Source organism: Haliotis cracherodii, unplaced genomic scaffold (assembly GCF_022045235.1).
Source record: "Haliotis cracherodii isolate W230 unplaced genomic scaffold, xgHalCrac1.p SCAF_4, whole genome shotgun sequence".
Classification (NCBI taxonomy): domain Eukaryota; kingdom Metazoa; phylum Mollusca; class Gastropoda; order Lepetellida; family Haliotidae; genus Haliotis; species Haliotis cracherodii.
The window spans coordinates 42354227-42426315 of NW_027266297.1; the positions used below are offsets into that span (position 1 = coordinate 42354227).

The window sequence follows — 72089 nt, forward strand, 5'->3', positions numbered from 1 at the left end:
TCATATCGATCCTGGAGCATGTGAAGATACACGTGGACGATGTGAAAATCAAGCTGTTGAACAGAATAGTCCATGTGTTCCTTGTTGTGTGGACATACCTCCTCATGTGAGCGGTACATGGGTTATGGGTCAGGAAAATACGTGAACACACACAAACGTACAATAATTTATGATCAAATGTTCATTATACGTCCATTGTATAATTAGTTCACTACCCAAAAAATTAACCGGCGAAAAAACGAGCAGGACATCAAAATAATGAATAAATACCGACACCGTCCATTGTATGATTAGGACTAGCATATGCAAATCTACCAGAAATCTTTTCCTGTCTGTACCCAAATACAGACTTAAGTCCTACGGTGCTCAATCCTTCTCTCATGCTGGTGCCTCTCCATGGAACTCCCTTCCTTTCAGCCTCAAAAGTGCACCTAATATTACTGTGTTTCAGTCTGAACTCAAAACATACCTTTTCGAACGCTACAACTGAATGTGCATATTTTTTTACTACCTTTCTTATTATTTATGAATCCCTATCAAATCGTGACATCGCGAAAAGATGAGCTATCCTGCCACACCGGTGGCTCCCGTCACAAACACACGCAAATACACGTCAAGTTTTCATCTGAACAAACATGAAGCATAATCACGTACAGATTATGTTTTCCAAAAACATAGTATTTATATTATCCGAAACATCAAATTGTCACAGAGCCACAGAGCATCTTATTTTTTTAATGATAGATAAACACAGATATTGTAAAATACGTTCAGGTAAAAAAGCGAAAAAACGTCCCCAATACTGATATTACTGCCTGACATGTGCGACCCAAATTATATGACACGTATTGGCAAATGTTTAAACCTGACAAGAGTTCATCCGGATAGATATCACCATGCTGCTGGCGACATCCTGACCGATCACCCCGATGGTTTTACCTGTATCAGGTACAGCCCTGCAACGCCTCGCCGATGTCGATGTGTGTCCAGGCGTTAACGCGTACCATGCCTCACGTCCCACGGACAGATAACAGAGATTAATCAGTGAAATGGTTTAACTGACTGATAGGGAGTAATTGCTTATTTCCCCACCTTACACCTTGAACAGAACAAATATAATTGGATTTTAGAAAGCGCATTATGTCAATGTCATGATCGACGCTAGGAGTTGGGTCATGACGTATCATTTTATGCAATTACAGAAAAAAACAGACACTAAAACGTTTTAGGAGAACGGAAATTTCTGATCATCATAAGGCTTGAACTATTTGTGAGTGAGTATGATTTTAGGCTGCCTTTTGTAATGTTCCCACAATGTCACGACGGGGCACGCCGATAATGGGCGTCCCCCAATGAACACGTGGAGAATCGAATCCGGATCCATGACATGAGTAGCGAACGATTTAACCGTTTTACTCAAGTTATTGTAACTTATGAAATATTACGAACACTTTTTGAGGTTGGCAACCACTTAGGGGATCTTACAGTCGTAGAAAGGCATTGGGACCTATCAACGCGAAAAAACAGGATTGTATCGCCGCACAATAATGACATATGGGTATGCCTGAAGTTGAAAATTCAATGAATTAAACATCAAACACACTTTGAAGTTACGTTACGCATCACGACAATTTTATATGCCATTTTGTAATAAAGTACACAACAATAGTATGTATAAATAGAAATATCGAATTTATGTTTCCATTGCTGCTAGTTTATTCTTTGATAACGAAATTACAAACATAATTGATTTTTGTAGCCTAAAACAATACGCCTAATAGGACAAAATGCAGTGATGAGAATCAAGATGTACAACTCTACTCATTTTTGTTGACGGCACAGAGACGTACAGGAATAAATGATATTTGAAATACAGAGCTTAAGTAGTTGTCATTCGTGTATATATTAAAGTGTATTCCCCATAAGCTTTAAATATGTCACTATAGATAATATACATGTTATGTCAAAATATCTTATAAAAACAATATTTTATTCACGAGAACGGAGCATATGTTTTTCTTTAGTGGTTTTGAAAGCAATTTATATTAATTTACACAAAGCGTGTCAATTCTGCAATAAAAACGCAATTCTCCGGTATCTCATTCAGTAATCTATCAAAGCATTTTTCATAACATTTTATAGCTTTAAGGTCGACCTTTAAGCTTCGCTTTTATCCAGGAGATGTTTAACAACTGTGGCTGCATGCCTAGACAACTCTGAACAAAGAGAATTGGTCAAAGGTGACAGCCTTGTCGCATCCCAGTCTGCTGTTAAATTGGTTTTATTGGATTCAGGTTTATCATGCAGCTCAATGTACCACCAAGGGATAGTAGGCAATGCCGAACATATACAAATCTGTCGCCAGACAGAATAATAACTTAGAACTGAAAGAATATTAGTTATTATTTGTCAGTAATGGCATATTTCCTTTGATTCGTTCACAGAATATTAAAGTCAAGAATGCGGATTTTGCTCAATGAAACCATGATAGATACAAGGATAAACAGAACATTTAAATACTTTCAAGATCTTATTAAAATGAAATATAATGGTTTCGTTGTTAAATATTTCCAGTTCCCGTTCCCGCCTTTACGTGTTCAATGACAGAACTGATCCGCCTGATAATCATTGCATTAACATAGTTTTGAAGCATCAAAAGCCTGCATTCATAAACTGAATCTGTATTCTAGATGAAACATACCTTTCTTTGCATAGCAAAATGTATACACTGTGTAGTAAAATCACTTCGGGGAATTGTAAAATACCGTTCGTGAGATCAACTGTGCTAAAGTACTTATGATAGACATTCCACGTACTGATTCAACACATTTTAGTGACACCGGGGGATGTAGTATCGAAACATTTGTCAATTACATATTAAAAAGTATTAAATTTGTTTTTACAGTTTTGCACAGCAAATTGTGGCGCCTTCGACGACTGGGCCACCCAAGTGTTGTTAAGAGTAATAGTGGCAGTAGTTGTTGCAAATGCAGGGCGCAGTACTAAGGACATAATATAAAAGTTATTATTTGCTTTTTGATTTGAAGTGACAAAATAAAATTGTTTTCGAATGATGTAAGATAAGGATATATTTCCCTTGGGAGAGGTTAATTTGTGTTTAATCTAGTTGAATATCAATGATTCAATGTTATTGACTGATGTTATTGACTAACAATAGAACGGATTGAATTTTGTGAGACACACTTTGCCAATAATAGTCATACCTTCGAAAAGGTGAGCATATCCTGCCTCACCGGTGGGACCGATATAAACACATGCAAAGGTAAGGCAATTGTTTACCTGAATAAAGGCAGAAACATATGGTCAAAATAGGGAATTGCATCGGACATCCTTTTTGTTACTAATGCATCAAATTTGGAAATGGCCTCCACATGCCTACCAGAAAACCTTTTGAAAGATTTACTTGAATGTTGTTACTCAAATCAAACAACTGTTGGGCATGCTTCGTGTGACCCTCTTTTAAAATGTCGTAGAAAGTGCATGCTCGATTGTGCCTCAAACGTCGTTAAAAGTTGGAACGTAGACACCAATGTTGGAGCTGCTAGAATATTGCTTGACATAAAGAGAAAGTTGACACTTGGAAAGTTGAAATCATCTCTTTTGTCATACAGTCACGTGGAGACGTTTTTATCACTGTTAATCTTTATGAATAGGCCTGAATATAAAACAGACGAGGTTATTTTACTGATCTCGTTTATTTCTAGTTCAGATGGGTAAATCAGTGGAAGTGAATTGGCTATTTGACCGTTATTGAACGATATGAGATCATCGATATACCTGAAGAATACGACGATCTTCTTGGCCAAATTCCCTTGTTTTGATTTTGCCAATCCGAGCAGAAATTCCTACTCATCTGCATAAAGTAACAGATCAGCAGGGGGGAGAGCACAATTGGTGACCTTTGGTATGCCTGCTTCTTGCCTAAATGTCTTATCCCCAAACTTTACGAGATGTTACCGATGAGAAAGTCCAGCATTTCACATACTGTTTTCATTTCTGACAAATAGTCCTGAATCACAGATATATATGGTCACCACGTTTAGTAACAAATACCCAATGGATCAAGGAATGAAAGGCTTTTCTAAAGTTTGTCGTGTTGGATAGCGGTGTACAAAATTGAAAACTCAAATGTTTTGACAGATTGGTTAATCAGACGGGGATTTGGCGGTACATTTGATCGAATTGACGGAATGTTAATATACTCTGCAAAAGAAGAAACGCAAAATTAGTAAAATCGTAAATCTCCAACAGACTGTTGCCGACATCCATACAAAATTAATACCAAAACTGAATTGGTCATTTCTGTATGGAATAGGATAGATTTGACTGAGATGTATGAGGTACTGCAGACATTTGGTGAAAAGATAGGACGATCGCAAGAAAAAAATACGCCGAAACACACCAATATAACATGCACGTGCAACATCACTTGTTGGGCTAATAAAACGTTAGGTTTTCATTTGTATGCCAAACAATCATCAAAGTAAATGAAAAGCGACTACATGCCACGACTGGAGGAAACCCAACTGCAAACAGGAGAAGCATCTTCAGCTGTAGCCACGGCCACCTCTACAACTTCGGCAATACCTGGATTGCGTAGGATATCAGCCCACACAGTGGGGAACCGTTTAGGCGCTGAAAGTATTCGCGCTAGACGACCAGCGCGAGATGCCATTTCTTATAGTGACAATGTCACAGAGCATGACCACAACTGCGATTGAGACAAGTTTTGTTCTGTGACGAGGCACGTTTTATGCTTCGCCATGGAGATGGTAGACATCGCGTGTACAGGCGCGGTGGGGAACGTTATGCATGAAACTGCATACAGAAAGTGGACAGATTTGGTGGTGGTAGTGTGAAGATGTGGACAGCCATCTCTTATACTGGTGGAACAGACTTGATGCAAGTTCGGGGGAATTTAACGCCACAACGTTACACGGATGGGATTTTTCGGCCACATGTCCTTCCCTTCATGCAACAAGAGAACGTCATTTTCCAACAAGACAACGCCCGACCTCACGCAACAAGACTGACAACATCCTTTCACAGGAATAAAAATATCTAGGTCCTGCCATGGTCCTCCAAGTCTCCAGATTAAAGCCCTATCGAACATTTATGGGATGCACTGGATCAGCAACTGCTAGCACGTCAGCAACAATCACAGAACCTCCCACAGTTGGCATAAGCACTGCAGACAGAGTGGGTGAAGATTCCCAAGGTCTCAATTTGGGATTTGATTGCTTCCATGGGACGATGATATCAGTCAGTTTTGGACTCTAACATTGGCCAAACAAGATACTGTGAACAGATTACCTCACCTTCTAAATGTGTACAAATTTTGAACAATCGATTACCATCTGTTTATTATTTATATGATATTTAAACTATACAACTAAAATCGCTTTTGAGTTTCTTTTTTGCATAGTACATTATAATAATTATTATTTTAGGTATAAGTAAGTGAGTGAGGATTTATTTGGATACTGATGATGATGATGATGATTAACACTACTACTACTACTACTACTACTACTACTACTACTACTACTACTACTACTACTACTACTACTTGTATTAACAGTAAGCAATATCGTCAGCAGGGCATGCCAATAGTATGAGGATAGTAATAGTCCCTGTTAACCAGTCGTAGTTATAATTGTTGTGAAATTATTTGAAAAAGTGGAAACACTATTAATACCCGCTTAATCAGACGTGATTAGTAGAAGCGTACAGTGATAATTGAATGTCTTCTGTCATTTCACACTACACATGTACATGTCTGAAGCATCAGTCTGGAGTCGCCTCCCTTGGCACGTGCTGTCGCCGTGGGGAAGGGATGCATCATCGGAGGAGAAGTGTGAATGAGAAAGGAGAGATGTCCACACATTCATTCACACTTTTGTAGTAGCCCCCGGGTAGAAACAGTGCGAAACATATATCTTCTTGAGAAAAATCACAGGGATTATCCATCTGCTTGAGTAATTATTCTTCATTATGTGGCAGAGAACACCACGTCAAGCACACCTTACGTTCAAGCGTTACAATGGCGGTATTTACAATGCCCTTTCTACCTCAATGTATCGTACACATAAGATCGCCCTTCTGAATTCATCAACGTGAGCGTTCGTATAGGCAAGAGTAAGGCAAAGTCATGCAAGGTCAGCATACAGTGCTTTATGGAAAAGGTTTTATCGTTTCTGTTATTAATAACGTAATTTTCCTGCTTCTTTGGTGACGTTTTTTACTGATTTCATTATTTTGCAAATAGGTATGTAAGTAATCCTCTATTTTGTTCAACTGAATGTGGATGGGGGTATTTGGTGGTCAGAAAATTATTAAATAAATTACAATCCTACAAAATAGTAGTAAAGCGTCAAACTTTAAAGTAGGCCCTATATTTTTACGTGTATTGTTATTGTGATTGTTTTATTGACATGGTGTTAAATTGGTTCTGGTTTTGGTACAGTTTTAAGTGCACCGTATCACCTGTGATATTTGTGAAAAACTCGGTGACATGTAGTCATGTGGGTTGTTGAATGATAACAAGGATCAAATATAATACAATACAATATGTATCACATTAAAACACAATGCACTTTGTTATGTTATCTATACACATGGATTGGATATATCTATACAAAACAGACTGTAATACCCACAATGACTAGTTATTTCTGCACACACACACACACACACACACACAGAGCTACACAAGAAAATCTATATTTGATCGCCATGTTTGCCAAGACGATATGTCTGGAACAGCTTTCACTCGACTGACACTAAATGTAACATGTTTTGATATTACCAAACTATTCATCTAATATCAAGCTAAATACGCACTGCCACATATCAGTTCATTCTAAAGAAAATATTTCAATATGATATTAAAGTACTCAAATGGAGACAGTCTCCCAATGGTATTAAATATGACCAATTAAGACCTATTTATAGCCTTCCGTTTCAGGACTGGTCCAACAGATGACGGATCCACGTTGTTGCGACAGGGAGCTTTGTTTATCACTTGTAAAAACTACAGGTGGAACAAAGGAAAACAACATCAAACAGTGACTGTCGTCCCTTTAAAATCTACCCGGAGGCGTTAGACTTTTTGCATACCTGGGGTCAACAGGTGCATTTAGATGTTTTCAAATTGCTTTCATTTTATATGATCTTGAGATAATATCTTTCTTTGATATGAAACAGAAATCATATTAAACCTGGCCAAGTATAAGATGAATATGAAGTATGCCAAATGTAAACTAAGGGATGAATGGTAACACGACCCCTTAATGGAATATATATATCATATATGTGTGTGTGTGTGTGATGGAATACGTCTCTGCTGGTGTATATTACTATGATAAGTATGTGCTTGAGAACATATTTGCTTGACAGAAGAAGATAGTTTGTTCATGTGTCCCACGGTGTATATTTTCAAGATCATATCGTTCTATGGACGCTTTCTATGACATCCGTCCGTTCGTGTATATATATATAGCATATAGCATCCATAGAACGATATGATCTTGAAAATACACACCGTGGGACACATGAATAAACTATCTTCTTCTGTCAAGCAAATATGTTCTCAAGCACACACACACACACACACACACACACACACACACACACACACACACAGAGAGCAAAAGTATAAAGAGGTGCATTAACTAAACACTGTTATAATCAGTAGGATGTTAGAGGTATACATGAAATAACGTTATTCAGAGATATTTACGTAACACGTTTCTTGAGACAAGGTTGATACTTATGAACTTGTCATATTGTGACAATGGTCAGCATCAGAAGCAAAATCCCCCTGTCGTGACCTGATACATGAATAATTGATGCAACTGATACGGAAAGGAAATCATCATCTGCCTTTTGAACATTACAACACTTCATACACCAAATATGGGTGTGCACAATAGGACATTTAAAATGCCATTTGAGATGCTCCCTAAGGATGTCAGCTTTATGCCAGGTGATGTATGCAACACTGGTGAGAGTTTTTTGTGTGGTTTAACTGACGTAGAGAGTATGTCACTTTGACAAAGCGTGTGAAAATGTGTGGGGGAAAATCTGTTTGATGCGTCATAAATGTTTGAGCCACTTGGAGTGAAAGGTCTCACGTTAGATCTGAAATGTGTGAGTGTGGTAAGTTTCCGCATAGTTCGGGTGTGTTTTCCGTGATTGACATCACTTCGTGGTACGACATTCAGATGCTTTGCTGACCATGGCGATGTTCTTGATTTCTCAAACAAGTGGAGCCTTTGTTATTGAGGGTATTATTTTAATAGCTTAAGAGAAACGTACTAACACTGAATATGATTACCATAGATAATGAGCATTGGCTTAAAATACAAATACTCATAACTCGCATGCATTATATTTGACAAGATTTATATTTTTTAAATGACGTCAGTTTTTTCACGTATACATACATTCTAATATTGAAGTATTAAAAAAAGGTACTCTATAATAATATTATTATAAATGTAAAAGAATCTTTTTTATGATAAGCATTATTTCAGTTCATAATACTATGAAATGTCCGTGAATATTTCTTTGTGGTGCAAAGCTTCCTTGGAGAGAGATCCCAGAGACTCCCCACCACAGTTATGCTAAATAGCTCTATAGAGGCGGTGCACAGGAAATGTCCCCAAAAGGAACTATTAGCTCGTAAAACTACCATCTGTCGGCTCGTATTGATCACCTTGAAGCTATAACCGACGTCATACGGAGATCGATGTAAGACCGGCTTTGATTGGCTGGTAACTCCGCCTACGTGCTTTTAAGGTTAAATCGGCAATTCCCGGAAGACCGGAGTTAACCGAAGGAAGGCGGAAGCCTTTTCGTCAATATTAATTTCATTAAAGGGGCGGAGATATCCCTCTTGGGCGACTTTTAATGAAATTAATGCTTCATGCTTAGGGCTTAGGCTTGGAAGCTTGACAGTGTGTAATAATGGAAAACAAAATAGATGAATTACACTTACCTGGGGGTGCAATAAAGAAAACACAATTTTATCCTGCAGACCTAGAATTACACATCCGATCTGTTAAAGCAACTGTATTCGTTGTCATCCTCGATTAGGTGGCTCTAGGTTCTGAGACCCATTTATACTAATCGTTTGTGATCAGCGTGGCTTACGGGCGATACTTGACTAATTTATGCACTTTGTTACGTTTTCACATTTTTCGTAACATTGTTGATTCTTGAGACAGTGTTTTCGGAAGGACATTCAATGGGTTAAGCATATATACATATGGCACGGTGTGAAAAATAGTCTCTTTTAATGTTTATGTCATGTTTTGGCACTTATAAAATCTAAGTATTATATAGGTGAATAAATGTTACATACTATGGGTAAGGGAATTATTATTGCGGTTTATAGTTTAATCCATCGTTTTAACCTGGCTTAAGTTTGCTTAAAAATTCATGTATGTACCCTAATTTTATGTGTTTTTAGATTGTACATGAGAGCTTTATCTGTGTATAAAATAATATGGAATATGACTGCTTGAGTGTCATTCTAGAGGTTGGTGAGTGAGAAAGAAAACGTACTACTTAATGGATAACAACTTCTGTTTTATTGCATAAAGAGACGAGCTGGCGTGATGACAGCCAAGTGATGAGAAGTATAAATGCATGATGTGTTGTGATCATGCTATTGCATCTCGTATGCCTATGAAGATTTAATCAAACAATAGACTATTTTAATTAGGATCAAATCAGCTTGTCACAACTGTTTAATCCTTTTAATCCTTATCCTTACTGTACATCTGGCTTCAATACCTGTGTGCTATGTGTTGTTCTTACCCTACATTTGACTTCGTCCAATTAGATGTATGCTACTTGTTATTCTTACTGTACATTTGGCTTCATCCAATTAGCTGTATGCTACTTGTTATCTATTACCTGTTGTGTCAATGTTCATCTGCTACTTATCACAGCATATCATGCATATATACCTCTCATCACTTGGCTGTTGTCACTCCAGCTTGATAAGGGCTTAAGAATCTACATCGAAACGTCCTTAAGGCAACAAACCAGAAGTTGTTATCCTTGAAGTTGTACGTTTCTTAGATATGGAATATGGTTACAATGATGTGGGGCCAAAAACATGACACATTTAGTTATCCATGTCCTAATGAAGCATATAACGAACGAAATCATTTGTTGTCTTGAATACACTGAAACCAACTCTGGTTAGATCTCCGTCGTTGATGATTGTTCAACAAAGACGTGTGTACTAGAGGGAATGAAAAAAACTCTTTGTTGTCTGACACCCTCTTTAGTGCAAGTCAGTTCACCCATAGGACAACCTACACAGGCACATACCTGTCATGCATAAATGTCTTGTGGGTGCGAGACGTGGGTGGATGCTGTGGTTGGTTGGGTACAGGTGTGTGTGTGTGTGTGTGTGTGTGTGTGTGTGTGTGTGTGTGTGTGTGTGTGTTTGTGTGTTTGTGTGTTTTTGAATGCACGTGTTCCCCCTGGATGAGAGTACAGTTTACCCTCAGCAACGTACATATTAGGTAAATGTCAGCAAAGTTGCCAAGTCACCCCACCCCCCTACACTCTTCCATATCAAACACAGGTTGGTTCCCTTCCCCAAACCCCTAGATGTTAGTAATGTTAAACTGTCGGGCAAAAGGAAGTATACACTCATGTGTCACATATTCGATGGTGATCTGATGAGGGTATCATGGATGTGTTTTGGATCTTAGGTTTGCAGTGTTTTTCCACTGTTTTCAACCTGGTAACGTTTTGTTAACGTTTTTGGTCAAATCCAATATTAGTGTATTCTTTCTTTTGCCCGGCAGTTCATGATATGCCATTGTGTACATATACTGTCCATGCTTTATACAGGAACCTGTCGCCCTTGTACCTACACAGCATATACATGTACGGATATCAAGTTTACATAGCACACATATTCTGTCGGGGATGATTCATGGGTGTAACATGTATATGTACCTGTTTGACAGCTGATAAAGACTTTATCGCCTTTGTTTTAGTATTCAAGGCAGATGTGATATGTTCATCGATCCGTCAATCTTGACAATGTTATACACTTTGATGACAATAACACCTGCAGGAAGATAGCCTGGTCTCATAGATCCATCATTTATCTCATTTCAATATGAACAATTCATTTGATGATAGTTATAGAAAAATATATGAAATTTGATAACTAATTATCTGCAGTAATGCGTTAATCCTGAAACCTACCTTAACAGATAACAGTCAGGAGCGTCTAAATACGTACAAATGACATAACTCAGTAAAACTGATTCGTTGATCCGGAAATTTGTTTTATATCTCAGTCATCAAGAAACCATACAGATTAAAGGCTTTCACATTTATGGAGCAATAAACATAGCTACTTTTTCAATATCACTAGAGCTATTAATTTATGTAGCACGTAACAGGTAGAACATACGTATACAGGAAGAGATAGTAAAATGCTTCACGAACAACTTCTTATCATTTTGACAATACACATACATATTTGTATTTAATGAATCTGGAACAGTGAACAATCCAAGAAGGCTTATGTTATTACATCTCCGGTACAAGCATCATGAATGCATACAAAAATAATACCTGTTAATAAACTAAATACTTTTAACAAAAGCAAGTGGCCATCAACAACAGTTTGGTGTTATGAGTAGTAGAAGATTAATATACATAGGCGGGATTTATGGTCTTACATCAATATAAATAGGACAGAAAAAGAAATAGAGTGATAGATTGCATGTATATGTCCACATGAACAAAGTGCATTACCAGAAATGTGTCTTTCATATCATGAGGCGAGCATTTACAATCTGACAAAATCTACATCCAAAATTTTAGTCATATTGAAGCCTACCTAGCTAATATACACAGTGCACCTTGAGTATATGTTTTAATTATTTATGGTTAATATTATACCCTAATTTCTCATGTAGCGAACGAGGATGAACAACTCGTTCATCTTTTTGAGTTCGTAGCCCCCAGAGAAAAACCTCGATGAAGTTAAGTTCACTTGGCTTATTAGAATCGTTGGAGGTTTACTCAAGTTTATATTCAATATATTGTTATGAATTATATATAATATGATGGGTCACGTTTAATGTATCTATTTACAGCTTGGAGAAATTTTTTAATGAAACAGCGCATTAGTTTACTGCAGTGATCAAATGTGATACATTTCAAATCCTCACAGAGAGCCTGTAGGCAATTGACTTAAAATCATAGTATTGTGCCAAGTCGGTTATTTCATATTGCATTTTTTCAAAGTGAGGATAATTATTTCAATCTAAATTCAAATTATATTTAATTAGTTTTCTACTTCGTGGAGTTTGATAACTCTGTAGAGATATCCCATTTCCGATGTTTCCTTCTTTGAAGTAACTTCGGAAGGGAATGCGATTTTAATGGCAAATTTATTTCACAGGTTAAGTGGGTCTTTATTTAAAGCAACTTTTCTTAAACGACAGCGTGTTAACGATTTCATGCTCCATTCATTCAATTAGTGATTCTAAAAATTTTAATCCACAAATATTTGTCAAACTAACACCGTGTCTGTCTTTGAAATCAACAACAGGTGTGTTTAGCACAGGTGTTGACAGCATCTAAGAAAACTAACAAAATCGCTGCTTGTGATCGTGTTTTCATTGTTTAAATCAGACACCGCACTCCAAGATTTAATGGTTAGAGAATTTCTCAAACGTTTTCTCAGCTCAATTTTCCTATAACGAACAATATCAATTAGCATGGCCGGTTGGTTTCTTTGGGTCGGATTTGAGAAAGGAAGGGAACATTTGAAAGCGTTTTAGACACCATTTCAAAAGTAAAATGTTTTTCTTCTGCTTGAAGGATTTCACAGTGAATGAATTCGCAGTTGAACAAAATTGACATTGTCCGATGTTTCCGTTTGAATGGGCAAGGCAAACGAACGCTCGGCCGTCTCGCGTTCCAAGACCGTGGACCCTGCTTGGGTCTCTCCGGATTTTATGGTCAACTAAACTCGGAGTGTTCAACCGGGTTATTGGATTATGCTCGGGCTCAAAATCATTGTTAAAGTCCGTTCGTGCATTTTATTTAGTGGGATTCATTAAGGCCGTGAAATGGAGCAATATTATCGTCCTTGGACCAAACACTTGAGGGAAGCCCGGGTACGTCCCGAGTTTAGAGCGACGATATTGTTAGCAACGACAGGAAAGGGATGTGTTTGAAATCTGACTCAAACTACGGGTATCAGTTTCATGTTGAACAACATACGGGACTGATGTCACATTGGGCATGCACGGGGCGGGCAAGTCAGGGAGGGGGTAGGTTCTGATAGGTAGGGATGGGCTGGCTTGGTTGGAGGGGTGGGAAATGGACAAAGTAACCCTGATGGACAAAAGTCACGTGCCGCGTGAAACAAAGCATTAAGTTACAAGAAAACTCATGGATTAATTATGAAAATTAAGAAAAAAGTGTTGAAACCAGAAACCACGTTGCCAATGCCAATTGTAAAAAAATGTCTGTATATCCAATGTCTGCTCCAATTATAAAGTATGAGGTTAATAAAGAGGGGTTATATTAAATTCATATTTCGGGGCTTAACTCTTTCTGTATGATTACTCAGCACAAACAATGTAACCAACTTGGTGTCAAAACATGTGCCTTCTTTAACGAAAACAAAAGAAAAAGTGTCAATACATTATAGGAGAAATATCAGTGAGAGATGTTTTGTTGGTTGTTTAAACTTGAAATATCAATATTACATAAATAAACGCTGATATTTTTTGAACATTTTGGTTTGATTTGTTTGGAATGGACAGTGTTACTTGTGCAATAATACACATGCTACTCTTCGTATCATTGAGGAACTACTGACACATACTTTGTGAGTTTCCAGCCATTGTTTGGTACAAACATGTGGTTGCACGTGATTAATTCTTTGCAGATGAAGCATATATTTTACATATATACATTTAGTTAAAATTAATTAGAATAATTAATCAGAGTAACACCGACACAAATAAATACGACCATGCATTGGAGACTCAGTCGTATTGTTTATCTGAGTGAATGAGTTGTTCGCTGTTTAGCGCCGCATTCAGCAATCTTCCAGCTATATGACAGCGGGCTGTAAATAATCGAGACCAGACAATTCAGTGATTGACATCACGTTAATCGCCTCGTACGACAAGCATAGTCGCTATATACGCCACTAACCCACGAATCGGATCCTGGCACGACTAAAAGACGTAACTCTGCGATTGTGGCACCTTCGACCACTGCGTTTCCCTTGCCCACTTTCAGAAATATCAAACCATCAACGCTAGATAATAACCAGTCTCCATAATCCGCCGACAGAATATCCATTGGACGTGTAAGGCAAAAAACCGTCGTGTTGTATTCCTCACGCCTTCGTTAGCGTACTAACGAAGTGTGTATATGAGCTTACACTTTTCGAAATAATTATTATAATAATCCAGAACTATTCCAAAAGGCAATCTGATTGACATCGTTTTGATTGATATAAGTTATAAATTATATTTGTTTAAGTGTCTGCTGCAGTGAACAAAGGTGAATTACCAAGACGGTATTTGAGACGCCAAGTAGAGTAATCAATCCCATAAGTCCATAATTAATGATGGAATATGATTTCGGTTCCCCATTTTTCATAATGATTAGTGGCGTCATTATTGTTATGGTTCTTCTGAGTATGATAAATTCCGTTTCGCCAGTAGGGTCAACTGTCGCATGTTTAAATGAACAATATATTAAAGTGACAGTGCCCTTCTATATATAAACAAGCTGGGTCTTTTTTGTTATGAAATTGCTAAGGGTTTCTCCATATCATTATCCCAGATTAGATCTTCAAATAAGCAGAGGGCTTCAGCATCGTGGCTTGTACATGGTCGAGTCTGGGCCAGGAATGCCAGTGGTTGACAGCATGAGCATCGATCGACGAGTTTGGGTCCGTTGATAAACAAACAACAACATCACATATTGTTACCAGACCCGTGAAGTTACGTGGTGGAATAGGTCTTCAGCAATCAATGCTTGCCATAAAAGGCGACTATGTTTGCCGTAAGAGGCGACTAACGGGATAGGGTGGTCAGGCTCGCTGACTGTGTTGAGGCATGTCATCGTATCTCAATTGCGATGATCGATGCTCATGATATCAAACACTGGATTGTGTGGTCCAGATTAGATTATTTACAGACCACCGTCATACAGCTTGAATATTCTTGAGTGCAGCGTTAAACAACAAACAAACAAACATATTGTTACCACCCGAATCTTGCGTGTCCCATATGCCTCGGTGGTCAAGTGGTGAAGCGGAGAAGTGTGGCTCACGTAAACCCAAAATGGTTGGTTGGATCGGTAAAATCATTGTCATTCAACACGCTTCAACTGAAATGTATTAATGACCATAGAAATGGATTACTATTGTTAGAAAAAGGAGATAGCTTACATTTTTTAATCTTTAGCTTCAAAGTATCTTATTATATTTCCAAATATCCGTAATCAATAATTATTACAAACACCTACGTGGACAACCCGTGAAATGTCATCGTATCCCAATTACGGAGATCGATGCTCATTATGTCAATCACTAGATTGTCTGGCTAGACTATTCAGAGACTGCCGTCATATAGCTGTAATAGTGCGGAGTGAAACAAAGAAACATGGATAGGTGAAAGAGGTCGATTCGGGAATAATAAGCATGAATCACAATCTGAAATCATTTCTAGCCTCGATGGCCAAGTGGTGAGGCGTTGGTCTCGTAGACCAAGATACCTGGTTCAATCCCCATTCAGAGAGCTCTTGTGGTGTACGAGGAGTGGCTGAAACGTTTGGAGTCTAACTGTTATGGACTGCGTTGATAGAGTGCCTGGATCCCACTGATGGAGGTTTCTTCCTGGTGGCGTAAAAAGCAGAAATGAGTCGACCATGGCAACAACAGACATGTGCACAGGTGCATTGTCCTGGTGGAACAACCACCTTCAGTAATTTTCAACCACGTTTACCATTAGTTAAAATGCCCATGCAGATAAGCATACTTCTAGCATTTATAGGTTGACCTTTCTGGAGGTAGGCCACCATTTGGATTCCTTTGGAATCTCAGAAATACAAAGCCATCACTTTGTCAGCTTTAGACGTTTCCACTACTTTGACTGTTTTTTGTGTGATAATTTTTTTTTTTTGAGTACACAAACAATAAGTTTACAGAATATAGTTCACATGCAATCTTAAATACATACAAGTTACAAAGTATATCTATAGATAATAATAACAAACAAAAACTATTCCAGTGTCATATTGTTGGATTGTGCAAGTTCGTGGGTTTAATCGAATAGGTGGTGACAGAGGGACCAAAATATCATGAACTGTGTATATTTTCATTGTGAATATGATATATTTCTGTCGATGTAATATGAATCGGTTATTTCTTGTTTGATGTGTGGGAAATGGTACGGAGTCGGAAAAGTTCGATTTGAATATGTTGTGCTTTGTTACGGTTATAATATGATTTAATACATCATTTCGTTTTTGTTGATATCCTAATAAAATTGTCAATTTGACTGTTGTTCAGTCTCTGGCTAATAATGATGAACCCAAGACTTATCCATGGCCATGACAGTTACAAATCGCTCAACAAAATCAGCTGGGTCTGTTTCGAAAGGACGTAAATTCTCACAAGAGATGGTGTACCTGGAGCGTTAAACATTGGAACCCAGCGTGAAGCCTTTATCATGTCAGAAGGTTCTCAACTCTCTCACGAGACATACCTACTATACTGGCTTTGTGACACGTGGTGAGTCGTCCATCATCCATAATCATATCGTGTATTTTATCAACAGTTTCCGTTGAAGGCCGTTGTGGCCGTTCAAGGTCTTCCTGATCTTGGATCCTCTCCAAGGCTCCCTCTTCCCCTCTGTTAACGGTGGCAAAGGAAGGGGCACCATCCCCTAACGTTGACGCCATGTCTGCACGGATGGCTGTTTCAGTTGGAGGTTTGATGACAGCGCGGTCCATTTTCATCAACAGAGAATACCTAATCACTCTGAAGCCTGCATAAACATGCTGCCTGGTTGCGCATTTAGTTCAAATGCAGCCTTTATCATGGAAAGTATTGTCCTTATAACATCCAAGCCCCCCTGGACCCCTCCTTTGGATTCGCCAATGTAACAAATACTAATATCAACGATTCAAAACAGTGTAATTTAATTGCCACCTACGCTGAAAGCGTTTAATGGTTCATTTACGCACACGATATTCATGTACACAAATCACGTGGCTTGCACTCAACACTCAGTTCGATTCGCATGCGGCTATAAACATGCATGTCTAACAAACTTACCCAGTTTTTTTTCTATCCGCCTCAGTGGCCAAGTGGTCTCGTAAACCGAAGATCCTGCCTTCCATCCCCAGTGGGGGATCATTTTAGTGAAACAGGTATGTTTTGCATTGAGCTGAATACACTGGTGTTGTTGTTCACATGTTATATAAGTAACATTATAAAATTTGTTTGTGTAATTGATACGGAAGTAGGTTTTTTTTAATAAGCTGTTGCTGGCACCATACTGTATGAATAGAATATATTTGAATTAAACATCGAGTAAACATTTTCCTTCATATACCGTATTCGACGTAATAAGCGCACAGGGCACTCTCTAAATTAGAAATAGGGGGCTCTTTTTAGGATATTATTTGGGTGAAACAAACAGAGTTAAAGGATAAAATTCGTGGTTTATATGAAATGTTTATATACGACATATATATGTTTCCAGAATTTAATTGCCTATAATTAAGGGTGCATTTAACACACGAGTGCGTATTATACGCGAATAAATAAGTATTGTGTACATTGATCAGCTTATTACGTCGAATACGGTATATATTAACTCGTATCAATATTTTAAAAAATATTAAAAATAGTGATTCGAAAAAAGGTGGAGTCTGTTTCCTAACTTTTACTGAAGGCGATTCATAGTACATCTGCCACCCGATATTCAATGATCATATATCACGTGACTTGCTCTCCACTTCCAGTGACATATGTTGGAGTTCCATTCACATTCTGCAGCGCACATGCCTCACAAACTTAGCAGATATAACTGTCTGCCTCAGTGGCCGAATGGAAAGGCCTCGTGCATATTCGAATCACGTGACCTTCAGGTCACCTGTTAACTTATCTGTGGTTTAAATATAGCGTCGACCAAATGATTGTGAGGTTGTTTAAGGTTTGTCAGCCTCGGTGGCCAAGTGGTAAGGCGTCGGTCTCGTAAACCGAAGATCCTGGGTTCAATCCCCTTTCGGGGCTCATTTTGTTGAAACACGAATTTGTGATGTTTGTGGAAATTCTGAAATTGAGGCTTCGCGACAATCATTCAAAGGTTCTGGGCACATTCAACGTCACCGTGTCACCGTGTGAAGTTTAAGCTAAATGCATAATATGTAACAACAGACAAGTTTACCTCGTGCAGATAATCGATAAATTTCTCCATATGACGCTGCACAAATATAACGACAGACAATTGTACTATATATTTCAGAAATAAAGTTTGCTCTACCCCCATGTGTAGCGTAATAAAGTATAGTTTTGCCTGAACTATTATAGTTAAAGCAGTGGTATCTGTGCCCGTAGGTTTCACCAAAGAGGTAAACGTCCGAGACTTGCACCATTTCGGCCTTTCCTACCACACTATGCCGAACCCTTGATATAACTGGAATATTGTTCAAAGCGGCGTTACACTCATCTCACACATTAGTCCAGAACTGCCATACAGACCCTGAAACAAATATATCCAATACAGCCAATGCAAGTCTATCTTATTTGGCAAGTCTAGATTACTGCAGTTTCTGGAAAATAAAAAAAAGTATCTGGGCTCCTTTTTATTATATTTTATAACTATTACTTTACCATTGTCTTTTCTGTAAAATAGTTCATTTCAGAGACAAGATCTTAGTCTATCATTAATCAACAACCGTATGATTCAACCATGTGTGAACTATCATTCGTCAAACAGATGCAGTGAATACCCGTTACGACGCAGGTACCTAAGTGAAAACGTCAGGAAAGTTATAACTTTTCGGTGTGAACAAATCAGGTGTTATTCCCCCTTGATTCAATATAAACGTCCTAAACAGTAATCTTCCCGATTGCGAGATATCCAGATAAACGGCGTCTGGACTAACGAGGTTTAAATGTAATACATATACATACTTTCATTCATACACTCAAGTCTGGACAAGTCTTCAGCAACCCCTGCTTGCCGTAAGAGGCGACCGCCGTCATGTATCTGGAATATTGCTGAGTGCGGCGTTAACAACAAACCAACCAACGTAAGAGGTGGCTGTGCTTGTTGTACGGGGCGACTAACGGGATCGGATGGCCAGGTTCGCTGACTTGGTTGATGCATGTCATCGTATCCCTACTGCGTAGATCAATGCTCGTGATATCATTCACTGGATTGTAAGATCCAGACTCGATTATTTTCAGACCGCTGTCATATAGCTGGGATATTACAAAGCACGGCGTTACACAAACAAACAGATAGATCAATGTTCCCATTCCCTTAGAACAAGCCTGTCATGAATGTGTCTACCGCGTATACACGAAACCACACTCAGCAAACAATGATACGGGCAGTGATATACAACCTCATTTACACTTGAAATGTTTTATTAGAGCTTTAAGTGACTTTACAGGTAAAAGAAGTGTAGACCCTATCCCACGACGCTCAATCTGTGCCACGCTGCATTCATCGATACACACACACGTTGACTTGTATACATAATGGATTTCTCGTCGCGGCTCAGCGCTCGTCGATGTTACCTGTATCTGGTGACCTACATTGAACCAGGTGTCACTCGTCGGGCTAGATATGCCAGTACATAGCGACTAAACAGCCATGGGTGGTGTGTCAGCCTCGGTGGCCAAGTGGTAAGGCGTCGGTCTCGTAAACCGAAGATCCTGGGTTCAATCCCCAGTCGGGGCTCATTTTGTTACAAATGAAACCTGTCGCCAGAGTGCCGTGAACAAACGAGCAGTGTTAATACATAACAAATAAACGCGTCTGCTCATGTTACTCTCTGCGTATAACCGAAAATGTAAGGCATAAACGCAATGTGCAAAACACAGCAACGATATCATTACAGGTGGAACAAATAAATACATGTTTACATATGTTTGTTTGCTCAGCAATATTCCAGCTATATGACGGCGGGCTGTAAATAATCGAATCTGGACCAGACAATCCAGTGATTGACATCATGATCCACGCAATTGTGATACGATGACATGCATCAACCAATTCAGCGAGCCTGTGTTTATATTTGTAAAAAGTTTATTTACAAAATAGCAGTCAGTTCGTAGAAAATTTGTTTTCTCACTTCTAAGCCCATAATACTGTAAAGTTCGACGATAATGACACAATACACTGAAAAATGTGGGCTGTAAGTATTTTATCAGGTGTATTTATAAACGTTGAATCTAAGAGCAAGTTTAATTAAGTTTGACATAAGAATATACATAACATATTCGGCGCGTTTGTCATGCAAGTTCAAAGCACTTCGTGCATATCCGAATCACCTGACCTACGGGTGACAGGTGTCACTTGTTTTGCTTTAAATATAGCGTCCACCAAGTGATTGAGCGGCTGTTGGTGGCCAAGTGGTAAGGCATCGGTCTCGTAAACCGGTTCAAATCCCAGTCGGGGCTCATTTTGTAGAAATATATCTATTTCTCGATAAGGTGTTTTATATGAAGGCGGTTGATAAGGTAAGTTCCGATATCAGATGCAGTCCAGGTTTAAATTACTTCCACAAAATCTGTTGCAATAAATAACTCACATTCATTGTAACAAAATATGAATGATAATGGTTGAAAACAGTGAAGCCTAAAAAAACAGTGATGACATGCATCAACCAGTTCAGCGAGCCTGTGTTTACATATGTATAAGTTGATTTTTTAAATCGCAGTCAGTTCGTAGGAAATTTGTTTTCGCACTTCTAAGCCCATAATACTGTAAAGTTCGACATCCAAATTTAAACTATATCAAGCAAGTTGATGACAGCAAAAAATCATCAACTCCTGACCACTCGAAGAGACTTTCCTGTATCACCTGAGCAAAATAAGACTTGAGAAAACGAGCTGGCATTACTTCTTAAAATACTGTATCTAACAGCTTTAACATTTTAATCATATTAATTGTTATTGCCAAATTCAACAACATATGAATGATAGTGGTTGAGAACAGTGTAATCTAATAACTAATTTACACCAAATGTGACATTGTTGTATATTTGCTCACTCAACATTCATCATCATCTATGGAGTTGTCGGCGCTACACATCCAGTGACATGTGGCAGAGTTCGATTGGCATTCTGCAAGGAATATGCATCTTTCATGAAAATAACTAGTATTTTCTATCCACCTCCGTGGTCACGTGGTAAGATGTCGGTCTGGTTAGCTGAAGAACCTGTGTTCAATCTCCAGCCGGGGCTCATTGTGGAAAACGCACGTGCTTGACGTATTTGAGGGAATTCAGACGTGTAAAAAAAGTGAATGTCGTAGCGCTATTATCATTTCGTGAAACTGGTCAAGAATTTGTGTGGTAGGAAAACCAATGAGAGGTACGATAATGACACAATACACTGAAAAATGTATTCTCTAAGTATTTTATCGGGTGTATTCATAAAATCTCATTTTAAGAGCAAGTTTAATTGAGTTTGACATAAACATATACATAATATATTCGACTTGTTTGTCATGCAAGTTCAAAGCACTTCGTGCATATCCAAATCACGTGACCTACGTATGACAGGTGTCACTTGTTTTGGTTTAAATATAGCGTCCACCAATTGACTGAGCGGCTGTTGAATGTGTGTCAGCCTCGGTGGCCAAGTGGTAAGGCGTCGGTCTCGTAAACCGAAGATCCTGGGTTCAAATCCCAGTCGGGGCTCATTTTGTAGAAATATATATATTTGTTGATGTTTTATATGAAGACGGTTGAAAAGGTAAATCCCGATATCAGTTGCAGTCCAGGTTTATTTTACTTCCACATAATTGATTGCAATAAATAACTCACATTCATTGTAACAAAATAGGAATGATAGTGGTTGAAAACAGTGAAGCTTAATTCCTAATTTATGCTAAAGGCGATCCATACTTTCAGTACAATTACCCACTCAATATACATCAACGTATATCACGTGGTTTTCGCTGCACTTCAAGTGAAAAAAGGGCGAACTTCGATGTCGCATTCGTAAGGAACATGTATCAGTTGCAGTCAAACAAACTTTAACTTAAATGATGTGTCAGCCTCGGTGGCCAAGTGGTAAGGCGTCGGTCTCGTAAACCGAAGATCCTGGATTCAATCCCCAGTCGGGGCTCATTTTGTTACAAATGAAACCTGTCGCCAGAGTGCCGTGAACCAACGAACAGTGTTAATACATAACAAATAAACGCGTCTGCTCATGTTACTCTCTGCGTATAACCGAAAATGTAAGGCATAAACGCAATGTGCAAAACACAGCAACGATATCATTACAGGTGGAACAAATAAATACATGTTTACATATATATGAATGATAGTTGTTGAAAACAGTGAAGCCTAATTCCTAATTTATGCTAAAGGCGACTTATACTTTCATTACACTTGTCCACTCCATATTCATTAGCGTATATCACGTGGTTTTCGCTGCACTTCAAGTGAGAAATGACATTCCTAAGGAACATGTAAACAAAACTGGTAAACCGAAGATCCTGGGTTCAATCTCCAGCCGGGGCTTACTTTTGCAAATAGATATATAATAAGTTCATTAATAATGCGCCAAATTCAACTCATAGCGAATGTTCACGGCATATCATTATGATAATCCCGGCCATCGGATCAGTGTTTACTCTTGGGGAGAATACAACCCAAGCTTCTCGCGAGGCGCTAGAAGGTTAATAGTCACATTGCCATTTCATCTTACTCGTGCTTTGCTTATTTGAGGCACGTGTCAAAGAAAGTGAATGTCGTAGCGCTGATATTGTTTGGAGAAGCGGTTGAAGAATTTGTGTTTTGGGAAAGCCAATAAGAGTTGCGAAAAGAGACATTAAATTGAAAAACAATGTATGCTGAAAGTATTTCCTCAGGTGCACATTTGGTGCGTGGGCCCCATCTCTAAGAACTCAATTTATATAAGTGCAAGCTTTATTAAGTTTGACATAGAATATGCGTAATATATTCGGCGTATTTGTTACGCAGGTTCCAAGGTTTTCGTGCATATCCGAATCAAGTAACCTGTGGGTGACAGGTGTCACTTGTTTTGGTTTAAATATAGCGTCCACCAAGTGACTGTGCGGCTGTTGAATGTGTGTCAGCCTCGGTGGCCAAGTGGTAAGGCGTCGGTCTCGTAAACCGAAGATCCTGGGTTCAAATCCCAGTCGGGGCTCATTTTGTAGAAATCTATATATTTGTTGATAAGGTGTTTGAAATGAACACAGTTTTGAAAAGGTAAATTCCGATATCAGTTGCAGTCCAGGTTTAAATTACTTCCACAAAATTGATTGCAATAAATAACTTACATTCATTGTAACAAAATATGAATATAGCGTCCGCCAAGTGACAGTGCGGCTGTTGAATGTGTCTCAGCCTCGGTGGCCAAGTGGTAAGGCGTCGGTCTCGTAAACCGAAGATCCTGGGTTCAAATCCCAGTCGGGGCTCATTTTGTAGAAATCTATATATTTGTTGATGTTTTATATGAAGACGGTTGAAAAGGTAAATCCCGATATCAGTTGCAGTCCAGGTTTATTTTACTTCCACATAATTGATTGCAATAAATAACTCACATTCATTGTAACAAAATATGAATGATAGTGGTTGAAAACAGTGAAGCTTAATTCCTAATTTATGCTAAAGGCGATCCATACTTTCAGTACAATTACCCACCCAATATACATCAACGTATATCACGTGGTTTTCGCTGCACTTCAAGTGAAAAAAGGGCGAACTTCGATGTCGCATTCGTAAGGAACATGTATCAGTTGCAGTCAAACAAACTTTAACTAAACTGATGTGTCAGCCTCGGTGGCCAAGTGGTAAGGCGTCGGTCTCGTAAACCGAAGATCCTGGGTTCAATCCCCAGTCGGGGCTCATTTTGTTACAAGTGAAACCTGTCGCCAGAGTGCCGTGAACCAACGAACAGTGTTAATACATAACAAATAAACGCGTCTGCTCATGTTACTCTCTGCGTATAACCGAAAATGTAAGGCATAAACGCAATGTGCATTACACAGCAACGATATCATTACAGGTGGAACAAATAAATACATGTTTACATATATATGAATGATAGTTGTTGAAAACAGTGAAGCCTAATTCCTAATTTATGCTAAAGGCGACTTATACTTTCATTACACTTGTCCACTCCATATTCATTAGCGTATATCACGTGGTTTTCCCTGCACTTCAAGTGAGAAATGACATTCCTAAGGAACATGTAAACAAAACTGGTAAACCGAAGATCCTGGGTTCAATCTCCAGCCGGGGCTTACTTTTGCAAATATATATATATAATAAGTTCATTAATAATGCGCCAAATTCAACTCATAGCGAATGTTCACGGCATATCATTATGATAATCCCGGCCATCGGATCAGTGTTTACTCTTGGGGAGAATACAACCCAAGCTTCTCGCGAGGCGCTAGAAGGTTAATAGTCACATTGCCATTTCATCTTACTCGTGCTTTGCTTATTTGAGGCACGTGTCAAAGAAAGTGAATGTCGTAGCGCTGATATTGTTTGGAGAAGCGGTTGAAGAATTTGTGTTTTGGGAAAGCCAATAAGAGTTGCGAAAAGAGACATTAAATTGAAAAACAATGTATGCTGAAAGTATTTCCTCAGGTGCACATTTGGTGCGTGGGCCCCATCTCTAAGAACTCAATTTATATAAGTGCAAGCTTTATTAAGTTTGACATAGAATATGCGTAATATATTCGGCGTATTTGTTACGCAGGTTCCAAGGTTTTCGTGCATATCCGAATCAAGTAACCTGTGGGTGACAGGTGTCACTTGTTTTGGTTTAAATATAGCGTCCACCAAGTGACTGTGCGGCTGTTGAATGTGTGTCAGCCTCGGTGGCCAAGTGGTAAGGCGTCGGTCTCGTAAACCGAAGATCCTGGGTTCAAATCCCAGTCGGGGCTCATTTTGTAGAAATCTATATATTTGTTGATAAGGTGTTTGAAATGAACACAGTTTTGAAAAGGTAAATTCCGATATCAGTTGCAGTCCAGGTTTAAATTACTTCCACAAAATTGATTGCAATAAATAACTTACATTCATTGTAACAAAATATGAATATAGCGTCCGCCAAGTGACAGTGCGGCTGTTGAATGTGTCTCAGCCTCGGTGGCCAAGTGGTAAGGCGTCGGTCTCGTAAACCGAAGATCCTGGGTTCAAATCCCAGTCGGGGCTCATTTTGTAGAAATCTATATATTTGTTGATGTTTTATATGAAGACGGTTGAAAAGGTAAATCCCGATATCAGTTGCAGTCCAGGTTTATTTTACTTCCACATAATTGATTGCAATAAATAACTCACATTCATTGTAACAAAATATGAATGATAGTGGTTGAAAACAGTGAAGCTTAATTCCTAATTTATGCTAAAGGCGATCCATACTTTCAGTACAATTACCCACCCAATATACATCAACGTATATCACGTGGTTTTCGCTGCACTTCAAGTGAAAAAAGGGCGAACTTCGATGTCGCATTCGTAAGGAACATGTATCAGTTGCAGTCAAACAAACTTTAACTAAACTGATGTGTCAGCCTCGGTGGCCAAGTGGTAAGGCGTCGGTCTCGTAAACCGAAGATCCTGGGTTCAATCCCCAGTCGGGGCTCATTTTGTTACAAGTGAAACCTGTCGCCAGAGTGCCGTGAACCAACGAACAGTGTTAATACATAACAAATAAACGCGTCTGCTCATGTTACTCTCTGCGTATAACCGAAAATGTAAGGCATAAACGCAATGTGCAAAACACAGCAACGATATCATTACAGGTGGAACAAATAAATACATGTTTACATATATATGAATGATAGTTGTTGAAAACAGTGAAGCCTAATTCCTAATTTATGCTAAAGGCGACTTATACTTTCATTACACTTGTCCACTCCATATTCATTAGCGTATATCACGTGGTTTTCCCTGCACTTCAAGTGAGAAATGACATTCCTAAGGAACATGTAAACAAAACTGGTAAACCGAAGATCCTGGGTTCAATCTCCAGCCGGGGCTTACTTTTGCAAATATATATATATAATAAGTTCATTAATAATGCGCCAAATTCAACTCATAGCGAATGTTCACGGCATATCATTATGATAATCCCGGCCATCGGATCAGTGTTTACTCTTGGGGAGAATACAACCCAAGCTTCTCGCGAGGCGCTAGAAGGTTAATAGTCACATTGCCATTTCATCTTACTCGTGCTTTGCTTATTTGAGGCACGTGTCAAAGAAAGTGAATGTCGTAGCGCTGATATTGTTTGGAGAAGCGGTTGAAGAATTTGTGTTTTGGGAAAGCCAATAAGAGTTGCGAAAAGAGACATTAAATTGAAAAACAATGTATGCTGAAAGTATTTCCTCAGGTGCACATTTGGTGCGTGGGCCCCATCTCTAAGAACTCAATTTATATAAGTGCAAGCTTTATTAAGTTTGACATAGAATATGCGTAATATATTCGGCGTATTTGTTACGCAGGTTCCAAGGTTTTCGTGCATATCCGAATCAAGTAACCTGTGGGTGACAGGTGTCACTTGTTTTGGTTTAAATATAGCGTCCACCAAGTGACTGTGCGGCTGTTGAATGTGTGTCAGCCTCGGTGGCCAAGTGGTAAGGCGTCGGTCTCGTAAACCGAAGATCCTGGGTTCAAATCCCAGTCGGGGCTCATTTTGTAGAAATCTATATATTTGTTGATAAGGTGTTTGAAATGAACACAGTTTTGAAAAGGTAAATTCCGATATCAGTTGCAGTCCAGGTTTAAATTACTTCCACAAAATTGATTGCAATAAATAACTTACATTCATTGTAACAAAATATGAATATAGCGTCCGCCAAGTGACAGTGCGGCTGTTGAATGTGTCTCAGCCTCGGTGGCCAAGTGGTAAGGCGTCGGTCTCGTAAACCGAAGATCCTGGGTTCAAATCCCAGTCAGGGCTCATTTTGTAGAAATCTATATATTTGTTGATAAGGTGTTTGAAATGAACACAGTTTTGAAAAGGTAAATTCCGATATCAGTTGCAGTCCAGGTTTAAATTACTTCTTCAAAATTGATTGCAATAAATAACTCACATTCATTGTAACAAAATATGAATATAGCGTTCGCCACGTGACAGTGCGGCTGTTTAATGTGTGTCAGCCTCGGTGGCCAAGTGGTAAGGCGTCGGGGCTTATTTGGTAGAAATATATGTGGGATATTTTAATACGATAGGTTCAGGTTATCAATTACAGTCAAGGTTTATTTGTAAAGAGGAGAATTTATTCTCTCCGTTTCGAATTTTCACATTTCACCAAAAACCACAACGACGGAAAACATATCAATCTTACTCCAGAGTTGTAGTAAGAAGTATGCCATTTATTTAAGCTGCTTATTTAAATAAAGTTTAATCACCTACACATGTCACGTGGTTTTCGGTAACTTCCAGTGACACCCCCTTGAAGATCCAGGGTAGAATAGGTCTTCAGCAACCCATGCTTGCCGTTAGAGGTGACTAACGGGATCAGGTGTTCAGGCGATTTATAACTTACACGCATCATAATGTCAATATTCTAGCAAGGAACCAAAGTGGAGCGGGACGAGCGAACTCTTTAACCATTAGGCTACCCGACTGCCCCTAATCTAGGGCTTCGGTCGTGCCCCATACTGAAGCACATGTACCACATGTGGTGTCTCCTTAGGCAAGTGACTTTGTTCGAAATGTGCCTCTGTTCACCCAGCAGTGAGTGGGTACCCGGTAGGATGAGAATGTAATGTAGCTGTTAACCTTCTAGCGCCTTACAGACAGTTTTGGGTTGTATACTCCCCAAGGAGCTGAGAATGAAAAACGAGTACTCACTGATCCATATGCATTGACCAGGGTAATAATGTAGCGCTTTGAGCATGAACTGCTACATGGAGGCTAGCGCATTATAAGTGCACATTGTTGTTATTATTATAAGATAAGCGTTTGAGGAAGATTCCGTATACTTATATGTCAATTAAAGAGAAGAGTACGAATGCTGTACCAAATTATAAGCAGTAAGGCGTAAGGCTTTCAAAGATTGTATAGAAAGTAAGCATACTGTCAAGTGAGCACAAATCTTATTGTGACCGAATATTGTCTGGTGTAACTTGAAAAACTTGAAATGAAGTTCGGCTGAAAATAGATTGAAACCCTTGATTAAGTATCTACGTCTAAATATGGTAATAACTGAACGTTGTGATTCACAGGCCCTTAAATTGTGTTCTCTTGCATGTTTTGTTGACACATAGCTACCACTGAAATACTGAAATACAGAATTTACCCACTTCAAATACAAAATTGTTGTTGGTATCTTTCTGGTTGAAATGACAGTAGTCTCGTTCACATAACGCAGTGGTGTTCTATAATTTTGCACCCTAGATTTTGACGTTTTTACTCAATATGTGTTAACGATTTTCTTGAACCGATGTCGCAGTACCGTATTTTCCAAAATGAGCCCCGATTGGGGATTGAAACCAGGATCTTCGGTTTTCTAGACCGACGCCACATCACTTGGCCACCGGGGCTGTTCAATGCTATAGTAGTCTTATAAAACCTGCCATCTGTCAATGTAAGTGCTGCGTAGTTTATGCGATAGCTGCGTGTTAATTTACTGGGGCAATCTTTTTGAGCCCTGTTCATGAATACAAATTGAGGCCCGACTGGGATTTGAATCCAGGTCCGTAGGTACGACACCGACGCCTTATTGCAAATTGATTAACCCTGTTTATTCATCACGGGATGCGAATCAAAATGGACCATCTGCTATACTAAATTGTAGTGCAGATCAGTGGATTTGGACGAATAGGAAAGAGGACACATTTGGTAACAGTGTTCCAGTTTAATCATGGCGTGTCAGTCTAATATGGGCAGAAAGACACCCCACCCTCGCATGTGGACCTCATTCCACAAAGCGATATTAATATCTACATTGGATAAAGTCTACACAATAAATTGGAACATGGCATGGCATTGTTGAACGGGGTTAGATTCAAACGCACGATCAGCAGATCCTGGCACAGCTGAGGGTTGAAACTCTGCTTGTCGTATTCCGGCGCCGTAAAAGACTGGGCAACATGTGTCATCTTTATTTCATTTGATGGAATCACATGATGAATTGTAACCAAGTTTTATTAACATAATCTCGCCCATAATACGATCATAACACTAATAGTTCAACATACTTCAAAATGCAATCTGTATAAAATCAAATCAAATCAAAATGTTGTCCGTTTACGACAGGGGTGTTTCACGACTTAGTTGACGAGGTGAACTGGTCTCTCACTATGTTTGCATGGACGCATGACTGGCATCTTTTTCACATGATGCTCCACATCATGTGATTTCTACAAAATGACCCCCGACTAGCGATTGAACCCAGGATCTTCGGTTTCCAAGACCGACGTCTTACTTCTTGGCCACAAAGGCTGAAACAAATCTGAACAAGCGAACACGGATCCATTAGCCTGGATTATAATAATGTATCGCCATGAACATTCACTGTGAGCGGAGTTTGGCGCATTATCTTGTCAAAAGTGAGCCCCGATTCGGGATTGAACCCAAGATCTTCGCAAACCACGCGATATATGAAGATGAATATTGAATGGGCAAATGTATGAATCGTAGACTATCGCCCTTAAAGTTAGGAATGAGATGGGGCTGGTTTCAATCAGTACCATTCATATTGTTTTTTTTCAAAAAAGAATAGGATTTACTGGTATACTTTGCAAAAAATATGAAAGTAAAATGTTTAAGCTGTAGATATGCTAATTTAAGCCGCACTTCATCGGTGTCTCTTTTAAATATTGGTGGCATCTGTTGTCGAAAGGATAACTTTTCAAATTCGACATTGTTACCTGGTGGACGTTAATTCACGTTACACCGGCAACCCTAGGCAAACATTTATTCCCAGAAATTATTCAAAATTATGTTATGTTATTTAAAAATATTTATCTGCAAAATAATATAAAGAAAAAATTCAAATTGGGCTCAGAACAATCCTTACTTTCCTAGGGCTGAGGCTATCTAGAGTTGGCAAATCATTCTAGACTTCAGTGGGGGTTACCCGCATGTCATGTGATTCGGATATGAACGCCTGTATCAATAACACATCAATATATACCACTCCACTCCACTCAATATGGATATGTTATTCTTTCCATGATACAAACAGAAGGATATTATCTGAGTATCCCTATACCTATACCACATTGAGTGGTATATATCGCGTATATTGCAGTGAATTAAACTTGCTCTTACATTGAGCAGTTGGGGATAGGGTCCATGCACCTTTTGTGGCCCCTGTAAAATACCGTTTAGTGTACTTTGTATGTATAAGTGTCTTGTGTCAGATCTAAAAGAACCAGTCTGCAAATACCTTTCATTTATGGAAGCAACTACGTGCGGAATCAACTTTAATCAGTACAAAATGGAGCAACTTCACCGTAAATATTTAGATGAACATAAGCCAGATACAAAACACTGTGCCTTGTTTTTACCTCATAGGAAAGCAAATATTTTACATACACGACTCGGGCATTCATGCAGTAATCGTGAAGCCAGTTTAGAGGCCGACCATTTCATAGTATGGGGGCTGGGATTTTTTCGAAAAAAAAAAATCTTGAAAAAATTCAGACTTCAGACTGTTGAAAAAAGAAAAGATATTGCCACAAATATTACATTGTTTATCTTAAATAAAATTCATTTTCATCGCTTTAAATAATAAAATTAATCTGGTTTTGTAGCTGTAGATTAAAAATGTCTGATCTCGATAAATTTGGAACAAATTTGATATTGATAATATTTTGTGGACCAAACTCAGATTGCAGTGCCAATGATTTACGTCACATCATTATAATACGTCGACTAAAAGATCTATCTAACTCTTGGTTTTGGATCCAATTATGAGTGTTGTAAATAATACTGTTGATTGCATGTGTTGAACAAATTGATCATTCTGTACTTTTGAAAAGGAAAGGATGAAGCAAGCTCCTCGAGTATTTTCCAAATCCTATTTATTGTCAATAAAATATGTTTGTGTACACTCATATTAGTTTCTCCTGACCCCTTCATGAAACAATGTCCGCACTCACGTTCCCATTCTGTGAAACACGAGAATAAATACAAACACGCATTGAACAAAATAGCCCCGACTGGGATTTGAACTCAGGATCTTCGGTTTACGAGACCGACGCCTTACCACTTGGCCACCGAGGCTATTAAAATTTCAATTACCACACAGTTATTTGGTGGACGCTGTATTTAAACCAAAGACAAGTAACACGTGTCACACGAAACGGTCACGTGATTCGGATATGCGCAAAATGCCTTAAACATCTACGTATATTCTGTTGTCCAACGGAATTAATCTAGGTCTTAAACTGAACTCTTAGAGATAGGACCTGCGCACCATTTCCAGACCTGAGAAAATAATGTTATCATTATAGTAAGTCTTACTGGTTTTCCGTCCACACAAAGTCTTGGCCCATTTCACGAAACAATCACAGCGCTACGACATTCACTCACTTTGACACATGTGAATTTCCTCTAATACGTGAGGCACGTGCAGGATGAGAATAAATGTGACTGTTAATCGTCTGGCTTCTCAAGGTCCGCTTGGGTTGTTGATCCCCAGGGAGCCGAGAATGGAAATCGAGAGCAAACTGACCCATTAACAACAATTAACAAAAATGTAGCGCCGTCAGCATTCACTGGTATTTGAATGTAGCCCATGATTAAAGGACATATTATTGTTATTCCAAAATGAGCCCCATGTACATGTATGAGTCACCTTTAGCATAAATTAGCAATTAGGCTTCACTGTTTTCAACCATTATCATTCATATTTTGTTACAATGAATGTGAGTTATTTATTGCAATAGTTTTTGTGGGAGCAAAATAAACCTGGACTGCAACTGATATCGGGATTTACCTTTTCAACCGTCTTCATATAAAACACCTTATCGAGAAATATATATGTTTCTACAAAATGAGCCCCGACTGGGATTTGAACCCAGGATCTTCGGTTTACGAGACCGACGCCTTACCACTTGGCCACCGAGGCTAACTATAGACATGTGTTTACATTTATTAGACATGCATGTCCATTGCTGACTGTAAATCCACCTGTCGCTGGAAGTGTAACACAAGCCACGCGATATATGCATATGCATATTGAGTGGGCAAATATGTGAATCGCCCTCGGTCAAGTAAGGAACGACTGGCCTCAATTAGCATCATTTATATTTTCCTGAAATGAATAGACTTTTCTGGAATATTTTGCAATAAATATAAAAGTAAATTTAGAAACTTTAAAAGTGCTTATCTAAGAATGATACCTAGGTCCTAGTTACTGATTCCCCGCACTTCATCTGTGTCTCTTTAAAAGAATGTTGGCATGGTGGCATATCTGATATCGAATTGAGAAATTTCCAAATATTGACTGCCAATATATAACGATATATATTTCTATAAAATGAGCCCCGACTGGGGATTGAACCCAGGATCTTCGGTTTACGAGACCGACGCCTTACCACTTGGCCACCGAGGCTGATAATAAAGAAAGAGTGTTACAGTCGTGCCTCGTTTATACGGAAACTTGCGTCAATTCACAATTCGTCCGCATAAACGAATTTCCGTATAACTGAAACCAGCTTCTTACTGGAAGTCTGTCATGGAAGTTTGAACTTTACCACATTTTGAGATTTGAATTTTAAACAATTATTCCAAATTGTCCAGATCGCCTGTGTTCTCGATATAGTTCACCAAGGTCTCTATACAAGCCACAAACTTGTGCTTGGGGATTACATGTACAATAAACAAGCTCGTAGCTCAAACGTAACTCAGTGTCACTTGGTTAATTGACTTCTCACGAGTCAAAGGATTACCATCAGCGGAAGGATTATATGTATTGTCCGGATAAGTGAGACAATTTTGTGTGCATTTCAGTGTTTTGTGTATGAAAATGTACTTTTATTTGACATACATGTTATTTGCTGATTGCGAATCGCTGTTCGCCATGTGTCACCGGAGGTGAAGCGCCAGCCTCGTTATAGGTAAATGAACTCTGAGTGGGATAATGTACTGCATATATGACTCGCTCTTTATATAAATTAGAAATGGAGACCACACTGGTTTCATCCATGATCATTCATATTTTGTTGAAATCCATAGAAGTTATATTATACTTTGCAATAAATATGAAAATGAAATGTTGAAGCTGTTAGATATGCGAATTTACATATGAATCCTAGTTTCTAAGAATTGGGTTATATGTTTATTGAACTTGCTTACTGAGTGCGAATCTGACTCTGCCATATCTCAAGTGTTGCGGGAAGCAGGTGACATGTGAATGCAATAACGGGTGTCCTCACCTTGATATTGACAGAGTATTGCAGAAATAAGTACTGGCGAAATCAAACAGAATAAATAACAATATACATTCCTTTCAAATTCGTAAGTATTGTTTGAAAAGTATAACATTTGGTAAATTGTTTGATAGGCATTACTTAGAAGTTGACGGATAACAAGATAGACGCAATTTTTATGGATAACAACTTCTTTAAAACTGGGAAAAGCGACGTTTCGGTATAGATCCTTATTCGGTTGTCAAGCAAGACATAACATTTGCAAAATATTATAAACTATATACCGACTCCGTTATTACTGTCAAAAATATTTTATTTTCACAATTTATTATCTTTCCTTCACTTAATTGTACTGAATAACTTTCTATTTGGAAATAATATTTCATTGTTAGTGTTTGCGTCAGTTTGAGCAAAACACATGTTAAAACTATTTTTCTGGCTATATGTGTGATTGACATTCTGGAAGCTGGTGAGTAAATAAGAACATATAAAACTTTATGGATAATAACTTCTGCTTTATTGCATATAGCGACGTTTCGATGTAGATTCTTACACCGTTATCAAGCTGGAGTGACTACAACCAAGTGATGAGTATATTATTAATGATATGTTGTGATAAGCCGCTAATTAGCATAAAACAACAACAGGTAATGGGTAACAAGTAGCACACAGAGAATAAAGCAAGATGTAAAGTGTGTACATTTTTAATTAGTATCTAACTATCTTGTTTGTAATAAACCAGAAGCTGTTATCCACAAAGTTGTGTGTCTTCCTGTCATGGCTACATTTTAAGAGTTGAATTTTGACAATAAAATGCGACTACAGAGCATTATAGTTAACTATTACAATATGACAAACGTAATGAAGACTTCAAAGGAAGTATCAGTATTCAATGTTGCCTAAAAAACAGATCAATTAAGGATTGTGAATACCAAATGGCCCATGGGTATTAGACATGTTGAACATAAACATATATTTACGCTTTGTTCATTACTTAGTTCAGATTGTATTTCAAAAACATCCCTCGACTACAGATTACTTTAAGTCTCGAATAGAGAGATATTAAAGCAAAATAAACGGTGGAAAGTGCGGGTAGGTGCTATATCACATTACAACTTTCAACCTGTACAAGATAACACAAGCTGAAATAGTTCTTAACTTTTTGTTTCCATGGTAACCAAATGTGGGTAATCAAGAAAGTCTCGTTGTTTTTGATACGAGTGAAAGTGTGATATAGAAGGGTTATTTGAGTGAGTGAGTGAGTATGGTTTTACGCCGCTTTTAGCAATATTACAGCAATATCACGGCGGGAGACACCAGAAATGGGCTTCACACATTGTACCCATGTCGGAAATCGAACCCGGGTCTTCGGCGTGACGAGCGAACGCTTTAACCACTAGGCTACCCGACCGCCCCTTATTTGAGGCTTAATACTCAGTTGTATGTACATGAGACAAGTACTCACACAAACTGAAACAGAAAATTAAAAACAGGAATAGACGAGTACAGATACAGAGACATGCAAAGACAGACAGACAGGAAGCGAAACACAGACAGACAGACAGACAGACAGACAAACACACGGATACAGACAGACAGAGGGATACAGATATGCACATGCATCATAAGAATCCGAACGAAAACAAAATCAAAACATACAAAATGAATTAAAAACTTGAAAAATAACACATAAATTACAGATAAAAATATTTCAATCGAATCACATGCAACACACAGACTTTAATACATGGTGCATCTGCTGCCATACCACACATTAACACTATTTCAATCTCGTTTTTCTCGAAAGGGTTCCAAGCAGGCGTGCTGGGCGTGAAATGCGTGATTTACACCGCCGGTGGTGAGAAGTGGGAGTGGGCCATTTTCCACGGGCGGCAAATCCGGGTCACACCGCGATAAGCTATTTGACTTGCGTGTTCTGACGCACAGGTGACGCAGACCTCATCCACAATATATTTACAGGACACGACTGTCTTTCTAACATTACTTCTGTAAATGACCTTGTGAAATACAAAACTATTTACGAGGTATTATTAAATATGCGGAGTAGTGTGTGATGATACACCAACAATAGCTGGTTTATATGTTTTTGAATGTTGTAAACAATAGAAGGTGTTGACTGTTCAGTGAAGTTAATATTGTTTAATGCCACAGTCAGAAATATTCGAACTATATCAGGGGGACTGTAATTTATAGAGTCTAGACCAGAAAACCAGTGGTTGAAAGCATGAGCAACAATTCACGTCGTCAGGGTGTGATGAAATATGCAGTGATCTAAGTCGCACATTGTAACCATCAGATCCTCATTATATTCATGTGTAACGACCAAGGGAGATGGGGGCCATTTCTGGCAAGGATTTGTCTTGGTGCACATTAAGAAATGAATTTTTGACTGCAGCCATGAGTGTATTACTTCAAGTCAAGTCATGTTTGCGTCGATGTAATTCCGGGGACCAAGACCAAATAGAAATTGGTCCTCGTGAATGGGTAATCGAATTCCAATCGGAAGCAAGAGGCGATGAAATCGATTGTTTCTTAACAAGAATGTTGATTTTGATTTTAACAGGTGTTAATAGCTTAAATCGAAACGACGAATACATAGGAAACCAGCTGGATGATATAGAGAAAGAGTCATGCAGACGTGTCTGGATAACGTTGATTTAAACCATTTTTATTCATTTAAAAATAATCGTGCGGCAATACGTTCCACCAGACAAATATGCCCATTCCTGAGAGAACAAATATAATCAACACATCAGTGGGGTCGAAATGGTTATTTCAATTTCAAACCTTGGCCTTTATAAGTGAGCCCAAAGTTTTGATTCCGGTAAAAATAGTCAATTTATTGCGTTCATATGGATTTCATGTACCGGTTAATTTGCTGAGCAATGTATACTTCTTTCTCTGACTATAATAATTATTTTGAATATATGAATGTGGTAAGGTTCTCTTTATTTCTATGTAAAATTATTTATGTTGCACTCCCGCGTCGTCAACTGCCGGGCAAACACAAGTATATACTTGAAAATTGGATTTGACCAAACAATTACAAATGTTATCAAAACGTTACTAGGCTGAGTCGACGAAACACTGCAGACTTAAGGTCTAAAACACAACCCGTTGTAATATACTCATTGATATGATGCATGTAATATCGCATATGATACCCGTATGAAATATACATTACCATCAAACATGTACACTTTCTATTGCCCGGGAGTTTATATTCAATGATTCTTTCATCCGTTCACGCATTCTCATATCTTGGCCGAAATACTGTTGACATTTAGTAATTAGTCACTATCAAACCTAAATAAATCTCGTTATTTTAAGTCTAAAATGTTGGATCTTTGCGATAAACTACTTCCGAATGTTACGCCCTGTTTGGAGAGGTTTTCCAACAATTGACAATGGTGTTTTATGTCAACATATCTATATAGAAGGGTGAAAATAAATCAAGGCAATATCATTTTTAACAACAATCAACAAAAACATATGTTCACTGTCGACAATTTCGTTCCAGGTGGTAGTTGAAGCCCATTAAAACATAACATATGTATATTTAAAAGTGTGCATATGTATACTTTGTCAACAAAAGGATTTGATTAAATGTTATATTTACTAGAAATTATTCTTGTTGACAAATATTCCTCCGAGATGGCTCTATTGTTAATTATGTATGCTATATTATTTCAACGGAAGCAGTGCACTGGTCATGTATTGTGTTGGTGAGATACTAGTCTTAGGACTGTATGACCCAGCAATAGTTGTGATACATTTTGGCGACCCCTCTCTGTTGCTGTGCCATTTTTTTTATTACCCCATCAACACAAAAACGTGAACACCCCACCCCCGTAATAGATGACCGGTCCCTAATATTTTTAAAACAACAATTTCCATGTTCAAATGTGAACGACGATAGTGGAACATGGGAGGTAACTCTGTAGGAGTAGAGGAATATTGTTCTTTCGTCTTCAGCATGTCGGATTCGGTTCGAGCTTCGCCTTTGCATTTACGTTTTATAATATTTGTTTTTGATGCGTTGGACATATAGCAGATAGCGATATTTCATTTACTATGGATTTTTATTTGAAAAGGGCGAATTTCAAAATATTATTCATTTCATTTGGGGGTAAATATCGAGGTAATTGTGTACTATATTTGTCCCCAAAAAAAGAAAATTGAGATAATATTTCAACAAGTTGTTACTGTGATTGAGGGAAGTGCTTCTGATTACTGCATGGATATATGGATACCCGCATTTCTGTTCAAACAAGGTGTATTTCGGATCAATACGAGTGGTAAAAAATAATTACAATCTATATAATCTTTTCACATTTTACAACGTCAATTGATACTATCGATTGTACATGTGTGTGCGACAGCGGCAACTATTGATATTTCAACTTAATTGCCATCGATGTACTGGCACCGGAACAAGGACAACTGTGACACATCGATAGTTCGATTGATCGTACACTGCTTTTATTTTAATTCAGTTCAGTTGGTACAATTATAATCATACAGAGAGTATGCTCACATTATATATCTACAGCGTCAATCTCTAACATTAGTCGAATGTGATAACAATGACATAGTAACATGAGGGGCCCGATTTGTTGTAGTGGATTTCTTAAATATGAACATATAGGTATAACAGGTTATGTAAAAGGATTTAATGTATCAGGCAAATTTACCCGTTTCACGTTGAAGCGATGTATTTGATTGTTTCATCTGGCAATAAATTATCGACGTGATTAATATCTTCCATAACTTTTATCAATCGTTCACTCCTGTTACTCATTACGCGTAACACAGTGTAATATCACTTTCGGTTTATGGGAATGATAAACACGGTTAGACTTTTATAACACTCCCGCTTACCCGAAATATGACATTGTTACATGAATTATCACATCCTTACATCCTTGATTTATTACATAAATGATTTCAATATATTACTAGAATAATCAAGTTTATTATAACATTACCACTTGAATACTTCAGCCTATGTGTTTTGTCTTTTGACAGCATATGCTCAATAGCTATACATTTCGATCCTGAGCGTTCATGCAATAAGTGCAACGCATAAGAACACTGAAACGAAAACATTTGGTGGTGTTATCAACAATTAAAAAATATCGCGGCGATACAACACAACATTTGTATTGTGATTTTGAGATGACAACACCCCCATTCCCCCAACACACACACACACACACACACACACACACAAAGATGTGCACGTTTTGTGAAATACCTCGTTTATCCAGCATCATCCATGTCTGTGTCAACGAACTTTTGCGACATGTGCCACTATCCGCCTAATCATTAAGACGCAAGTATTCAATAGTGTAAATTATCTTATTACCCCAAAATATGATAGTTAACATAACTTATTGATCACAATTTACGTATATCAAATAGATATCATCATTGTTACGACATGCCGCTTACCGGCGCCGACAAGCATGGCGTCCATCGAAAAAGCATTGAACTTGATTAAGCAGTTGCCGAGAGTCAGCCTTGGCAACATTCGTGACCTTCCAGGATCCCGGAAACCGGTACTGACTAATGGCTAATCTCAGTGCCCATTCTTGCTATATAACTTATCCAACATTGTCTATCCCGAGATTCGTATGACACAATGTCCTTGGGTTGACTTGATTTCGATCAATAACTACCCGGGCTGTCTACTGAAGGGTCTTCTCAGTGTTTACGTCAGTTTCGTCCATTAATTTCGGACAGTGTTAAAACCAATTCAGGAGACATGTACTAGAACCGTGCACAATTCATGTGTAGTGATAGAAACTAACAGTTTCAGTCCACTAGTCCTTATAATGATAACATATAGCAAAACCCATAAAAATGACAAATTTCTACTCGTCCTTAAAGGGGAAGTGTACACGCAAAAATCACTTTCTTTCTTTTTCTAAACAAAACGCAATTTTAGAATTAGTTAGTATCTGTGTTTGAAAATATACACTCATTTTTTTTCACAGTGAAAGTAGGGAGCTCACAATAGTGTGAAAGTGATATGCCGTTATGAGGCCTTCGTTTTACGAGCGAAATAGGCCTGAGTTATCCCCCTTAGATTATGACGTAATTGGTGCCAATTCAACTGGGTCCCTGTCTATTCTCAACGCAAAAGATATCAAGGACCAGTTTGCGGTAAAACAACATGGTCTACGACACACTCCGGCGCAGTGGTGACTCAGCATAACACAATTCTGGCTGGCATCTGAGATGCTAGAATCACAAAACTATACCTACACCACGTGAAGCGGCTCTAACAAAGCATGATGACGTCATAATGTTTATCAATTGGCACCAATGACGTCATATTGCTAGGGACATAAGCCATGGTGTTTTTGTTATGGAAATAGAACACTTGGTAAATGTGAAAAATATAAATCGTTTTAGTGCAAAAAATATGTTAATTAAATATGATGTTTTTATATTTTTGTCTATGACACTTCTATGTTAACACTTTTAATGTGGAAAAAGTACAAGAAGAAAAGGTTCATTTCCGTGTGAACTTGCCCTTTAAGATACCTAACTATTGTGCAGTTTGACAAGGACTGCAGGACAAGTGCGAATTTTTAACACTGCATGTGCATCCCTGTTATAAGAAATAGATATAACCCTGCAGTACATGAAAATAGGAACGGATACAGTCTTTGACGTTAATCATTAGTCTGAAGCTTGAGTCAATAAATTTCTGTTCTGCTAATAATTGTCCATATGATTATGCAAAATTCATCTGATAATGATGCTTAGAGTCATGTTTGGGCTACTGTTTGGTACAGACTCTGAATAAATTGTTCAAGAAGAATGTTTCAAATGTAAATGGTAGTAGAATAATAGGCAGAATGCTTTAGTATTGTTGGCTCATTGAGTTATAGCCTCATGAGCATTATACTGTTTTGAGATATCTTGATTCGACATCACAAGTGATGGTGATCTAGAACACAACAGGAAACAACTAAATTCTACACATGATTCTATAATGTACACGTACATAATCCTCTATGGTCTATATTGTGTTACATCTCCATTCTACTATGATAAATACACAGGACTCATTTGCCACCAAAGATTCATATTGCTTCTTTTTGTAATAAAGATTTATAAATATTTACAGTCTTCTGATTTGATTACATAGAGCTGCAATTATGAATGTAGATCTGTGCTGAACTCATGTCATCATGGTCATTGTTGATTTCATGCTCATGCATGAGGGAAAGCCTGTGCTAGGTATGGAGAGAGGGTGAGGTCAACTTCTTAAACACAAGCTTTGACTGAAAATTGAAGAGGCAGACATGTCTTGTTAAACATAACTTCTAAAATGTCAAGGGGACCTATCTTATTCAGAAAGAAATGAATAGCTGTTTATGTTATACACTCATTTTCATTATAAAAATATCATGTTATTTTTTTATAGTTTTTTACTATTCATTTTCTTTATGTTTGCAACAAATTGGTTAATAAGATGAGTAATAATAAAATATTTCTGTTATATTTTGCTCAGAAAAAGAAACAGCGGAGTGGGACCACAAGGCGGAAACATGGAAGAGGAAACAAAGGTCAAGGTCAAAGGAACACTCTCCCAAGGCTTGGTTTTGAAGGAGGCAACACGCCATTTTACTTGATCATACCAAAAGAGCCATATTATAAAGGCCATGCGTAAGTGCAGAACTGCCTGTTTGTTCAATTATTAAATCTAATACAGTTCATTCCTAGTATGATACTCCAATATTAAATAAAGTTTTTTTTTATGTCAGCCCCCGTGAGATTCTTGGTTAATAAATGTCCCCAGGAACCAATGCTTGTCCTAAGAGGCACTAAATACTAAATGGATCGGGCGGTCAGTCTGTTGGTTGTAATCGTACCTGACATCTTTGGACATTACCCATCACATCAATCTTGTCCTGTCTTAATTTTTTTATCTTATAGCTGGATTATTGCTGAGTGTGACATCAAACAGATACAAATAAACGATTTATTTCAGTATGTTTGTGTTGGGGGGAGGGAGGGGCATCTGTTATGTCTTTGTCAACATGCTGTTCACAGAATAGCAAAACCAGCAAGGTTTGCTTACTAGTGATACTGGAGTTCACACAATGAGTGGCGAGTGCACTATTTTTTAGAACATACAGTATTTAAGAAAAGGACCATGACACATAAGTCTTGATGTCAGTACATGGACAGTAATCGCAGACATTTTTCCACAGATGGATGATACATACCATGTGGAGGGAAGCATTCTTCCATCATATTTTCATAGTGTTACATACTATCAGCACATGTCACACTCTTAGCTGCCAGAATCCTCTGTTTGTGGTTTCCAATCCCTGATTCATGCTGATTATGATCCTTGATCATGTTGATGTGTAAGCACTTACCTGTGCTTGTTGGTTTCACCAAAGACATATAGGTGGATCGGGAGTTTTCATGCAACGATACAATACAAGATATGTTTTTTCTGCATTGATACAAGACGATACACTTGCCAAAATAAATTACGTACGACTGCCCCCATCCCCTTGGTTTTTGTCCCTTGGTTTTTGTTAGTCAAATATTGCAAAATGTATTGTAATTTACGTTTCAATTTCAGTTCTATAAATAGCTATAAATAGCCGAAATGAACATGTAGCTAGGCTTGCCTTTTTATCATGCTCTGAAATGTTTATAGTCAAGATGTTGCCACGCATCTTCCCGGGGCAAGAGAGTTAACTGACTTTAAGAGTCCAGTTTCCACCCTTGCCTGGGCTCGATCGTTGTGCCACCAGTAGTTATTACGAGTTATGTCCCTTCTAAGCCTCTCCTATGGACCAGTCAGATTCCACCTCTCGTATCACTTGCATTTGTTTCAAACAAAAAGGCGGCGCCGAGTCAGGACAGTCTGATCGATAATCAAGATCTATATTGTGATAAAACAGATCTTACATCGCGAAGTGCTTCAAATCACGTGAGCACCTTGATTAAAAATATGAAAAGATTTGGAAAATATCTGTTGGCAATGAGTTGGTGGTGCACATGCTTTGCAAATCTTGTAATTGACTGAAATCTTCTCGAAAGTTTAAGAACCGGATTTCGATTTTGTTGCATGATTTTGATTGGACTATGCATAGACTTGTTAGTTCAGCCAAAATGTAACTCCATAATATCAGCCTAGTTCGGCAAGGGTGGAAACTGGACTTTTATAGTCAGTTAACGCTCTTGCCTCGGGAAGACGGTTGCCACGCAATTTAACGTGCATATGAGTATCTTGATACGTATGGTATTGTGACCTATGTATCATGATACATATCGTATTTGGAATTGCTTTACGTTTCACACCTAAAAGGTATTATATATACATAAGTGATTGAGTGAGGATGGTTTTACGTCACTTTTAACAATATTCCAGCAATATCATGGTGCGGATACACTAGATATGGGCTTCACACATTGTACCCATGTGGTGAATCAAACTCAGGTTTTTGGCTTGATGAACGAATGCTTAACCACTGGGCTACCCCACCACTATCATATATGTTTCACCTGTGTCGTGTTTGTTTGTTTGTTGTTTAACACTGCACTCAGCAATATTCCAGCTATATGAGGGCGGTCGGGTAGCCTAGTGGTTAAAGCGTTGGCTTGTCACGCTGAAGACCCGGGTTCGATTCCCGACATGGGTACAATGTGTGAAGCCCATTTCTGGTGTCCCCGGCCGTGATATTGCTGGAATATTGCTAAAAGCGGCGTAAAACCATACTCACTCACTCCAGCTATATGACAGCGGCCTGGACCAGACAATTTGTGATTGACATCATGTGCATTGATCTATGCAATTGGGATACGTTGACATGCATCAACCAAGTCAGCAAGCCTTACCACCTGATCCCATTAGTTGCCTTTTGTGACAAGCATCAGTTGCTAAGACCAATTTTCATTTTACCTTACTTTTCATTCTTTTTTTTTTTTACTTGTGTGTTTCAGGGAGAGGAGACAGTATCCTCCTCTGTCCATGCTTCAGCTTCAGAGGATGATTGATCTGGGTCGAGTTGACCCGGAGCAACCTGTTGATCTTGCCACTGTATGCAACACCAGGCTGTATCATATTGATCCAGCCAAGAAACACTTTGGGATCAACCTGACAGAGGAGGTGAGGGTAGGGGGAAGGAAGGTCCCTCAAATCAGTATATATATTACTCACTTCCCTTTGTCTACTGGGCCATGGTTGTGAAATCTTTGCCTTCTGATTCTAAATTGATTCCCCAGTGTTCTGACAGGCTTGGTAGGTGTTGAATTGTGATGTCTGTCTTGATCATGATAATGTGCCTTGAAATTTCCATATCCCCTCCCAAGTAAATCACTTCAAAGAAATATATCTTTCATAGTTAAAATCTTAAATGAAAACTATTTATATATGATTTATTTAACAAATATGAAGTCATTAATAGGAGGGTTATCTCCCTTCCGTTAAATGACAGCTTTCCTCAGCCAGGTTAGTCGAATATCCATGAATTTGTAACAAATTGAACGGACAAACCTGAAGTGTATGTTTTTATATGCAAATGTCTGGAAAGGTAATAAAATGTTCAATTTGCATGGCCTTAAATTTTAGGGAGAGAGCCATGAACATATTGAACATGTTGGAAATGCCTTGAATTGTGTGACTGACCCTGTAAGGCATAGGGAGTAAGCATGGTTTTACGTAGCTTTTAGCAATAATCCAGCAATATCATGTCAGGGGACACCAGAAATAGGCTTCACAGATTGTACCCATGTCGTTAATCAAACTCTGGTCTTCGGCATTACGAGTGAACGGTTTAACCACTAAGCTACACAACCGCCCCCCAGTAAGGCATAAGAAAAAGAGAAAAGAATTGGTTCGCAGGCAATGACTTTCTAAAATATAGAGGGGATGGGCAGTGTTTTTGTTGTTATTTTGTATTTTGCTTGTTCAAACTAGTATGTAACCAAATAATCACTTGGAAAGGGCCTCCCTACATAAACAAGCACACAAACTCCTATTGCCACCATGACCATAACATGAGGTGTACAGTAAAGCAGTACCCCTATAAAAGGCAGTAACTGCAAGCAATATTGGATTGCATTGTTTTTAAGTTTTAGAATCTTTATATGTTTTTGAAAATTGAAATAAAAATGAATCGTGGGGCAAGCTTTATGATGAGAACCAAGACTATTATTTTTTTTGCCTAATCTCATAGAACCAACGGGGGCGGTGGGGTAACCCAGTGGTTAAAGTATTCATTTGTCATGGTTCAATTCCCCACATAGGTACAATGCGTGAAGCTTATTTCTGGTGTCCCCTGCCTAGATGTTGCTAAAAGTGGCATAAAAAGCATACTCACTCATGGATACTGGACGATGCACCAAATCGTGTTTAATAGTTTGTTTTCTCTATAAATAATAGCTGTAAACATCTCAAAATCATGCATCATGACAATTATCACATTCTTAAGATTTGTAGTTGCAATGACTAACACAGAAGGGCATTTTGAGAAAAACAAAGGAATGTTGTTGAATATGATGTGGAAGCATATCAAAACATTTTGAAAGTTTTTTCTGTACCACAAATTCTGCCACCAGTATGGTTTTCATTTGAGTCACAGCTGGAACCAAACATGTTTTTAGAAAGCTAATTTTACAATCATTAATGTGTGCCCTAATTACTTAGAATGTGTCAGCAAGTTTGAACTTAACCTTAGGTCGAAATAAACAATACATTATCTCATGCACTTGTTTAGAAGATGACTTTTAAAACATGGTTTACAATATGTTGATTGACATTGATATTTTTTTTATAAATGAATAAAATAACATAAGGTATAACAGTGGTACCAGTAATTTGATAAAATTCTGACAACTGTAGGAATTTGTTTGTAATCGAGAAATAGGGAATCAGGATGCTGGTCTAAGGGAAGCAACTCTTAACACTCATTGCATGAAACCAAAAACATAAGTATTGATTATTTCCCTTTGCCTTTTGAATTTGTTGCCCGCATACTTCCCTGTATTATGTTACTGATGAACTTAAGCCATGATGGAATCATTGTTTCTAGGTTTACTATGAGCAAAGGGTTATTACAATTTACAAATAACGGTTATTCATTCTTATTTGGAATCTGAATGTATCATTAAAGTCTCAAATAAGGAATTTTCAACCTTTTACGTGTACCAGTATTCATAATATTTCTGTTTGCTGTCAAGGGAATTCCAGAGCTGAATAGGTTCCCTTGCATTAGGATATTCGTTCTGATTGGTTTCTGAATGGGCAAGTTTTTTTCCATTTATTCATCTGACACTGACAGTTCAAATTTCATATAGCCTGCTGGGAAATACTGAACCTTCTTACCAATGCGACTACAATGATTCCCCAGTGTCACTGGGGTGAAACTAAGATTAAAATACAAGACAGTGTAGGCAACAAATTGATCCTAAAGCGCTCGGGTTTGCTAGTGATTTTTAGGAGAATTCTTTTATAAATAGCAGGATATGAAATTTATTGCTATTTATTGACACATGTAGTAATGTAGTAACTAATATATCCAAATGATCAAGCTGTAAAATTCATTTTTCGTGGTATGCTTATTGTAGTTGTCAAAAAGTTTACTTTTGTGTTTTATTATAGGTAAGTTTCAGGCCAAATTTAGCTAAATAGAAAATATGATAGGAAAGAGGCAAAGAAGAGTTTCCTGCTTGGGAAAATCATGTCTTGACGAGGTATAAATCGAGACTGAGATGAATATCACTACATGCTATGACAATACTTCATTGTTTTTCTTGATCTCAAATGAAGTTGAGCCATCTTTTTTTCAAACCAGCAAACTCTTTCAACGACTCTCTTTCAGCGAATGCCTCTGTGCACATATAGTGATGACAACTAGTTCAATGACTTCCAGCCACACAAATGTATTTTGAAAAAATAGGTAGATATATTGTTTTGTTTTTAGAAAACGTAAGTGTAGGCATGTGCCTATTATGCCTTTAATCAGCTATGCCCCTTCAAATGCAGTTTAGTGAACTTAAACTTAGCATATGTGATTGAAATGCAAGGGTGATAACTCTGGATGTGTTTACATCATCTGCTGGCTGTTGAGATGTATGGGAAATGCTTTACCAGCCAAACTGATGAAGACATTTCAGATAAATAGGCAAAGATTATGCCTGTAGGATATATTCTTTGTAAACCGGTCCCTCGGGGGAAATGGTGTGATATACTCTGTGTATAATAATAATATTATACACAATGCCTGTTCAAAAGACAACTAGAATGATGAGCTGGTTCTTTCATTGTATAACCTGGATGATTACATCTCACCCTATGCCGATAGTGTAGTTTGTTTCTCATGTTATTATCAATTGCTTTTATTTCCTGACTCAGTTATACACTGGGTGCTATGATTTAGCTAGAACATTGCAGTGTGCAACATTTCTGTCATTCACTTTATGATTAACTCTTTCTAAACAGGGTGCAGATATCTTCACTGCAAGAATCAACATTGAAGTGCAGTGGGCATCAGAGTTGGTGATTGCATCCATAGAGAGGAACGGAGGTGCCATCACAACCCGTTACTTCGACCCGCAGTGTCTCCATGCTCTGGCCAACCCTTTGAAATTCTTCCAAAAAAGTGTTCCAATACCTCGATGCAAACTACCTCCAGAAGATGCACTGGAGTACTACACAAGTGCCAAATCAAGGGGATATCTTGCAGATCCCGAACAAGTTAAGCAGGCTAGACTTGAGCTGGCTCAGAAATATGGCTATGAGCTCCCTAACTTGAGCTCAGATCCTTTGTTTGATATGCTGAGTCTGAGGAAGGACACACGGCAGATCTTTCATGGCCTTGAACCTGGCTGGGTGGTGAACCTGAAACATAGACAGATTCTGAAACCTAAGGATGAGGAGTATCAAGCGTTCTATAGGTCCTAGCTGGACTAGTTGTTGACTAGCATTCTCTGTATGGATAGAGTAAGATAAAATGAATAAAAAAAGTTGATGTGATTGATGTGGACTTTGAAGAGTTTGTTCATTAGCTCAACTGGATTCAGAAATGAGGCTGCATCTGCTGTCCTTCCCACTGTCATGTTTTGGTTTTCAATCATTTGAAACTATCTATATTTCTATCACTAGCAATTTAAGTCAATATTATGTTGCGCAAAGCTCACTTGACAAGTTTGGATATGTCCTGGGAATTCTTTATAGGCATGCCATGAATCATAGTCTAATAGTTCTTCATATCTCACAGGCAAATGTGTCGCAACAAAATGTCAATCAGGTTCAAGCATTCATTACACAGATATTCCAAATGCAGTCAGTGTGTAGCTGTGCAGAGTTGCGTGCTAGAACGTATGGTAGTGTGTTCGAGTCTCAGTTCGTCCTGATTACGTTTCTAGGGTGAGCACCGTACCCGTCCATGCTTGTGGATTTCACCAAAGTAGTAAACATCTAAGATCACGATGGGCTTTGCTCCTACATCGAGCTAACACACCTTGAAATAACTTGAATACTGATGAAAGCGGCGTTAAACCAAATTTACGTGCTATGAAAATAGATTCGGATTGTTGTTTGTGAGCTATTTTTTAAGTCGCTCACTCGCTGAGAGTCTTCGATATGATGGCGCTTTCAAATTTTGTGAACTTGTTTCACTCTTCTGTTTAAAGTTTATTGATCCATTTTTGTCAGTATGAATGTGGGCTTAGCTTCACAAAGAGACCTTAGTACTACGACTGTTAAACTCCCTTTCTTAAAATGGACTTACAATAGTAGAAGGGCTGTGAGCGAGAAACGTGTTTAATTGTTTACATTACCATACATTTTGTAGTGAAATACGTTATCATCAGAATTCCGGAGAGATGCGAATCAAATGTTTATAGATAATGAAGAAATACGAGCAATTATGAAGGTCAAATTATCAAAACATCACTCAAAATACTAACGACAATAAATTCCATCAACTTCTAAGTAATGCATATAAGACAATAGTCATACCTTATAAAAACATACCTTATCCGCCAGTCCTTAAAATACCAGTTAATTACTACCAATCTTCTGTACCAAAAGTTAAGCTTGAAAACACAAAACACCAGCTACAATCCATAAAAAAACTATTATATATGTATAATGTATCTTTGACGTTCGTTTTCATCATGCTCTTGAGAATGAAATGTTTGAATTCAAATTTCGCTCCGGGTAATAAAGTGCTATCTTAAGTTAATATCTTATTAATACTTGGAGATCAACATGCATTTGAGTGGTCAGGTTCAAGTAATTTTGGGAATATTAAGTAGGATTTATCAATAAGATTTGTTCAAAATGTATCTGGGGATAAAACCTATTTGGATACAGCTACAATTACAATATTTAGAGCCCAATATCTCGATCAGATCGTTACATCATTTCTAAATATTTCTTCCTGGAAAACATGGATCAAAGAGTCTTCTCGTTGAAGCAGGTCATTCAGAGTTATCCTTCTTCTTGGCCTTGACCTTTATACTGACTCAGCACATTGCCGTTCAGCCATATTTGAGAACGTGGGATTATATTTGCGCTGTGTCTGGATATTCTTATTCATCGACCGAGTGAGTAAAATGTTTACATTATCTTTCGTATATTCTCAAGGGAACACAATTCGGAAGGGTTTGCATTAGTAGTCCTTGAAAAGTGCTGTCGAAATATAAATATACATCTCACGCAAAATTAGCCTACCTGCCTCTTATCACTTTTCCAGTGAAATTTCGGGAGTTAATTAGGCTAGTAAAAATCAAATGTTACAAGTGTTTGAACCTAAATGAATTTCAGAGTCGTATCCTATAAAGCTTATGTGTATTGAGTTCCTGAGTTCAAATAGGCTATTGAGAAGGTAATTTCCAACACGGCCTACATAACTTTGCTGATACATATGGCCTAATTTAGGGCAGCTAGGTTATCACTGTTTTCTAAATTAGATCTAGCTAACTAGCCTATAATTATCTTTGCTGTGGTAAAATAGCAGTAGAATAGAACACTGACTTGCAAATACGATATCGTTTCGAAGGGGAACTGTCCCATGTCTGGGATATGTATTTTCAAATGGTGCAACCCCATTCTGTTTTAATGTCAGGGGGCAAATGGGGCATACGACTTTTTTCATAGAATCAATCCTTAAGCAAGACACAGGAATTGTTAAGGAATGAAGTTAAGGTTCAGTATGATAAATCAGAAGCGTCGGAATATATTTCCTGTTCAGGTTTTCCATCTGACCAAAAAGTCACGTGGTTCCATAAATGGTTACATGGCAATAGTGATCTGAATCAGCCATCTTTGTTCATTGTGAACAGACAGCTCTGATATATATCACACATTGTTTGCGTTGCAAAGTACTGCGGATTTACCGATTTCAAGCACCTTTGTTGCTCCTCTCTTGCTTTCCCGCTTTACCTATGTACTCGTCTGTCTCAGGTATTTCCTTGATTTCTTACCTCCTGTTTTGCCAATGTTTTTGTGCTCTTTGTTTTACCCGGGACCTTTCTAGACTAGGCCAATGCCTAATATGAGTCTCAGCACAGGACTTATTAGCGAACTTTATGCATATTCATGTGCCAAACTACCCTTCGACTTGTTTTGGCCATATGAATATGCATGATTTTCGCTGAAAAATTTTGTGGTCGGTCCTGGGGACTTTCAGTAATTATGTCTGTGTATGCTTTGGGGGGTCACGCCCTAGACGTCCAAGGGTGACAACAGTACCAACAACATCAAATAAAAAATAATGTATAGTTTGTGACGCCTCGCCTCCGAATCTATGGATTGGAGTTTCTGAGTGACTGAGTGAAGGCAATCATGGACAATAACACATGGGTCATTCTCAGAAAATGTCAGATTTTCTGCATGGCAAAAATGACGAAACTTTGTGTTGAAATAGTTTTTTATTTTGTCATTAATACATGACGTTTTGAGAATACCAAAAACATAAAATTTACATTTTAATCATTGTTCTTGCTTTACTTATGCTTATAGGCCTGGTCACAACCAGGGGTCACATTTTTGTTGCACTTTTGTTGAAAAATCAAGCGCAATGAAATTGCAAAGTGGTGTAAACTGAAAGGATTGTAGCTGAAAAGGGTTTTTCTATTTTTTCATCCTGTATTGTCTCAAACTTATTATAAACGTCCCATGGGCTACGGACACTACAAAGTGCTATATACAGAAATATTGCAGAAATTTAAATAGTTAATTCAACAAAACAGTGAGGGCAGGTATGTGTTCTATTTGACTGGACACAATAGGGCCTATTGCAAAGTAAATAGCCCTTTTTCCTGTCTGAAAAAGCAGACGAAACATGATTGGACATGACGTAAATAAACTGAAAGTAGCAGTTTCTCTCCTGAAAATACCTGGTACTCAATATCTAGTAAGTGTTATCAAATCCTTTCAAAACTTCTAGATGGTAGTATTTGACAAATTTATAAACCAATAAGTGCAAAGATAAATATTTAGGTAACTGACTCACTGTATTTAGGGCAATGGACTCTACATTGCAAAGCGTCTAATGAGTGAACAGACAAACTGTAATAAGACAAAAACTAATGTTAAATGTCAAATATACATTTTTCTTTGGAAACGACTCAATAAAAAGCAAAATCTAAACATCTGGGTCTGCGGACACTAGATATGGTAAAATGTCCCAAGTTCTCAAAACCAATTGAATAGAGTGAAGGAAAAAGTCAGATTAGTGTAGGTTTACATATCACTTTAAATATCTCTTTTGGTTAAGTTACTAACTGATCAGTCAAAGCACCAGGTATTAAAATAGGGGCTACGGACACTGCATGTCTATGGACATTTGTTTTCCTATGCCACAGTTGTCTATGCAAGGTAATTCGAACAACTCCACCAGAGATTAGTAGCTTGGGTAAACCTGTAAAATATATTAAAGCACAAATGTCAGATGTTGTTAAGTACATGTGCTTAAAAAGACAGGGCTACGGACACTACAAAACATATGCAGAAAATAGCAGTGTTTGACACACACCTGCTTACATATACATGATCAAAGCTGATAATCTTACCATTTTTAAAAGTTGGTATTCCGAATGTTGAAAAACAACAACAAAACCGCGATACTTTAGCACAGTTTGTTGACACGAGAGTGGTACAATTGTGTATGTAAAATGTAAAAGATATAACAAGCATACCGTTTTTGTGAGGAAGTGTCAACTTGCCACATTTTCAGATACAACATTGAGATATACTTTGAATTGAAGAGAGATTGCTACTCCTTTATGGGGATGTAGTAACATATGAGGCATTTTTGAATCCTAACAATCAAGCTTCATCAAAGTTAGTGAAAATTTAGATTGCAAAATATAACGAGGAAAATTTATATGTTTTGGGGCCATTGCTATGGCAAAAAAATGTAATGCCAAATGAAAAGCTGAGAGTAAATAATGTCACGTCAAGACAGTACAACTGCAAAATGAAAAAGTACATATATCCTTTTCATCCTGTAAGTAATCATATAGGTCCTTATAACAAGCTTGTCTCAAGAAATATGACCCCTGATTGTGACCAGGCCGTTATGCATATTGGCAAAAGGTATATATTATACATACAGTATGTCGAGTGTCCCTTCTATTACCGTAGATAAAACTAATGTATGAGAAAAAGTAGACGTAACAAAAACGAGTTTACTAAAATGGAAACGTTTATCTATCCTGTGATTTATAACATAATTAACATCGTCAAAATAAATGTTCAGTTTATGGTACAGGCCACCTTCAGTATTTAGTATCATTTATCATGCACCCTTAACCAGGTGTAAGATATTTAGATTTTATTAGACCTTGTTGGTACCATGGCATAAGTTGACAAATACAACACACAATGTTGAATAATTAAATTTAGTTTTAACTTTTGAACGGGATGACAATGGGGACAATACCCATAGAAATGGAAAAACAATCAATACAAGTATTCATTTTGTGTTTATGAGGATACTCGTAGTCTACATTTGAAATAAATTCAACTTTGTTATGAATTATACGTCTGTCTCAAGTGTAATTCGTTCATGTGACACATTTTGTACTTTTATGGCGATAACTTTGTATTATTGTGGTAACACAGCGTTAGAAATTGACACTAGTCCTGTTGTCCTTGCCAAACTGCCCAATAGTTGAGGTATCATAAGGACAAGTAGAAATTTGCCCATTTTTAGAGTTTTGCCATATGTTATCATTATAAGGACTTGTGGACTAAAAGTGTTAGTTTCTACCGTTGTAATATGAGGTAAGTGGTACATCTTTTCAGATCTTGATCACGTTTCTGTCTTGTGTAGCGTCTCTGCTTCTCAGCAGTTGAGAGAGCCAAAAAAATCTGGAAAACAAGAACAAAACACTTTAATTTCCCAAGAATCCACGCAGTGTCTTTCATATAAACCCACTAATTCATAAATAATGGTATATAATACATATTCAAATTGCCCTTGGTGTTACTTTATTAAAGTAAAATATGCTCAGGTGACATGTTCAGAGTATTTGAAATGTTTGACTCAAATCTACACTCATACATTCACTTCACGAAAAGCTGAACAAATTGCAATTATTTAACAGTATGTGATACTATTACATTTAACACTTTTCCCTTCTTAAAATATTATATATAACGCCCATCCTGTTACTATGTGGAATTGAAGAACATGACATGACGTTATGACAAGTTACCATGCATGCCAACAAGTTGACAAACATGTCAAAGTGGATGGTAACATTAGGGACAAACATAGAGGGCACTCATGATATGTGAACTTGAACTTGAAATGAGTGCTCCACTTCAGCCCACCATTGGCAGGACAGGAAGTAAAAATCGAAGTGTGAGATACAATCATGGCAGTTCCATTACTTCAAAATATAATTATAGCACAGCGATAAAAGTTGGCTCTAGTCCTATGGTGTGTGTGGCGGGGAAGGGCCGGGATTTTGTATCGAGATTTGATGTTTGTTTAGGCTTTCCGCTACAGTCACAAAAGAAGATATTTCTTTTAAAAAGAAAAATACATTGCATCAATGGAATTTTTGTGGCAGGGTTTTGCTATAAACAATCATAATAAGGACTTGTGCCTCAGCATTTCTTCACCCGTTTGACACAGACCTTAAAAGATACGTACATCCCAAAATGGCATGGCTCCTCCTCCAGTTCTAGAAACATTTAAGACTACTATTATACAAGAACCTTATCTATTAGGTGTAAATTTACATACGTTTAGAACAGCTGTTTCTCGTTGTGGTTCACATGATCTATACATTGAAAAAAAGAGATATAAAGGTATTGCAAGAGAACATAGACTTTGTAGGATTTGTAAAACTGACTGTATTGAAGATGATTATCACTTTTTATGTGTATGTCCAGTGTATTTTATTTAAGAGCAAAATATCTACATAAATATTTCTTCCACAACCCAAACGCTAACAAATTTTGAAAAATTAATGACACGTGATTGTACAGAAACTATGAAAAATTTACAAATATTCATTTATCATGCTATGAAACTAAGAAAATGTATGAATTTGTAACACGGCCCAGACAATGTACTTTTGGCCTTTGGTCTGATCAGTACCGCGAATAAAGATTGATTGACTAGTGGATTAAACATTTTAGTTTCTCTCGCTTTAGCATTAAAATAGTTTATCAGGGATTATCTAGGATTCATAACCAAGGGCCAGGCAGGCAAATTGGGAACAATCGTTATTCGCTTCAAAATTTGGAATTTTAAATAAGTTGATATTTCGTATATTCAGAGGTAGTTTGAAATTGTATTTCATGCAATATTAAACAAAGCATAGTCGCCTGTTAGCATGGGTTGCTGAAGATCTATTCTAACCCGGGTATTTACGGGTCGCACAATGTATTGAATGCAGTGTCTCGGGATAATGCTGGGTCACAGGGTTGATGCTATAAATGGACCAAACAAATGACTCCCACCGAACAAAGAAACTTCGTAATATTCATGAACACATCGAAGTACCCCTGCGAATATTCCCGGTTAGACATGGTCCCAAGCACACTCCGATGGTGTGAGATGTTGCTTGTCTTATCAATCACTGGTTTCTCTGATCCGGGCGCGTTTATCTATATTGCGGTGTTCAACAACAAGAAATAACCAAACAAACTTACAAGTAAAATTACAATTTCCTAACATGGCCTCACATCCATACAAATATCCAAATATGAGTTAGGGACCGATAATTTTTATGAAGACTTGGTATATTTTCAGTCTCAGCTGCAAAACCAGATATCTTTTTCAAACAAAACTATGAATCTAAATATAGATATTGTTTTAAATCATCTTGCAACAATGTAATTTTTGTGGCAGATATTTTTTTTTCAACAGTCTGGAACATAGACTCTGGATCTAATTATATTTTTCAATAGTTTCCTCGGACAATTTCTTTTTTCGATAAAAGCCCACCCCCCAGAATATCAAGCTCCCTTAGACATGCTAAGGCCAAGACCTCAGTTTACAACTAAAACTACGTGTATTTGAAATATTAATTGTAACTGTTCCAAATGATTCAAGTGCAGGGGAAATATGGTTACCTGTTAGCGTCGGAATAGATTTCCCGTTCATCTTTTCCATCTAACCAAATCTCGCGTGATATGCTCTGGGAAGTGGTTTCATGGCAACGGTTTTCTCAATCAGCCATCTTTGTTCATTGTGAACAGACAACTCTGATAACACATCTCGTTTGCTTTGGAAGTACTGCGAATTTCTTGTTTTCAAGTACCTCTGTTGCTGCTCAACTCTTTCCCTATGTTTTCGTCTGTCTCAGGTATTTTCGTGCGTTCTTTCCTTCTTTTGCCTATCATAAAGACATGCTTTCTTAAACATACCATGCATATTCATGCTTGATGTTGTGGACCCGTTGCCTCGTGTACTTTGGACAATTTTCTTGGAATAAAGGTTCTACAAATATTTACAGGTTACAGAACGTGCAGCATCTATCGTTACGACATTTTCGTTTGTCTGTTGTATGTCAATCAGTTGTTTTTTCACTAACTTTGTCCGATACGATAGTGAAGTTGCACCAGAAATACAAAATTGCCTGAACCAATTAAATGAGACAAACCAACTACAATAACCAGAAAAGTCGACAAAATAGCACCCATGAAGTGTACTCGTAGTCACATATTATGGATGTTATTGTAGTTACGTTATTTCATAAAAACGCTCATGTACTGGATATCATGATCAGTTACTGATGAAAACGTGAGGGTGACATTATGCGAGGATTCTTGATAGTTGCTCACAGATTGGATTCGTGCCAATGCCATCCTATATATAAAGTTATTTTCCTTTCATAAAAAAACAGTAAAAACCCATTTAATAACCGTAAAATTATATAATTTAGTCATTACCTTCCCAAACCGTCCTTGAACAAAGTCCGTCGAACCACACCACTTTTTAGCGAAATTCGCACTTATTCATGGACCAAACCAAACTTTCGAAGGGTGGTTTGGTTAGCGAAATTCATGCATATTCATGGACAAAACCATGAGTCCACAAGTGTTCAATACTAATTATTCTTAACTAGTTTAAATGAAAATGAAAGTCTGTGATATATTGCTGGTTTTTATATATACCGATATAAATGTGTTATAGATCTATATTATTCTAGTCACAACATGAATGATTTTACAGCTTTTATCCGACATTGAAATTTAAGCTGAACATAAATCTGAATCTTCTAAAAGAAATCACTTTTTATAGCTTCTTGATAAGGCAGGAGCGACACTGGTATCGCAACAAAATACTGAGTTTGATACTCAGCTACTGAATTACTTCCCTGGGAACGAAAATTAAGGTAACAATTTCCTAAAATAATTAATCAATGAACTATTGCTATATTTTTCAGAGATTTCCTTAAGTCCACACTTCCAGTATTAGTAAGTGTTGGAAAGAACATTCAACATTTCCAAACTGTAGGCAGTATGAACAACACGAATATTCTTCATGGTGACCCCTCGAGATTTACTTTAGTCACATAGTGTCAGATAAGAATACCAATTCACATTACTTAACTATTAGATCTACATGCAACTACTACGATTATACCATGTTCACTACCTATCTTTCCCCAAGAGAAGCCAGCCTATTCTTCACTTGTGACAAAATATCTGCCAAGAAATGTTTACTGAAACATGTACTTGTTCAAGCGTTCGTAAAATTGTCACACAGACCAATCATGAAGTGAGAGTTATCCATCTTCTCTGTGGCCTTGACTTGAAAATAAGGTCGTGCGACACAATAACAAAACAATAATAAAACAATTTTAACCTCTGGAATGTCTTTAATGGTTGTGTGTATTATTTTGTGCCTTTCAAGATGAACGATTGGTATTTATATTATTATTCTATTTGACACACGGGTGCCTATTCGGACTGCAGGTACGATCAGTAGGATATCACGGATCAGAAAGGTGAATTTTCTAGGACAGTGTTATCCAAAATGCCCAACATATTTTGAATCAATTGAATTTGGATGTATCTGTATAGAAAGTTATCTAAAAGCTTAAATTTCTTACTGGACTGGTCCCCATGTACTTATTGGTTAGAAAGAAAACCCAGCCATTCTATTTGATTGACTATACATTGCCTAAGCATGCAAGGTATTTCTTGCCCTACTGCGGGCATCCCGTCGAGCTATTGAACCAAACGTGGATTTAAATATACACACATAAACTACCAACGAGGCAGGGGTTGAATAATCGTTTTGCATTCAGTAACTTAAGTCATTGACTCATACAAACGTTTGACAATAAGTCAGGGAAAGTGTAAATATCTGCAGTTCTTTGGCAAGTCATGAATCTTGCGAGTTTATACAAATTAGCCTGATGACAGATTAGTACACAACCTGAAAATAACAATTTTGATTTGATAGGACATTTTGGGATAGAATTAAGTTATGTGCTAGAATATGAAAGAATGTGAAACCCAGCAGGTCATTATATTTTCAAAATATATTGAACATGTTGGTGTGTTATGTATGACTTCAAGATCAGTATATGCTCGCCTAGCGTTTATTGAAACAACTGATCACACATTTTAGATGTATGCATAGTGACACCTATTTTGGTATTTGAAACTGTCAAGCCATTGGACATAAAAGTGTTCAGTGAGTCATTGTAATGTTGCTTTTGATGAGTCATGTATGCTCATGTATTTTTCATATATTTTCATTTCATGAACATTTCCCTCATCAACATTCTTTCAGCGCGATTGAAAATCGCGTACATTTTTCAATACTTTCATCTGCATTGACACTCTCGTTTCCTCCTTCAAAATTCTAAAATGGTGCATAACTTAAAAAAATTATCTACGTACCTAAAAATGTCAATACAAAACTTACCGGATAGTTTATTCAATCGTCAAAAATTTTTGTCAATCAAAACAGCGGGTTGCATACATATGTTATTTCATACTTTGCATAAACGATTCTTATATCGCTGCATGGAGCTTTGCATCAGCTGACAATGGTGGAGTGCGCAACATCGTTGATCCCTGATGGGAAAACGAGTGTTCGTTTTCACAATATAAACACCTTGGTTGCGCACGAAAATCTTATTCCGTTTAAAATTGTTCTCTTAAACATCCAAGTTATTAAAACGTATTTTTGTCACTTAAATCCTGAAAGAAATCAAAGACGTAAATGTATGTAAAGTCTTTTAAAATCAAGAACGAAAAAAACAATCACAGGTAAAGTTTCTAAACACAAGAAAATTTCGATTTTAGAATGACAAAAAAAACCCAAACATCAATGGATATATACCTACAACTATTTCTCTATGATAGTGAACATATTTAAGATCACAGACAATCGATTATAATCGCCTAGCATTTAGTTAAGACGGCACTGGTGAAAGAGTTTTCACGAACGTACCCTCAAGCAGGAATGGCCACCGGGCGTTAACTACAAATTTGGAACTTGGAATATGCTACGATACCTTCGCTTCCAGATTTGTCCATAAATATTTTAAAATGTGACTAAATCATTCAAAGGAAACTTATTTTCTGGCTGCTGCACATGGGAAACACGCCGCCTTCTGAGGGAAATGTATAACTTAACTGTTGCTAATTAAAAAATAGAATGAAGCTGCAGCAATATTCATTGTATAATGAACATATGATGAACTGTCGCTTCTATTTACCTGACAATTCAACAATATTTTCCACGAGATTGTATACACACTACAGACGTAAAAAGAAACCGAAATTGACGAAACCACCGTGTTTCATCTCATTCTGGAATGTAAATGTTTCTGGAATATTACGTCAGTCGCCATTTCATGTCTTATCACTTTGAATATATTCAGTTACAATCTAAACACACATTGTAGAAGACCTAGTAATCACTGATAACTGCATATCGTTGTCTCCTGCATGCAAAGGAAAACAACAGCTAGTCGTGGTAAACACGCCTCGTAAACGATCTGTAATTGCACTTGCGAACCCCCCCCCCCCCCCCCCCCCCCCCCAACCCCCCCTGAAGTCGACAATGAACAGAAATACATTAATATTAATGTAATTTCTCCTAAAGTAGACACTGAACAGTATCTTTTTCAAATACTAATGAACTATTTATAAATACTCGCAGTGGAATAATTAATGTTCGAAAATAGGAAATCCAACGATATCTTTATATCCTAGTAACATTAATTTCAACAGAATTCGAGTCACAAATACTGAAAATCAAATACCAAATTTCATTGCTTTGGAGCAGAGGAGATTTTCTCTCACAGGTAAGCAAATCTTGTAAAAATTATGCGTTTGACGATTTTAAAATGGGTTTGTGGCCTAAGTGCTTGGTTCAGGTTTGATTATTTCAGAATACAATGCCAGACATTGTTGCAACGTAGCAGTAGAATAAGTTTCACCATTGTCTTATCTGGTACTAATTTATTCACGTACATGCTATCAAGTTCCTGTAAAACAAGTTTAATGAATTGCGATTAACGAAATTCTACATTTTCCTGTTAACAATTTGAAATTAAAAGTTGACAGTGGATATTTTCTTGTGAATATTGCCAGTTTCTCAATAAAGTAAATGCAGAAGTATTTTATAAAGTGTCTGTAGCAGCTTTGATATAACATGTAGTGTTGAATATAGGTTGCCTTCGTGCAGCTCCCCTTCCTATGACTCCATCTTTTGCTGGAATACCGCATTATATGAAAAACTTATTAAACCGGAAGCTTCGGATTAGGTTTCCCATTCACATTTTCAATCCAACCAAATATCGCGTGATTACCTTGGCGGGCGGTTACTTAGCAACGTTCGTCTCAATCAGCCATCTTTGTTCATTGTGAACGGACAACTCTGATTACAACCTTCAGTTTTACTGATTTCAAGCACTTCTGTTGCTGTTCCTCTCTTGCTTTCCCTATGTTCTCGTCTGTCTCAGGTATTTCATTCCTTTCTTTACTTGATTTCTCTGCCTATTACGTCTTGACGGCCCTCTAGCCTACCTGTAATGTTTGCATGAATTTGTTTGGGGACATTGTGATCTCCGTTCTTTCTTTCGCTGATTTTTCTGAATTTACCTCTGTCAACATGATTGTTTTCATAATACTTTTACTTTTTTCAGAATGCAAATACAAATCCTTATTTTCTTATGTTCATTTTCCGATTCAACACTGAGATATTTGAAATAAATAAACATACGTTAAACCGACAAAAGCTTTCTAGCATGCTCATTATTCTGTCATATCATTACAATGACAGTACATATGTAATGACAACTTAGTGCTGAACAAAAATGACACTATCTGACTGATAAGATACCATGAAGATAAAACATTTGAATACAAGTTTGATTCTATCTTGCAATGTTTGCACACCGTTGCAAGGATCCAAATCCTCCGCCTCCGGCCAAAGTCATGTCCTCTCGGACAACAAAGGGGCTAACGACCATTGAGGGCAACTTGAGAGCTCTTATTTGGCTTTCGTTATATAAGAGTACGAAAATAGCATTTGGATTGTGTTTTACTGGTATGTGCACATTATTTGATATGTTAAAAATGTGCATTGTTTGTGAACCCTTGTAGATAACACAAAACGAGTTGTATTGTATTGGCTTAAGCAAAACCCAAATTCACTTCACTTTCACATTGCAAACAATCATCATACTCTTGGCCAAGGTGAATAGCTACTATTAGTAACAATGAAATTAAAATATTTGGCGTTATAATGCTTTATTATGCATTTCTACCTGTAGTTATCAAATTATTGGTGTAATATCTCAATTATGGAGAAATCATCACACTAATTACTGATAAGTTAATGTATTCATGAAGAAGATCTGGCCTCAGTTAACCGTGAGAACAGTGATGTTACTAAAATGGCATTGGGGCATTTTCGTGTGACTTGAACAATTTTATCAATATTGACAGTAAATTTGAAAAATAATTTGTAGGACATTTTGTATGACAATCAGTTAATACCATAAAAAATTAACCGTAATGAAATTCTGGAGAGAATTTTTTTATGTCTTTACAGAAATAAAGACCTACCAGTTACCAAATATAACGTCCATGAGTGTAAATCTTACCTAAAGAAAGAACATACGTATTTAATTAATGCCCTTTTTGAACTGGAATATATTGTTGAGAAATGTAGTTCAAAATAGAACCTGTAACCAGTTTTAAAAATTCTATTTATTTCTGAATTCAAGAGCTATACATGTATACAACTTTCTTTGTTTCAATATTTTCCTTCCTTTGTATCCACGTGATGGTCATGAGTTTACAATGGTCTGTACACAGGAACAGAAGGCTCTGGGGCCAAGGTTGATGAATGATTGTCTTGATTTTACAATCAACCTGGTCACAATCAGGGGACACAATTTTTGTTCACTTTTGTTGAAAAATCAAGTGCTATTAAAGTGCTAAGTGGTGTAAGAAAAAAGAAGGTCTATATTTGCACTTTTATACCTGAGAAGAGTGTTTCTTATTTTCATCCGGTTTTCTCTCGAACTAATCATAAAAATCCAATGGGCTACGGACTCTACAAAATGCTATATAACAGTGAAGAAATATAAAACGTCTCTTGAAATATGAATAAAAGGCACTTCTTATGGATTGCAACTTCTTTTATTCTTTGTACGACGTTTCAGAACTACTTCCTGCTCCGTCATCATTTGGTCATTTACCTGATGAAGGAGTAAGAAGTAGCTCCGAAACGTCGTTCAAAGAATAAAAGAAGTTGTTATCCATTAAAAGTGTCATGTTTCAATGTTCTCCCAACTTCTAAATGCCTATCAAAGAAGGAATCTCTTGAAATAGACAATTTATTCAACAAAACAATGAGGACAGGTGTGTGTTCTATTTGACTGGACACAATGGGGCTTATTACAAAATGTCTCCTTTGTACAAGGGCTATCGACACTACATGGCTACGGATATTTGTTTTCCTCTACCACATTTACTTCAAACACCTTCACCAGAGATGAGTAGCTTGGGATAACCTGTAAAATATATTAAGTACTTAAATAGCTATAGGGCTACGAAGACTCCAAGTATATGCAGAAAATAGCAATGTTTGACACAGACCTGCTTACATAACCAAGATCATACCTGATAATCATGCCATGTTCACAAAGTTGGTATTCCGAATGTTGGAAAAAAACCAAGCAATACTTAAACACAATTTGTTGACATATGAGTGGAACAAAATTGTATTAAAATTCAAGAAAATATAGCAAGCTTACCTGTTTTTTTTGGCGAGGAAGTGTCAACTTGCCAACTTTTCAGATACAACATTGAGATTTACTTTTATGCTAATGTAGTAACACATAATGTATTTTTGAATACTATCAGTTAAGCTTTATCTAGGTGAAATATAACGAAGAAAATTCCCATGTTTTGGGGTCATTGCAATAGCTAAATAATGTAATGCCAAGTGGAAAGCTGAAAGTAAATAGTGTCACCTCAAGACAGGACAACTGCCAAATGAAAAGGTACACGTGACTTTTTCATCCTATAAGTAACCAGAAAGGTCCCTGGTTGCATGAATGATGGTCACGACCTTACAGAGGTCTGTGTACATGACCAGAAAGCAATGGGCTCTGGTTGCAAGAATGATGGTCAGGATTTTACAATGATCTATGCACATAACCAGAAGGCACTGGGCCTGGTTGTATGAATGGTGGTCATGATGTTTCAATGATCTATACACATGACCAGAAGGCACTAGGCCTGGTTGTATGAATGGTGGTAATGATGTTACAATGATCTATACACATAACCAGAAGGCACTAGGCCTGGTTGTATGAATGGTGGCAATGATGCCACAATGATCTATACACATGACCAGATGCACTGGTCCCTGGTTGTATGAATGATGGTCATGACCTTAGTACCTTACAGAGGTATGTGTACATGAACAGAAAGCAATGAGCTCTGGTTGCAAGAATGATGCATTGATAGTCAGGATTTTACAATGGTCTATGTACAATACCAGAAGGCACTAGGCCTGGTTGTATGAATGGTGGTCATTGTGCCACAATGATCTATACACATGAGCAGAAGTCACTAGGCCTGGTTGTATGAATGGTGGTCATGATGTTACAATAATCTATACACATGACCAGAAGTCTTTAGGCCTGGTTGTATGAATGGTGGTCATAATGCCACAATGATCTATACACATGACCAGAACTCACTAAGCCTGGTTGTATGAATGGTGGCAATGATGCCACAATGATCTATACACATGACCAGAAGGCACTAAGCCTGGTTGTATGAATTGTGGCAATGATGCCACAATGATCTATACACATGACCAGAAGTCACTAGGCCTGGTTGTATGAATGGTGGTAATGACGTTACAATGATCTATACACATGACCAGAAGTCACTAGGCCTAGTTGTATGAATTGTGGCAATGATGCCACAATGATCTATACACATGACCAGAAGTCACTAGACCTAGTTGTATGAATTGTGGTCATGATGTTACAATGATCTATACACATTACCAGAAGGCACTAGGCCTGGTCGTATGAATGGTGGTCATGATGTTACAATGATCTATACACATGGCCAGATGCACTGGTCCCTGGTTGTATGAATGATGGTCATGACCTTAGTACCTTACAGAGGTATGTGTACATGTACAGAAAACAATGGGCTCTGGTTGCAAGAATGACACATTGATAGTCAGTATTTTGCAATGGTCTATGCACATTACCAGAAGGAACTAGGCCTGGTTGTATGAATGGTGGTCATGATCTTACAATGATCTATACACATGAACAGAAGGCACTAGGCCTGGTTGTATGAATGGTGGTCATGATGTTTCAATGATCTATACACATGACCAGAAGGCACTAGGCCTGGTTGTATGAATGGTAGTCATGATGCCACAATGATCTATACACATGACCAGAAGGCACTAGGCCTGGTTGTATGAATGGTGGCCATGATGCCACAATGATCTATACACATGACCAGAAGGCACTAGGCCTTGTTGTATGAATGGTGGTCATGATGCCACAATGATCTATACACATGACCAGAAGGCACTAGGCCTGGTTGTATGAACGGTGGCAATGATGCCACAATGATCTATACACATGACCAGAAGGCACTAGGCCTGGTTGTATGAATTGTGGTCATGATGTTACAATGATCTATACACATAGCCAGAAGACACTAGGCCTGGTTGTATGAATGGTGGTAATGATGTTACAATGATCTATACACATGACCAGAAGGCACTAGGCCTGGTTGTATTAATGGTGGTAATGATGTTACAATTATCTATCTATACACATAACCAGCAGAGGGCACTAGGCCTGGTTGTATGAATGGTGGTAATGATGTTACAATGATCAATCTATACACATGACCAGAAGGCACTAGGCCTGGTTATGTGAATGGTGGTCTTGATGTTACAATGATCTATCTATACACATGACCAGAAGGCACTAGGCCTGGTTGTATGAATGGTGGTCATGATGTTACAATGATCTATACACATAACCAGAAGGCACTAGGCCTGGTTGTATGAATGGTGATAATGATGTTACAATGATCTATCTATACACATGACCAGAAGGCACTAGGCCTGGTTGTGTGAATGGTGGTCATGATGTTACAATGATCTATCTATACACATGACCAGAAGGCACTAGGCCTGGTTGTATGAATGGTGGTAATGATGCCACAATGATCTATACACATGACCAGAAGGCACTAGGCCTGGCTGTATGAATGGTGGTCATGATGTTACAATGATCTATACACATGACCAGAAGGCACTAGGCCTGGTCGTATGAACGGTGGTAATGATGTTACAATGATCTATACACATGACCAGATGCACTGGTCCCTGGTTGAATGATGGTCATGACCTTAGTACCTTACAGAGGTATGTGTACATGTACAGAAAACAATGGGCTCTGGTTGCAAGAATGATACATTGATAGTCAGGATTTTACAATGGTCTATGCACATTACCAGAAGGTACTTGGCCTGGTTGTATGAATGGTGGTCATGATCTTACAATGATGTATACACATGACGAGAAGGCTCTAGGCCTGGTTGTATGAATTTTGGTCATGATGCCACAATGATCTATACACATTACCAGAAGTCACTAGGCCTGGTTGTGTGAATGGTGGTCATGATGCCACAATGATCTATACACATAACCAGAAGGCACTAAGCCTGGTTGTATGAATGGTGGTAATGATGTGACAATGATCTTATAACCAGAAAGCACTTGGTTCCGGTTGTATGAATGATGGACTGATGGTCGTGATCTTACAATGGGCTGAACACAGGACTGAAATGACGACACAGTATAAGGGTGTGTGTAAGGATTTTAATCTACTTGTCCGTATAATGGTAACATAAGGCAAATATCTACTAGTACTAGTCCCTATGATGCCTTAACTATTGGTCAGTTTGGCTAAGACTATATGAATGGCGCCAATGTTCTGTCGCTGTTATTAATTATAAATAATTAGTAACATTACAGAGTAGATATACAGGGAATATATGACCAGATTTAATAGCTATATGTTATGTGTTATGTAAGCACAAAGGCGGGCTATGATTAGATACTTCAAAAAGCAGTGATTTTGCAAGTAACAAATACCAATAGGGCAGGACATCTTCAGGACATTTCGGATTACAATCAACCAATGGCCAAGAAAATGAAACCGAACAAATCAATTCATTCAGTAATTGATTACAAACTATACTTCTATAAATTTAGGAGTGCCCCGTGTAGTGATGAGTTCATTTCAAAATAATCAATTAAATATTAAAGAACTGTTAAAAGCCAGGAACATTATTTGACATTTGTTTGTGATATGCGGTTCACTACCTAGTGGATACGGGTAGACTGAGTCTAATCTAGATTTACGGTGTTGATATGTGGTTTACGGCTTCCAAAATATTATAACCTAACATGCAATAATGTTGGTAATGCCTTTTTGAAATCAACTGATCCCATAATACATTCTATATGTAACTAATCAGATGGGATTTAAATCTGAAAGAAATTTGGCACAAGGTTATCAGATGTTAAAAAATCCAAATGCTTTCTTAGTTTGTCCTGTATGCACCAGGAACTTATCTTAACCGTTACACAACAATTTTACCGTGCCTTCAGCTACGCAAAAGAGAACAGTGAGGTGGTGTGGATTTTTAACCTGAGCCAACTACAGCCCCCATTCACGTAATAGATATAGCCATGAGTGTCTTTGTCTTGTTAAAAAAAACACACTTTAAGAGCAACACATTACTGTACGACCGTGATTCATTGGTTGTACGTTTTCAACAAAAGAAAGCAAACCGATTATCAATACATTTTTGCAACTTGTTTCAGAGATTATCAGCATTGTTTTGTCATTTGTCTGTTTAACTTGTGATCATAATCTGCACAGACTTCTTTTACAAAAAGCTGTTTCTGCGCTTAGACAGTTGAGAGTCAATGGGATATAAAACAACAAACAAATATATGAACAAGATATTACTTACAATACATTGATACCTATTTAATAAAAGACCCGTGAAGATTCGGGATAGAATAGATCTTCAGCAACCCATGCTTGTCATGAAAGGCTACTATGCTTGTCATCTATTCCAATTGTGTATCTCTATGCTCATGATGTCAATCTCTGGATGGTCTGGCACAGACTGGATTATTTACAGACCGCCGTCATATAGCTGGAATATTGCAGAGTGTGGCGTTAAACAACAAATAAACAAACAAACAAACTATTCAATAAAACCATGCCAACTGAAGAAAGTATGAATAAAAATCAGACAGACAGACATTTTATTCGTATTTTTTCGCCATGAGGCCAATAGTACAATGACAGTATATGCTTTAACCACTAGGCAACCTCACCTTGATAGGAAAGAAAACCCTTGATAAGATTTATAATATTAGAAAAAAATAACCGCAACAAAGAATCTTCACAAGGATTTTAAGAACGGGAAAACGGTCCCTGTTGATATATATATATTTTTTAACTGCTTTGATAAGTAATACATTATTTCCATTAATCACACAGTGTTGCGGAACTTGCTGTACGTCATTACTTCGACATCCGAATATCTTTCGTGTGAATCCATTCTGTTTTTGTGAATTTTAGACATTGATAAAAGTAGTGAAAGTTACTTTCAGTGGTATAATTTTTAGGATTAATTTAGAAATTCGTGACATGCATGAAAGACCTTAGGTCCATATTTGTTTGCAATAATATATTCCTGTAACAGGGTACTTCTTCAAACATACCATTTGTTTAGGTGGAGGTGTAATTTCTTGAGTCTATTCTAAAAGCGTGAACTTAGAAAAATATTTTTGTTGTTAGGTTGTTTTAGAAAATGGGAGGCTTAAACGTAAGGTATGATTCTGAACTCGTAGCCGTCCTGAACAGTTGTGACAAGCGCAGCATTCACGTTCGACGTTCAGACTGACACTTTTCTAGGTTTATTAGAAACGTTTATATAATTGCAGCAAACCTACATTTTAGATTCACAGTCTTCTTATCACGTTAAGTATTAACTTACAGCATTATATTTGTAATTCATACAGGTCTTTTTCTTTTCATGCAAGACATGTAACATGTTGATATCAAGTTATCAACAGAAACCTATTTACTTTAGATCACATTGCTCCGCATAGATCTACATGTAATATATATAATGACTAAGTATACATGCATACAAATTAATCTTCGTGTTTGGGTCATTTCCAAAATGTATTTTTATATTTTGAATATATTTCAAGTGTCTTTCCGTGACAAATATGTAGTTAGTCCTACCGGAAGCGTCGGAATATATTTCCCGTGCACATTTTATATCCAACCAAATATCGCGTGATAACCTTTGAAGGTGGTTACTGGGCAACGGTGATTTCAATCAGCCATCTTTGTTCACTGTGAACGGAAAACTCTGATAATACACCTCCTTTGTGGTGAAAAGTACTGCGATTTCCTTGATTTCAAGCTCTTCTGTTGCTGCATTCTTCTTGCTTTCCCCATGTTCTCGTCTGTCTCAGGTATTTCTTTGCCGTGTTTCCTTTATTTCTCTACTTATATGTTTCAAAGTGTGTGCCTCTTTGCCTATTTTGTCTTGGGGTCTTTGTCTTGTCTTAAAAAAACCATATTGATTCGACATGTCTTTATCTTTAACGCTTTCAATATATTTGCAAGGAAAGCGCTGTTATTTCAAGTTATTTCACATATGGTAGTATGGTAGGCCTACATCGTACCTAACTAGTTGAAGGCGAAAATTATCATTTCCAACTAAGATGGCAAATTACTGATATTTACACACCCAAGGACAAGAAATTAGCATAATTTAGTGCCAGTCGCCCCTTGATAGAAAGTTTATACATTAGATCGGTTCGATTCTTACGCACATTCGTACTGCATATTCATAAAATGCCAATCTATTTTCATCTTGTGTCTGTGAGTAACGCGCCTTCGAATAGGGAGAAACATTCAAAAGTATGTAACTTCCATTAGGCCTAATCCTATGGACAACTTTGGTTTTAACTATTATATATTTAGCGGCAGTTTATGAACATGACCTAGGTGTTATTAGTAAATTAGTAAAATATCTGACAAGCCACAATTTGCTATCGGTCTCTTCATTCAATCTGTTCAGCTGTTTAATTTAATATCAGCACACATTTCTATCTCTAATTAAAGTTCTTTGTATTGTCTTCTGTTCATCTTCTCTGGTGTCTGTGGTTTTATGTTTTCAAGAAGAAAATAAATATTTTGTCCTATACTTGCACTGCTTATGTCTTCATTACCAATGTACAATTGTGTACCGCTTAATGTTGTATGGTATGATATTGATTCCATGTTTAATCCATATTTTTATAGTACTGTACGTTAGTTACAGCTAAGGACCTAATTGTGCTTGAGTTTATCATTATATGAAGGCACACCAGTGTCCCATTTAACACTGTCCGTAGAACTTAAATCATTTACGTAGAGATACAAATTTCATGCATCTAAAGATGCAGAGTGGAATATTTACGTGGCTGAAGTATATACTCCATAGTGACTAAATTGTGTGTGTAGTACTGTTACATTTACCAGAAACAAAGAAGAAGAAAACCAGTAAGTCTCCAATGTTGGGACAAAGTTGTAATTTTGATTGTGGATTAAGAATGATTTAATGTCCTTTCATTGCCATACACTTCCAATATAAACAAACGTACTGTTATGCGTTTAAAGGTACCACACTCTCTGCAGGATCACTCAACGCCTAAAAAATTATTTATGTATGTAACTTGTCTGAACATATGCTATTAATTATTAACAACAAAAGAAAAAGACGGAACCAGTATAAAAGTGATGTTAGTTTTCTATTTAAAATTGAGATATAAATATTACAGAAAGAAACTTTTTAAGCATTTAACCAACATAATGATTGATATTTTGTTCTGAAAATAATATTTAGAAACTGGTTTCGTAAATCGCGTTTGTTTCCAGAAACAAATCTTGAAGGAAGGAAGGTCCATAACTTCAGATGAGCATACATGTATGTTTTACATACTGGAACCCTAAAGTTAAAATCAATTACCATTTCTGCGATAGTGACATGAACACAAATAAATACGACTTAACACCCGATACCTAGCTGTATGATAATTTGGAAGAGGAAGCCCAAATATGCTACATTACATAATTCCAATTTAGCCGTTGAATTCAAATAATAAAATACCCCCAAACCAATGAAACTGCTGGTACTCAGACTGCTATTTATATGCTGCATACAGATAAACTAGTACAATATAATACAACCTCCGAGTTTATACTGTAGGAAGCATGATTTCGAGGAACAATTTTCAGAATTTAGGGGCATATTGTAGTTGGTTGGTTGGTTAGTTGGTTAACGCCAAACTCAGCAATATTCCAGCTGTATAACGGCGGTCTGTAAATAATCGAGTCTGGACCAGACAATCCAGTGATTAATATCATGAGCATCGATCCACGCAATTAGGATCGATGACATGCATCAACCAAGTCAGCGAGCCTGACCACCCGATCCCGTTAGTCGCCTTTTACCACAAGCATAGTCACCTTTTACGGCAAGCATGGGTTGCTGAAGATCTATTCTACCCCGGAATCTTCACGGGTCAGGGGCATATTGTAAATAACACCTCTCAGAAAATAAATGTTCAGCAAATACTATTAGGATAAGCTAAAATAAAGTGAATAACCTTGTGTAAAAACCTGTTAAATGTTATTCAGTAAGTTGAAGTTAAACTTGCTGCCTGACTTTCGCTGTAAATATACATTTTATTGTCATTAATTTATCAACTAACTTAGTGCATAATGAATTATGCTTTGTGTGACATTTAACGTTTTACACTATTGGACACCCATAGACTATGAGCTATCGCTCAATGGAAAAGACCATGTCAGTCAGGAATAGTATGGGTGAGGGAGCGACAGTTTCAAAGAGAGCCAGCACTCTCAAGCCGGGTTGTGTTCTGAACGAACGGGCAATTATTACTGCATCACGGATTCACCAAGAATATGAATAATTTGTAACCCGGGCCATGCTAAATGAAAGAATCCAGCTTGTGTTAAGTTTTTTAGTATGGATTCAAATAATAGAATCTAATATTAAATGATATTGGTAATGCTACATTCAACTGGACGGGTGAACAAATGAAGTTTCACCAGTAATTGGATCAATCGATTCGTATATGAAATCAGAAATATTCCAATAAGCCAGCCATTAACATTGTCAATACGGCGATATCACTGTTTGTAAACATAGTGAAAACCATTGCAAACAAATATAAAGTAAATAATAATCAACTGGGAAACCAGGTTTACATAAAACAGGGGAGGGGACTGGCATGACCGTGAAGAAGATCACGCGCTGATGTACATGGCTCCGTGCGTGTCATGCATCCATAACAGTAAGATAGACCGACAGCAATATACATCAGCCTGGACAAATCACATTACCGAAATATATTTGTTAATAATTGGGTGTTGTGCCTGAAGAAAAAATGAGCAAACCATTTTGGTCAGGTGTAGTCAACATGCAATTTATACTCTCTCACGACAAATCACCCCCGGCCCCCACAAATTCTAAAGAACAAGCTAAAGAACAAGTCAATTCAACTTGAAAAGAGAATTTCTATCTGATGTGTCCGTTTTCAAGATTAGTCATTGAGCTTTCAGTATCAAAACAATACCATGGAATTAGGATTGGGAACTTTGTATTTCAATGTCAGTTACACACCAATATGAACAGAGTCAAACGTTTTAACGTGGGAACGGAATTAGCGAAAGGCGCCATTTGATATCCTGGTCTGTTTATGTGCAAAGTTTCATGAAAAATACCCATTCGAGGTATGGTCCAGACTAACGCACTACTAGTCAAACTTGTTGCCGTGGAAACTGAAAACATAAAAATTGTAAACATCTCTAAATAGCCAAAGGCACCAGTTAACAACCTGGGCACACTTGCACAAAGCGATCTTAACGCTAAGATTATCGTAACTCCCAAACTTTAACATAGACTTACAATAGTCTTAGCACTAAGATCGCTTTGTGCAACTGGTCTTTGTGTGTGGTCTTTTAAGATAGTTTAGTTTCATTTACATATTATTTTCTAACACTTGCCTAAAGGTAAGAAATGTGGTATAAGACACATATTTTGTCAGTTTCTTTTAAATAAGGTTAAAAATCCAGGAGAACATCAAAGATTCACACATATATTGTGGCCTAGATCTAGGTATGATATTATACTGAAAATTAATAAATATCCATAGAGCAATTCATTGCGTGAAATGTAAAAGATACGCACAATCTACAGCGCAAGCACCTGGATAATACTTATGATTGTGCGCGCGTTTATTCACCTC

At 37.5% G+C, this 72089-nt stretch overlaps 1 protein-coding gene and 15 non-coding genes across 16 annotated transcripts; 13 read left to right on the forward strand and 3 right to left on the reverse strand.

Moving 5' to 3' along the window:
• Positions 1–18274: 18274 nt before the first annotated feature.
• On the forward strand, positions 18275–18346 carry Trnat-cgu (transfer RNA threonine (anticodon CGU)). The gene has a single exon. It is a non-coding gene; the product is annotated as a tRNA-Thr (tRNA).
• A 1606-nt stretch (positions 18347–19952) lies between these two features.
• Positions 19953–20024, forward strand: Trnat-cgu (transfer RNA threonine (anticodon CGU)). The gene has a single exon. It is a non-coding gene; the product is annotated as a tRNA-Thr (tRNA).
• Positions 20025–21918: 1894 nt separating this feature from the next.
• Trnat-cgu (transfer RNA threonine (anticodon CGU)) lies at positions 21919–21990 on the forward strand. The gene has a single exon. It is a non-coding gene; the product is annotated as a tRNA-Thr (tRNA).
• Positions 21991–22348: 358 nt separating this feature from the next.
• On the forward strand, positions 22349–22420 carry Trnat-cgu (transfer RNA threonine (anticodon CGU)). The gene has a single exon. It is a non-coding gene; the product is annotated as a tRNA-Thr (tRNA).
• A 975-nt stretch (positions 22421–23395) lies between these two features.
• Positions 23396–23467, forward strand: Trnat-cgu (transfer RNA threonine (anticodon CGU)). The gene has a single exon. It is a non-coding gene; the product is annotated as a tRNA-Thr (tRNA).
• Positions 23468–23666: 199 nt separating this feature from the next.
• Positions 23667–23738, forward strand: Trnat-cgu (transfer RNA threonine (anticodon CGU)). Its single transcript has one exon. It is a non-coding gene; the product is annotated as a tRNA-Thr (tRNA).
• A 358-nt stretch (positions 23739–24096) lies between these two features.
• On the forward strand, positions 24097–24168 carry Trnat-cgu (transfer RNA threonine (anticodon CGU)). The gene has a single exon. It is a non-coding gene; the product is annotated as a tRNA-Thr (tRNA).
• Positions 24169–25145: 977 nt separating this feature from the next.
• Trnat-cgu (transfer RNA threonine (anticodon CGU)) lies at positions 25146–25217 on the forward strand. Its single transcript has one exon. It is a non-coding gene; the product is annotated as a tRNA-Thr (tRNA).
• A 199-nt stretch (positions 25218–25416) lies between these two features.
• Trnat-cgu (transfer RNA threonine (anticodon CGU)) lies at positions 25417–25488 on the forward strand. Its single transcript has one exon. It is a non-coding gene; the product is annotated as a tRNA-Thr (tRNA).
• A 358-nt stretch (positions 25489–25846) lies between these two features.
• Positions 25847–25918, forward strand: Trnat-cgu (transfer RNA threonine (anticodon CGU)). The gene has a single exon. It is a non-coding gene; the product is annotated as a tRNA-Thr (tRNA).
• Positions 25919–26895: 977 nt separating this feature from the next.
• Trnat-cgu (transfer RNA threonine (anticodon CGU)) lies at positions 26896–26967 on the forward strand. The gene has a single exon. It is a non-coding gene; the product is annotated as a tRNA-Thr (tRNA).
• Positions 26968–27166: 199 nt separating this feature from the next.
• Trnat-cgu (transfer RNA threonine (anticodon CGU)) lies at positions 27167–27238 on the forward strand. Its single transcript has one exon. It is a non-coding gene; the product is annotated as a tRNA-Thr (tRNA).
• Positions 27239–31444: 4206 nt separating this feature from the next.
• Trnat-cgu (transfer RNA threonine (anticodon CGU)) lies at positions 31445–31516 on the reverse strand. The gene has a single exon. It is a non-coding gene; the product is annotated as a tRNA-Thr (tRNA).
• Positions 31517–32291: 775 nt separating this feature from the next.
• Positions 32292–32363, reverse strand: Trnat-cgu (transfer RNA threonine (anticodon CGU)). The gene has a single exon. It is a non-coding gene; the product is annotated as a tRNA-Thr (tRNA).
• Positions 32364–32777: 414 nt separating this feature from the next.
• Positions 32778–32849, reverse strand: Trnat-cgu (transfer RNA threonine (anticodon CGU)). Its single transcript has one exon. It is a non-coding gene; the product is annotated as a tRNA-Thr (tRNA).
• A 6305-nt stretch (positions 32850–39154) lies between these two features.
• Positions 39155–47695, forward strand: LOC139479233 (large ribosomal subunit protein uL15m-like). The gene is made up of 4 exons (XM_071262089.1): positions 39155–39248; positions 41216–41370; positions 43669–43834; positions 47168–47695. Exons 1-4 carry the CDS (start codon positions 39156–39158, stop codon positions 47627–47629), a joined length of 876 nt encoding a protein of 291 aa, XP_071118190.1. The 5' UTR covers position 39155; the 3' UTR covers positions 47630–47695.
• The last annotated feature ends 24394 nt before the right edge of the window (positions 47696–72089 follow it).

Coding starts and splice junctions, on each gene's coding strand:
- LOC139479233 (XM_071262089.1), top strand. CDS start 39,156: ATGGCGTCCATCGAAAAAGCATTGAACTTGATTAAGCAGTTGCCGAGA. Junction 41,371..43,668: donor CCATATTATAAAGGCCATGC/GTAAGTGCAGAA, acceptor TGTGTGTTTCAG/GGAGAGGAGACAGTATCCTC. Junction 43,835..47,167: donor GGATCAACCTGACAGAGGAG/GTGAGGGTAGGG, acceptor CTTTCTAAACAG/GGTGCAGATATCTTCACTGC.